Raw genomic sequence first — 72,089 nt, 5'->3', positions numbered from 1 at the left:
TCCTCAGAGCCAGGATTCAATGTCCATGAGTCAAAGAGGAGAAATTGGAGTGCATCTTTTCACCACTATCTTTATTGATGATGTCATCTGAAGTCTGTTGGTCTAAAGATCTTAGTTCCCAAAAGGAAAATGATTTCATCAGGGAATCCAGCAAGAGTTCCATTAAACTTGAAGACAAGATACCATCTGGCCAATTTGGCCTTCTCTTGACAGGGAATCAGCAGGCAAAACGTTGACTACTGTACTGGGCAGAGTGACTTATGCCAACTAAAGGGCAATGGTTGCTATTACACATCAGAAATGAGAAGGAGTATGTCTGGAATTCAGAAGATCCATAGAATGTCTCTAAAAAAATACCATGCCCTGTGATTAGAGAAAATGGTAAACTACAACAAACCAATACCAGGAGTACAGCTAATGGCCCAGACTCTTTAGGAATGAAGCTTTGGGTCAGCCCACCAAGCAAGTATTCATGACCACTGAGTTCCTTGCTGAGAACAGAAGGAATATATAGAGTAGTAAAAGAAGAATGTCATAAATATCAGATATGATCATATGTCTAGTTGCAGGATGAGGACAGTAATTGTTATGAATATTTCCTCTTTATTGTGATTTGAATGTATTTATTCTAACCACCCCCCCTTTTTTCTTTTCTTTCCATTGACCAGTTAATTTAAAACTGTAAATGTTAGGTAATTTTATATCAAGCATTGAACTTATAGGCTATTAAAAGGGAAAGTGTAACTCAGCAGAGAAATGAACATCTATCACCTAAAGAAAAGAATGGGAATTTGTATTTTTTGTGAGGAGTGGGTTTCTATGTTTTGGTTATGTGTAGCCAACCTGTGTAATATTAAGCAGAAGCATAATTCTTCTATTTTCTCCTTTGAACATTAAGTTATATTTAAAACTGGTGGGTATTGGTGCCAGGTTGACAAGTATGGACTTTTCTGGCTTTGTACTTTGTCAAGTTAGCCAAGCTGGAAACACATTTTCCAGAATTCTCCCCTCACAAGTCTCAATATTAGAATTGGCCAAAAAGAAGCTTGCATGAGATTTAGAATGTGGACCTGAAGTAGCAGCATGTTTGCATTCTAAAAATTGGTGAAGGCCAGATCCTACATTGGTTCCCATGCATTGTCATTCATCTGCTGGCTAAACTTTTGCTATGGGGTACCTGCCATACTCACAAATCCATAGATCCCAGCAGATCTCTTTCTTTGGCTTCTCCAAAATCCTGGCCAACCACATGGGCAATGCAGTGGTGAAGGTTACCAATTTAGTTTATGGGTCACCTGTACCACTGCGGTTGAAGATGATGAGTGACAGATGCATATTTCAGTCTGTTCTTTTTGTTTCCAGATTTTCATTGTGAGTTCTGGTGTGTCTTTACTCTTCTGGTTTTTATTTCCATCTTCCCTTTTCACCTACTGGCTCTGCTTGGTTCAAGCCCAACACCAGATACAGAAGCAACACCCTTACATAGATTACTTAACCAACTTCTGTAATTATATAAGGCATATTATCTGAAATACATTCTTTATTCCCTATCAGTCTAAGTGGTTCTAATTCTCTGATCAAACACCAACCAACATCCCCAAATTCAACTTCTCTGTCACCAGTTTTCTATGGCATCTCATCTCTGAATTTCATAATCATGTGTCTTTGCAGTGGGTAGAAAAGGGGAGGACATATACAGATTAATTCTGCTCTACCTTTTATGAAAAAGAATAAGTTTCCAGGATGAGTCTATTTCATGCTGTAATCATGAATATTATGATACTACTATTAAAATGATATTGCAGCACTATTTACAATAGGCAGGACATGGAAGCAACCTAACTGTCCATTGACAGATGAATGGATAAAGAAAATGTGGCACATATATACAATGGAATATTACTCAGCCATAAAAAGAAATGAAATTGAGTTATTTGTAGTGAGGTGGATGGACCTAGAGTCTGTCATAAAGAGTGAAGTAAGTCAGAAAGAGAAAAATACTGTATGCTAACACCTATATATGGAATCTAAAAAAAAAAGGAAAAAATGGTTCTGATGAACCTAGGGGCAGGACAGGAATAAAGACGCAGACATAGAGAATGGACTTGAGAGCATGGGGAGGGAGAAGGGTAAGCTGGGACAAAGTGAGAGAGTAGCATTGACATATACACTACCAAATGTAAAATAGATAGCTAGTGGGAAGCAGCTGCATCACACGGGGAGATCAGCTCAGTGTTTGTGACCACCTAGAGGGGTGGGATAGGGAGGGTAGGCGGGAGGGAGACGCAAGAGGGAAGAGATATGGTGATATATGTATACATATAGCTGATTCACTTTGTTATACAGCAGAAACTAACACAACATTGTAAAGCAATTATACTCCCATAAAGATATTTTAAAAAATTATATTAAATGTCCCTCTGGCTCCTGCATGCCAGGATTTTACTGCTTAATCATTCTGTATCCCCTGTTATTTAGACAATCCTTAAAATTTGACCTTCAAATATGATTTGTTATACCAGTGGCTATATTTCAAACAAGAAATAAGCATAATAAAACCTGGGGAATTGTAACTTTTTTAGTTAGTTTAGTATGTTGAAATCTGTTTTCAGTGAAAATATTTTTTAATTGCTTAATCTTGAAATCACAAAACTTACTTCAATATGTTTTTCCACTAAAAATGTGTTTGATTAGAATATAGCTACAGTTTATTAAAATCTGGGCTTGTACCAAATGCTTACTATTCTCATACTATCCAATACTAACTTTCCCTAGCACAAAAGTTGTCAAACTTAGTATTAAAAAAATCATCTTGGGACCTTAAGAAACATTTATTTCTTGGCCCTATCTCCTGAGAATTTGATTCAGTAGATCTTCTGGGGGCCCAGGATTCTATATTATAGCGAACACCCAGGTGATAACCAATGCACACTTTCTGTGGAGACTGCTAAGTCAAATCAATCAAAATGAGTAAAATTTCTATTCCCTTTTCTCTACTGCAATATGCAAAACATCTGTAAATACCTCTGAAACTGGAAATAAAGGAGCCCATTGATTGTGTCTCTTCTTCTAGAACTTGCTTTCAATCCAGTGTACATTTTCAAAGATGAATGGAAATCAGAGGTTGTGAGAATACAATTTGAAGTAATAACTTTTCAAGGATGAAGGGAAAAATAATGCAGACCGAAAAATGTCGTTCTCCTAATACCAATAACAATGCCTTATATTTTCACAGTGCTTTCTAGTTTTCAAAGCACTTTCAAATATTATTTCATTTGATTCTCACAATTGAATAAGGTTACAAATGGGATTTGTATTGCTCTTTCTATGCCCCATGGGTGAAAAACTGAAGTAACAACACAAATGTACTTCATGTCACCTTTTGGTTAGGGACCAAGTTGATCAGATGTTGCAGAGAACCTCTAGGGACATATATACAGAAACAGAGAGATGTAACATTTTTGTGTGGCAGATAAAAAACTTTGAAAGTCAGTGGCAGTCAGTTTAGAATGTTACCTCCTTTAGAGAAAGGTTCTGAAACCAGTAAAATAATCCATTGATTTATAGAGAACTGAGCAGGAAAATTTATTTATTTATTATTTTAAACTCTAGTGGTTTTTTAAATTAATTTATTTATTTACTTATTTATTTTTGGCTGTGTTGGGTCTTCGCTGCTGCAGGCGGGCCCTCTTCAGTTGCGGCGAGCGGGAGTCACTCCCTGCCATGGTGCACGGGCCTCCCATCGCGGTGGCCTTTCCCGTTGCGGAGCACAGGCTCCAGGTGCCGCAGGCCTCAGCAGTTGTGGCACATGGGCTCAGCAGCTGTGGCTCACGGGCTCCAGAGTGCAGGCTCAGCAGCTATGGTGTACGGGCCCAGCTGCTCTGCAGCATGTGGGATCCTCCCGGACCAGGGCTCGAACCCGTGCCCCCTGCATTGGCAGGTGGATTCTTAACCCCTGCACCACAAGGGAAGCCCGAAAATTTATGTTTTAACAATAAAGAAGATAACTAGAAAAGAAATCCATTTTGATATCAGTTTTATAATTAATAATTATGTTACTAAAGAAACATTAAAGGCTGACAATAAATAGATTACATTTTGCATAAGTTGGTGATTTATGATATAGTTCTAATTATGACTTTTTGCGTGTCTACATATTCTGAGACTATATAGGTGACTTTGTTCTTCTCCTTATTTATTTTATAGTCAGTGTTAATGACTTGTTCTAAAGTGTAGTGGGAAAATAACTTGCACAAATTTGAATGATGAGGATTAAAATATAAAATATAATATAAAATATAATATAATTTAATATAATAAAAGTGATGGCAAAAAACATTTTTATTCTATAGGTTTTTAAACATAAAATATATAATTTTTTAATATAACCACTTGTTCTTAAATAAAATATATATTTCATAGACTCATAATAGATCTGAAGGTGGAAAGAATTTTAACACAAAATGACTCCATACAATAGTATTTCTAGGACATACTTTTGAAATATAAAATTAACTGAGGAATATTAGACTTCAATTCTTTTATAGAATATTATTCAATAGTTTTTAAAAATTTATTTGGATTAATATTTGAACTCTTAGGAAAAAAACAAATAAAAATATAATGGCATTGAACATGAAAATAAAAGTGCTGTTTTAAAACTATTAATCAGTATTAAAAATTCCTGAAATAGCCCTAAAATTCAATGTCTGCAAAATTTGAACTGTCATAAAAATAACTCTTGATTTTCTCACACAATTTAAAACTATACAGATTAAAATTAAGACTCTGTAAAATATTTGAAACCATGAATGTCACATGTGATATAATTAAAGGTAACACACATATCTGGATGATATTTGCTATGCCCTCAGGAATTCTGAAAATGTGTTAAATATGCCTAGGCTGCCATATTAACAAAATGTGGCTTTGTTAACCACAGGGCCCTAATACTCCAATTGCTGATTTAATAAAACATAAATTCTTCTTGGATCTGTTCACGTCTCAGTCAATTCAGCAGGCTGAATTGATTTAACTAATGAATAAACAAGCTAGTATCTGAACTGTAGGTTTATAAATTCCAGTTCAGTGTCCTTTCCAGTATACTCCTGTAGTTCAACTTCAGAACCCAAAATCAGGATGTGTTTTCCAATGCCACCCTCTCTATTCTTTTAATCCAAATACCATTTTAACTTGCAATATTGTTATTGCATGGGAATTATCACAGATCAATAAATTGTTAATGAGTCATTTTTTCCTACTAATTTCTGTTTCTTTGTGATAAATTATATCTTCTTTACCTTTTTCATCTCAGACTGTACTGCCCTTTCTGGAATATAATAAATCAATAAATGCTTGTGGAATTAGTGAGTGAATAGAATTATGGAAATGAAACAGTATATTTGTGAGAGGGATTAAAACTTGACAGTTCACATGATCCAATTACTGGCAGAATTGGACTCTCTGCTCCCTGAGGACACTTGCTTGACCTCTCCCCAGTGACATCAATCACATGACTCCACATACCAGTCTGCTTTCCTCTCCTCTCTCATCCACTCGTTTATTGTTTATCAAAATCAAATCAACAGGATCAATCTCAAATTATTTTTCTTTTCTGAAGCTTCTTCTAAATTTCTCTACCACCTGCTGTAATCTTTTCCTCCATGAAAACCCAAAGTGATTATCACCATAAGAACTTGTTTATAGTCTTGCTTAGAAGAATTAACAAATATAATATATACCTTTGAGCGTTCGCCATGTGTGTGCTCACACACACACACACACACACACACACATTATGGTTTATTAAATCTCCTTTATAGCAATTGTCTCATTCATTTCCACATTTTCCACACATCTAGCATTCTAATCAGACCTGCATTATTGGGTACTTACAAAATGATAAAAAATTGTAATAGTTTTGCATGAGACTAAGCATGTTTAAACATTTACTTTTATTTAAACAAGATAAATGCAATAGATTTTATTTTAAAATAGGTTTTAGAAATCTCTGAGTAAAACTGTGTGGCTATTACATACAAGGAAGAATAATTGTTATCAATTACATATGATCATGTGGTTAAATACGATTTAATATGCTTTGTAAACAGTTACACAAAAAACTATGGAGTTTTTATTTTAAATTACTGGTGCTGTGTTTTAATTTTTTTTTCTGTATTTATACACATTTGCCAAATACCACTGTCCTTTTCCTATGCAGTACCTACATTCTTTTAGGAGATATTTAATCCCTCAGCTTTTTTCTTGGAATATCTACACACTTTCCAATGACTAAAGTTTTGTATATTTGAGATGTCACAAAATCAATTTGGGGTTCTTTTATGTCTCTACTTACACTATGAATGATTTAGTTAAAATGAATTTAATTGTAAAATACTCACTTTGAGGGAATATAAAGGCATTCCCTGGTGAGTTACATTCATTTTCCCTTAGTTATTTACCTACTCCTACACTCATTCTTCAAAATTTAGGCTAATCATCACTTTTCTTAGATGTCTTCTTTCATCTTATTTAGTGTAGTATATACATAAATCTGCCCTTGGGATCCCTTAGAATTCTGTATATGCCCCCATGCCTGCCCCCAAAACATTCCACGGCAGAACTAATTGGACTGTAAGCCCTATGGCAGTAGTGACTGGGGAGGCTTTGACAGTTAAGTTCACTCAAATGTATAGTTACTAAGCATAGTATCTATAAATAGGAGGTTTATTTTAGAAAATAATAAAATGGTTCTTCGATAGTGAAACATTTTGAAAGCTACTCTTACTTTTCTGCTTGACATGATAAAGCTATTCATTAGAATTCTAGCTCATCATGTTATTTAATCATGCTGCTTCCATTCATTTAAAAAGTATATTCCTGCCTAATTTAACTTATTAAAAATAAAAATATATATATACACACAGGAGATTTTTAAAAGTAAAAGGAGAACATGGTATTAGGAGAAAAATATATAGTTACCTATAAAAATTTCTCTTTTTGAGAATAAGAATTTCCAAGGAAAAGGGGAACAAATTTTTGAAAGGAGACCTTTCTTCTACAATAAATCCTGAGATAAGTATCTTACTTGCAGTTGCATATAGAAAAGTTTGAAACATGGCATAATCAATGACCTCAGCAGAAACAGAAATTTGTTTTTATGTTTATTTTATTTTTTTTTTAATTTATTTTGGCTGTGTCGGGTCTTAGTTGCCACATGCAGGATCTTCGTTGCGGCGCATGGACTTCTCTCTAGTTGTGGCATGTGGGTTTTCTGTCTCTAGTTGTGATGCACAGACTCCAGGGCACATGGGCTCTGTAGTTTGCGGCTTACAGGCTCTCCTATTGAGGCCCGTGAGCTCAGTAGTTGTGGTGTGCAGGCTTAGTTGCCACGTGGCACGTGGGATATTTGTTCCTGACCCAGGATCGAGCCCCTATCCCCTGCATTGGAAGGCAGATTCTTCACCACTGGACCACGAGGAAATCCCAGAAACAGAAATTATAGAGATATGTTTGTGGTCCCTTTTGCTTGAATTTAGCGTAGAATATCAAACATAGCGCAGTTCATACAGAATTTAGGGATGAGTTGAATACTATGTTAACTTGACATTTTAATAACCCCATTTCCATCTACTCCTCAGCACTCAGGGACATCAAACCAACAATTGCCCCCCTTCTGTCACTAATCTTACAATTTTCCCTCCATACTGACTCACTGATATACAAATACAGATATGTTAACTATAATCATAAAGTAAAGCAAATCAAAACAAAGCTTTTATTATTTTCAGATCTTCCTTCAGAGATATCATCGTTTATCTCCTTATCTTTACAGCAAAGCTCCTCAAAGCATTTCTTTACTAATTACTTCAGTTACTTTATTTCAAACATCTCAACTGAAATCTAATTATATTTTCTGTTCTATTTCCCATAACTAGACTTCAACAATTTTCTTCAAAGTTACTGCTGACCAGGATACTCCCAGTTCCTAGGTCAATTCAGACCTCATCTACATGAGCCTTTCAGCAGCACCTGGCAATTTCTTTACTTGACTTTGAGGTCTCCATCCTTTGGGTTTTCCCTATCATACTGGCAATTCATTTTATAGTTCCTCCTCCTTTCATTGAACTTTACATGTCATCTTATTAAGGATGTGTCCTTAAATTTCTTCTTTCCTTTAATAGTGGTGTATGAATGGAGTGTCCTGCCTTTAAATACCATAAATGCCTACGAATTGCAAATAGTCCCAATTTCAAACACTGATGCTCACACCAAGTCTGAACTTGAGACTTATATATCCAATTTCCTACTTGCCACCTCCCCTTGGATGAGTAATAAGAGTACTTGACTTAACAAGCCCCCAAACAGACTTCTCATCTACTCCTACCCTAAAATATATGTTTTAAACATATTCATTTTCACTGTTATAAGAAATGACAATTATATGTTTCAAGTGGGTCAGGCAAGTACACTATAAGAAAGAATAATTATAGGCTGATCTCATAAACTTACATGCAGATATCTTAAAACAGTTAATAAATTAAATAAAACATTAAGGAGGATACCTCATGAACAAGTGATGTTTTCTTTTAATTTGTTTTAGCATTTTATAACCATAAAGTACAATTCACCCCATTAGAAGAATGAGGTAGAAATATCATGTGATCTTATCACTTTAATAAGTATTTGAAAAACTCAACGCTTATTTAGAAGAGAATGGAACTTAATTACTTAAGATTTTCTGCCAATCTCTACAGAATTGTGAAATACTGATATTAGAAACAAGAAAGGTCACTATCACTGTTGCCATTCATCATTGTACTTGAGGATCTAGCTCACAAAATTAGTCTAGAAAAAGAAAGAAAATGAATAATGATTAGAAAGAAAAAAATAAGTGCCCTCATTTTTGTTTGAGATGATTGTGTATATAAAAAATACAAAGAAACCTGCAGGAAAATTATTGACATAAATAAGTGAATTCGGTAAGTTTATGGCTATGTGTTCAATATTAAAAAAACTGTATTTTGGTACCAAACAATTAGAAACTGTCTTAAAAGTACAAATGACATTTACAATAGCATCAAAAATATACATTGTTTGTGAGTAAATATTTGAAAAGATGTGCAAGAATCTAACAGAGATTGTATAGTCATTGTTTAGAGAAGTCAAAGATGGTGAAAAGTCCATAGCCTATTATCGTAGATGAAAAAAACTAAATAACTTAAATATGCTAATTTCTCACAAATTTATCTCTAATTTTCTTGCAATCTCAAATAAAAATCCTATGAGTTCTTCATCAAACTAATTTAAAACGTTTCATAGAAAACAAATAATCAACCAACAATAGCAGAAAAAAATCAGGAAAATAAACAAAGCAGGGGAGATTATATCTCCATATAGTAGGACTTATTTTATAAACTTTTCTTAATAAGTACATTGTCATATTGCCAAAAGAACAAGAAGAGAAAAATAACAACATATAAGAGCTAAAACTGTATGACTTCAGAAAGTACAGGCAGAACTCAGAGACATTGCAGGTTCAGTTTCAGACCACCACAACAAAGCAAATACTGCAATAAAGTGTATCACACACAATTTTTGGTTTCCCAGTGCATATAATAGTTATGTTTACACTATAGTCTATTAAGTGTACAATAGGGTTATGTCTGAAAAAACAATGTACTTACCTTTATTAAAAATAAGCTGTTGGAAAAATGGTGCCTGTAGACTTGCTTGACACAGGGTAGCTACAAACCTGCTGTTTGTAGAAAACACTGTGTCTGCAAAAGGCAGTAAAATGAAGTATGCCTGTATATCAGAGTATCTCTTCCTGGACTTGGCTAGAAAAAGGCCTTTTATGTGTGACACCAACAACAGATGAATGGATAAAGAAGATGTGGTATATATATATAATGGAATATTAGCCATAAAAAGGAAAGAAATCGGGTCATTTGTAGTGATGTGGATGGACCTAGAGTCTGTCATACAGAGTGAACTAAGTCAGAAAGAGAAAAACAAATATCATATATTAACACATATATGTGGAATCTAGAAAAATGGTACAGATGAACCTATTTCCAGGGCAGGAATAGAGACACAGATGTAGAGAACAGACATGTGGACATGGTGCAGGGTGGCAGGAAGGGGAGGGTAGGTTGAGTTTGGAGATTAGGATAGACATATACACTACCATGTGTAAAATAGATAGCTAGTGGGAACCTGCTATAAAGCACAGGCAGCTCAGCTCGGTGCTCTGTGATGACCTACATGGGTGGGATGGGGGGCATGGGAAGGAGGTCCAAGGGGAGGGAATATATATATACATATAGATGATTCACTTCATTGTACAGCAAAAACTAACACAACGTTGTAAAGCGATTATCCTTAAAAAAAAGAAAAAAAAAGCACAAGCTGCAAAAGACAAAAACAGATCTATTGGACTTCACCAAAAAAAACAAAACAACTTTGTTCTTCAAATGACATCACCAAGACATTGAAAAGCAGCTCAGAGCATGGGTGAAACGGTTTTCAAGTCATGTATCTAAAAAGGAACCTGTGTCCAGCCAGATTGCATAAAAACTCTTACAACTCAGTAATAAAAGACAACCCAAATAAAACATCAGCAAAAGATCTTAGTAAAGATTTCTGTAAGATGTGGAAATGACCAATAGAAACATGAAAAGATATTCAATTAAACATCACTATCCCATAGGGAAATGCAGATCAAAACCATACCAAAATACCACTTTACAGTCAGTAGGATGGTCAACCAAGTGGAGAAACGTGAACCTTCATACAATGCTGATGGACTGTAAAATGAGGCAACAGCTTTGACAGTCTGACAGTTTCTCCAAAGGTTAAACATAGAGTTGCCACATGATCCAACAGTTCCATTCCCAGGTATATACCTAAGAGAAATAAAAACATATGCCCACACAAAATCTTGTATAGACTAATATTTATAGCAGCATTATTTTTAATAGAAAAAATGTTCAAAGAACTCAAATGTCCATCAACTATTGAAAGGACCCACAAACAATAGAATATTATTGGGCAGTAATGAAACATGATACATGCAATAATATGGATAGACCTGTAACCTAACCTCAGAACCAGCTCCAAACTGGCCCTCTCCTCTTTCTAACAAGATAATGAGTCGTTTTCCAGAGACAACAGAACAAAACCTCAAGTCCTGCAGCTGAAGCATGAGCAAAGGAGGCAGTTTTACCTCGAAGAACACCTGGAACCAAAGTTTTCCCCCCCTCCCCCCGCCGCAGAACCAAAGGCTTGGGGCATGACCAGAACCTAAACAACAGAGTTGTAAGCTATAGCCACAATAATACTTCATAATAAGACTCTGTAGCCAAAATCAAACAAAAAAATCCACTTTTGTTTATCTCGCTCACATATCTCGTTTGGCTTGTGTTTGGGAGATGTAGGTTAGTTTTGGATTCAAGTTTGGTTCTTATGATTCTTGTTCTTCTTGAAGTGACTTTTATATTCTTATAGAAAGAACAGAAGCCTAAAAGAGAAAGTCTACCGAACAAACATGCTTGTGTTATATGTGCTAATATCCCTGTGGATAAAGCAAGTCAGAGGAGTGAGTTCAACGTCAAGAGGTGGGAAGTAAATCCAGTCTCTAGTGGAAGGTATAGGACACCTCGTGCTATAGGACATGGAAACAGAAAGAGGTGAATTAGGACAATACTACCAATGCTATTTACTGTAATTAATATCTCTCTCTCTCTCTCTCTCTCTTTCTCTCTCTTTCTCTCTCTCTCTCTCACACACACACACACACACACACACACATTTCCTGTTTAAAAAAGTAATGCATATAACAACTTTCAAAGGAGTAACAATATTTAAATGATTTAAAGAGAGTTTGGGGCTTTTAACAATGTGTCTTAATATATTCTTCTGTATTGGTGATCAACATAGGACTTAATTTACACAGCTATCAGCAGACACAAACAAAAATGACATTCAGTTGCCATAAAATACTACACCTCTGGATGGTTTTTTTGTCAGTTAGTTACTTATTATCAGAAAGACAAAATTTTCTCATTTTTTTGGAAAGTTTGTGAGTATTGCTAATCTCAGCTGTGTTTCCTTTTCTTTCTCTCAATTACAAAATATGTCCCCATTATGTCTGTTCAGATTTTATATGAGTGAATAATATTTGACAAAAAGGTTTATTCTTAAAAATCTGTTAATGAATTAAATTGTTATGCCTGTTTAAATGCCAATTCCAGGCATATATGTAAATGTACTGCCTAGCAAACCTTTAAGATAATTCTAAACATTAATGTATAATTGTAATTAATTTTAACTACCTAGTAATGAAATAGCCATTTGAAATATTACACGTATGTTATGAATCACATTTCATTAAATATTGGCTTGTTTAGACTTAACCCCCATTGAATCTACCAGTTTATTACAGCAGGTTGTATAAAAAAGTTTATTACCTGCTAGGTATAAGTCTATAAACTATGTTCCCAAAACCTTAACAACTATTGCTGGGTAGTCTGTTTTATTATCACAAACAAAACCATATTTTATTGTAAGTTAAGATTGAAGAAATGTACTATTTCACATTCTAGAGCCAAAATCCTGGTCACAGAAATAGCTTACATTATGCCATTTTCCTCTGTTTCCAAGGAGGTTCTTGTCATTGGAATATAATAGTTTAAATGCCACCTGTAAGAGAAAATCATAGTTGCACCATATGACCTGTTAGGGGTTACATTCTTTGACCCTCTGGTCATTTTGAAGGCTCTTAGTTTGCAAAGGCTCTTGTTTATTGGGAAAAGTTTAAAAAAAAAAGCCTCCAGACAAAATGACATATGTATATATATTACTTGAAGTAGAAAAGAATGCTCATGAGTTTCACAGGTAATTCATGGTACCTAATAATGGTATATAAACACAGAAACACACATCAACTAAATGCTCTAATCTCTCTCTTTTCATTTGTGTTTACCAGCATTAATAGGATATAGGAATTTATTTACATGGTTAGAGTCACTAAATGTCATGGGCGAATTTTAAGAAATATAAATATTTTTGAAGCAAGAGTATTTTGTTTGTTTTTCTATGCATTTGTAATATAAATCACATTGATGTATGTATATTATGAAATGTAGGATTTTATAAGTCCATAAAGGACATTATGTTGAATACGTCTGGAACTATCATATCGTCCCTGGTCATATTAAAAAGTCTAGTTGTGGGCTTCCCTGGTGGCACAGTGGTTGAGAGTCCGCCTGCCGATGCAGGGGACACGGGTTCTTGCCCCGGTCCGGGAAGATCCCACATGCCGTGGAGCGGCTAGGCCCGTGAGCCATGGCCGCTGAGCCATGGCTGCTGAGCCTGCGCGTCTGGAGCCTGTGCTCCGCAATGGGAGAGACCACAACAGTGAGAGGCCCGCGTACCGCAAAAAAAAACCAAAAAACAAAAAGTCTAGTTGTTACCATTCCAAACCAAATATGATTTGCTCATCTTTAAAGATCTGGCTTAAATGCTCAGATTCTAGGTCCCAATTCATCTAATCTCTTCTTCATGATCTCTTAGTCATTTGCTTATTTCTGTATTTCAATCTCTCTAATTATATTACTCTATCCTAATGAGTTAGAATACTATCTTAGTAATGATAAATTTTACATATAAATGAAAACAAACAAAAACAGGTTTTTAAATGCCATCGACTCCATTTTTCTTGAAATAGTAACATTAATTCCTCTCATCAATTGAGCATCTACAGTGTACTATCAATATCGTATTAATATGACACCACATTAATACCCTGTTCAGGAGGCATCAATAACCCTATTTTACAAATGAGTAGGGTAGTCTCAAAAATTTACTGCAGTCGACTAGGAACACAAAGTGTCAAGTGAAGATGCTGAAGTTTGCTACCAGATCTGTCAGAATCTAAGGCCCTGTATTTTCACTGATAAAGTAATGATGCCTTTTAGAATATGTAGATCTTCACTGATATATACATATCAACTTAGGGCAGTGAAAACTTATTCTTTATTGCAACATACAAATCCTTTTCATGTTTACCTGAACCGATCTTCTGCTTCACTGCTTATCTTCACCAACACTTATACAACTTTATAAAGATACATACGGGTTAAAACACTTTAGGCATAGAAGTAAGTTACATAGTCCCCTCTACAACTTGTAAACAGACAGCAGCTACGCAAAAGAACTCGTCATGAAACGGGAAGGAAAAGAATCCATTCCTGACTGAATTTCCATCTGCCATGAATCACTGGCACATTTAAGAATGTTTTAAACTTTCCTTAATTATGTTTATGAAAATAAAAGAAAGATAATTTTAAATTTAAACTGTTCTGGAAAATGAGGTTGTATGATCCTCAAACTCAAATATCCTCCTTCTTTGTCACACAGGGTGAGAAAGCTCAAGAAAGAGAGATACAAGTTTGAATTAGCATAATCAGAAGTTTATAGGCATCAGATTTTAAAGGACATCTCAGCTAACAATAAAGTTCTGTTATTATTATTTTTTAAATTTATTTATTTTAGTTTTGGCTGTGTTGGGTCTTTGTTTCTGTGCGAGGGCTTTCTCTAGTTGTGGTGAGCGGGGGCCACTCTTCATCGCCGTAAAGTTCTGTTATTAAATTAAACAATAGTTTCCATTAAACTTCAATCAAAGATACCTACATTTTACGTCCCTGCAATAATCTCACTTATTCTGAGGGCGCCACCTTTGTCCTCTCAATGTTCATTAACGATTCACTGTGGCTTGCTCTTTTTTTTAAACATCTTTATTGGAGTATAATTGCTTTACAGTGGTGTGTTAGTTTCTGCTTTATAACCAAGTGAATCAGTTATACATACACATATGTCATTAGGAAATAAAGAAATAAATTTATAAAGTATAGATATCATTAGGAAATTACAAATTAGGAATAAAGAATAGATATCATTAGGAAATTACAAATCAAAACAATGAGTATCACTATACACCTATTAGAATGACTAAAATTCAAAACTGACAATACCAAATTCTGATGACAATTAAACCACAGGACTGTCATTCATTACTGGAAGGAATGCAAATGGTACAGCTGCTTTGGAAGACAGTTTGGTAGTTTCTGACAAGGCTAAACAGTCTTATCATATGGTTCAGCAAATCTGAATGAGTTGAAATTTATATTCACATAGAAACCTGCATTAAAATGTTAGTAGTAGCTTGATTCATAATTGCTGAAAACTGAAAGATAAGAAAACTGTGATAAATCTATACATTAGAATATTATTCGGTTATATAAAAAAAAAACAAAAACAAAAACAGAATAAGCTGTCAAGCCACAAAAAGACATGGAGTAAAACTGACCAGGACCTTCTGGGCCTCTTGGACACAAGCCCCTCTGTGTCCCCTACCTCTTGTTTGTAGGAAAAAACCTGAGTCTCTTAGACCTTCCTTCCCTGTGTTCTAAAGCACAAACTCAAGCATTTAATGATTAGAGAAGAGAAAAAAACAGAAACAAAGAAAAAGCAGTCAAGCAAGAAAAGGAATAATAACTAAAACAATATCAACCATAAAACAGACTCACAGGACCCTTTGTTTCTCCTGGATGGATATACATAACAATCCCTCTCACATTCTTGAGTTGTTTTTACAGGAACCAGGGCCCCACCAATTGGAAACTTCTGACCACAGCACATACACTCTGAACTGGTTGGTGCCAGAAGACTGATGACTTAGATCTCCGCAGTATCACCCTATTACCTCACCACCAACCAATCAGAAAATTGTCCACAAGCTGATAATGCATCCTACCACACTTACCCCAACACTGTCTTTAAAAACCCTTGCCTGAAAGCCATTGGGGAGTTTGGCTCTTTTGAGCATGAGCTGCCATTTAACCTTGCTTTGTGCCCTGCAATAAATGCTATACTTTCCTTCACTAAAACCTGGCATCTGTAACTTGGCTTTGCTGTGGATCAAGTGACTGGACCTGAATTTGATTCAGTCACAGGAGGAATCTTAAATGATTATTGCTAAGCAAAAGAAGCCAGTCTGAAAATGCTACATTCTATATGATTCCAACTATATGATACTTTTGAAAAAGCAAAATTGTAGAGATAAGGTAAAATCAGGGCAGGGAAGGAGGAATAGGTAAAGCACAGGGCATTTTTACAGCAGTGAGTGAATCTATTCTGTGTGATATCATAATGGTGAATTCACAGCATTATCCATTTGTCAAAATCCATTGAAATTTAAAACACTAAGAGTGAACCATGATGTAAACTATGGACTTCGTTAATGGTAATGCATCAGTATTGGTTCATCGAATCTAACAAATGTATCACTAATGAAAAATGCTAAAAAAGGGAAAATTGTGACAAGGGAAGCACTGTATGACAACTCTTTGGAAATATAAAACTCTAAAAAGTATCATCAGTTAATTTTTAAAAGTTACACATTTAATTTGCCAAGCGTAGCATAGCTGTTGAAATCCTACAAGCTTATATTGTCAGTTTAGAAGCTAGTTTTTCTTTCAATATGTCATATATTAAAATTATTATAATCAGACTGTTGATTAGACTGGATGATACAAAAAATGGAACAGTTATATGCATCTACCTCCATTATAGGAGAGCAGCTGACTGTGAAACTAGGCTAGTTGATTCTTAGATTGTGTTACACTGGCCTCTAAGTAGCCCCGGGATGAACACTGACAAAGTTTGCGCAGTGAAAATCCTTTTTTGTTTTCCCTGTGTTGTCAAGTTCGATAATCCTTGATTGGATTCTTGCACTTCATTTTTATCTGTGTTAATAAATTTAATCCAAAGGCAGTCAGTCATGTAGGGCGACTTTGCAACATCTATGTTCTTATTACTAATGTGTTGATTTTATAATTTTAACTGTAAGAAAGCAGTACAATTTCTACCATTTTACCATTATTTAGGTCATTTTCATGTAGTTCCCAGTAATGACAAAACATACATCCTTGGAGGCCAAATCACTTCATTTAATTATGAGCTCCTATTAGGTAAAATTATTGTCATTTAGCTTTACACTACCAAGTGTAGCATAGTATCTGCAAAGTAAATCATGGTCCATAAATGTTTTCAAACAGAAGTTAAAATAAGAAAAAATGACATTAAAGTGAGTAAAAAATATAACTCTTCAGAATTAATTCTTCACTAAAGTGTACAGAGGAACTCTTTATGTCCCACAAAGAAAGAGTTAATTTTTCCTTGTGAATTAGTTGTGTAAGACTTGGCACTTAACAATGTATATTTAATACGATTTGACACATTTCTGTATTGGATTTTTCTTATCTGTTCTAGAGGGTCTTTGGCTAGACTCCTTCATGGGAAAGGGGATACTAGACAGTCATTTTAGGTAGCAACCTACTACACAGTTCACCAAAGAACTACATTGGGAAAATGTTAGACAAAAAAAGACATTTAGTATGTAACTGCGCCAAAACTATTCCCATTGAGAGGAAGTCAAAGTAACTGGATAAGCATTGTACAGAAGCTGCTGGCACTGGAAATAAAATTACCAACTGATTATTTTGCTTTGCTCTGATATAATCTGACACAGAGAGTTCTTGTTGGAATCATTTGAAAACGAATTTTGTTACTATCCCAGCAACTCATGCATAATTCGTTAAAAGGAAAAGAACAAAATCATTCATTTGAATCTTCACACCAGCACTTTTCAACAGGGAAAGCTGGATGGAAGACACATGGGAAATCTGTACTATTTTGCAACTTCTTGCAAATGTAACACTATTTCAAAATAAAAGGTTTTAAAAAAAGATGAGGAGGGAGAACTAAGGTACCAAAATGTTCTCAAGTGATCAAATTTTAACTTCATTAATACGAAAGGAAGACATCTGTTTAATAAATAAATTAATCAACTAATTAAGTGTTTAAAGTGATAACTACTTCTGAGGAGAAATATTTTTCTTCTATAAGGTTGTCAATATATGTTTTCAATACAATAATTTTAATCCACATCAAGCCTATTTCTTGTGTGTTGTCACAATGTAGGGGTGTGTGTGTGTTATTATGATGCCTATGTTTGGATTACAGTCACTCAAGTATAATCTGGTATTTTAGTTTTCACAAACTAAAACTCAAGTTCTCATTTTCTCTTTAATTTCCTTTTAAAAAAAATTAGTTCTAAGTGAATAATAATTCCCCATCACATGTATTATTATTATTATTTTTTTGATACGTGGGCCTCTCACTGTTGTGGCCTCTCCCGTTGCGGAGCACAGGCTCCGGACATGCAGGCTCAGCAGCCATGGCTCACGGGCCCAGCCGCTCTGCGGCATGTGGGATCTTCCCGGACCGGGGCACAAACCCGTGTCCCCTGCATCGGCAGGCGTACTTGCAACCACTGCGCCACCAGGGTAGCCCCACATGTACATTTTAACACAGAATGTTATGTGTTAGTAAATTGAGATTCATCCACAAATCTCACCAAAGATACTGGGAATGCATTCGTTGACTGAAATAAAAATGTGCAAAGAAAAAGTTGTGAGTTGAGTTATATTTGGGGACCTTACTGAACACTATAACCTGGAAGACTCTCAGGTAGCTCTCAGGATATGCTCCGCAGAGGTAAAGGAGGAGCTAAGATGTATATGACTTTTTTTTTTTTTTTTTTTTGCTGGAAAAACCATGTAGTCAAACCTCAAAAGTTTACTTCTAATCTCAAAGAACAGACATCTCAAGTTAAAGATTTCAGTGCTTTTCTGTTTATGGGAAGTTGCAAGAATCTGGGGTTGTTTGAATTTTTTTCACTAGATATGCATATTCAACTATCCAGAGGCCAGTATATATAATGTACAGAATGCTTCCTTTTTTTTTTCTCCATTATGAATTCCCCTCAGGGTGCACTGTCCCTGGGCAACTGCAGTGGTTAATGGATTGATCCTTGTAGAACTGGAATGGAAGGAAACATTTTTTTTCTCTACACATTTCTAGAGCAACATTATGAATGAAAAATAATAAGAAACGTCAAGTTCTCCCAATTAAAATGAATGTTTCATAAACACCCCAAAATATTGTTCATGTACAGACCAAATACTGGGAAGCATACCTCCCTTAATCAAATATTCTATTTCAAAAACACTACTAACATGAGTCAAGTCATGGTTTATACTGTTTTGATGCATCATAGCATTTTAGTGTGGTCCCCACTTCTTATTTTCTCATAGTCACAAGTGAAATACCCTGCCACTGACAAGTGAATATCAGTAACATTCACTGACTGAGACATTTCATGTGTGAAAGGGGCATAGACAATTCCCTCAGAATAATTCTATCAACAGTTATACAATGATTGCCTTTATGATGAAAGTGAAGATTTTAGTAAGCACTGATAGTTTTCAAGCATCATATTTAGTTTCTCTAAGACTGTCAACAGGTCATTTATCTTGAGAAGGCTATTTTGTTGCGTTGTTTTATTCTGACAGTCAGTCATCTTGGCTTACTTGAATCTGATAAAACATAAGAAAGACTTTCCAGTCTTAAGTGGCTTTTTTTTGTGATGCAATATAGATAATGCTATTTGGAAGTTCCTAAATTCCTAATATATTTTTCTTTACAATTGCACATCACCTTAAATTTACTTAACCCTAACTTGGATTCTAATAATGCATCTTAAGGAGCTTCAACATTTTAAATTTGAGATATCTTAATTTACATCATTAGGTCACAACACTGTCACTCAAAAGTATCTAATAATACAATCTAAAAAAATCCAATCCAGTAATAGACCTGCTTTATGCTGTAGGGACATAAACTTCTAGTATTTTATCCCCTTAAAGGAGAAATAAAACTGCTGGTAGACATCAAAATGTAAAGAAGCTAGTTTTAGAGAAGTAATTTTTCAAGACTTTATTTCTCATGGGGAAGCTGATTACATATGTGCTTCTCATCATTCAATTTTTAAAATTATATGGATTTCATACTCCATGATCAAGTGGGATTTATCCCAGGGATGCAAGGATTCTTCAGTATACACAAATGAATCAATGTGATACACCATATTAACAAATTGAAGGAGAAAAACCATATGATCATCTCAATAGATGCAGGAAAAACTTTTGACAAAATCCAAAACCCATTTATGATAAAAACTCTCCAGAAAGTGGGCATAGAGGAACCTACCTCAACATAATAAAGGCCATATATGACAAACCCACAGCCAACATCATCCTCAATGGTGAAAAACTGAAAGCATTTCTTCTAAGACCAGGAACAAGACAAGGTTACCCACTCTCACGACTATTATTTAACATAGTTTTGGAAATCCTAGCCACAGAAATCAGAGAAGAAAGAGAAATAAAAGGAATACAAATTGGAAAAGAGGAAGTAAAACTGTCACTGTTTGCAGATGACATAATAATATATATAAAGAATCCTAAAGATGCCACCAGGAAACTACTAGAGCTAATCAATGAATTTGATAAAGTTGCAGGATACAAAATTAATGCATAGAAATCTCTTTCATTCCTATACAATAATGATGAAAAATCTGAAAGAGAAATTAAGGAAACACTCACATTTACCATTGCAACAAAAAGAATAAAATACCTAGGAATAAACCTACTTAGGGAGACAAAAGAACTATATGCAGAAAACTATAAGACACTGATGAAAGAAACTAAAGATGATACAAACAGATGGAGAGATATACCAGGTTCTTGGATTGGAAGAATCAATATTGTGAAAATGACACTATACTACCCAAAGCAATCTACAGATTCAATTGAATCCCTATCAAATTACCAATGGCATTTTTTACAGAACTAGAACAAAAAATCTTAAAATTTGTATGAAGACACAAAACACCCCAAATAGCCAAAGCAGTCTTGAGGGAAAAAAAAACGGAGCTGGAAGAATCAGACTCCATGACTTCAGACTATACTACAAAGCTACAGTAATCAAGACAATATGGTACTGGCACAGAAACAGAAACATAGATAAATGGAACAAGATAGAAAGTCCAGAGATAAACCCACACACCTATGGTCAACTAATCTATGACAAAGGAGGCAAGGATATACAATGATGAAAAGACGATCTCTTCAATAAGTGGTGCTGGGAAAACTGGACAGCTACAAGTAAAAGAATGAAATTAGAACACTCCCTAACACCATACACAAAAATAAACTCAAAATGGATTAGAGACTTAAATGTAAGACCGGACACTATAAAACTCTTAGAGGAAAACATAGGCAGAACACTCTGACATAAATCACAGCAAGCTCTTTTTTGATCCACCTCCTAGAGTAATGGAAGTAAAAAAAAAAAAAAAAAAGGGACCTAATGAAACTTCAAAGCTTTTGCACAGCAAAGGAAACCATAAACAAGACAAACAGACAACCCTTAGAATGGGAGAAAATATTTACAAATGAATCAATGGACAAAGGATTAATCTCCAAAATATATAAATAGCTCATGCAGCTCAATATTAAAAAAACAAAGAACCCAATCCAAAAATGGGCAGAAGACCTAAACAGACATTACTCCAAAGAAGACATACAGATGGCCAAGAGGCACATGAAAAGCTTCTCAACATCACTAATTATTAGAGAAATGCAAATCAAAACTATAATGAGGTATCACCTCACACCAGTTAGAATGGGCATCATCAGAAAATCTACAAACAACAAATGCTGGAGAGGGTGTGGGGAAAAGGGAACCCTCTTGCACTGTTGGTGGGAATGTAAAATGATACAGCCACTATGGAGAACAGTTTGGAGGTTCCTTAAAAAACTAAAAATAGAATTACCATATGATCCAGCAATCCCACTACTGGGCATATATCCAGAGAAAACCATAATTCAAAAAGACACTTGCACCCCAATGTTCATTGCAGCACTATTTACAATAGCCAGGTCATGGAAGCAACCTAAATGCCCATCAACAGAAGAATGGATAAAGAAGATATGGTACATATATAGAATGGAATATTACTCAGCCATAAAATGGAACGAAATTGGGTCATTTGTTGATACGTGGATTGATCTAGAGACTGTCATACAGAGGGAAGTTAAGTCAGAAAGAGAAAAATAAATATCATGTACTAACACATGTATGTGGAACCTAGAAAAATGGTACAGATGAACTGGTTAGCAGGGCAGAAGTTGAGACACAGATATAGAGAACTAACGTATGGACACTAAGGGGGGAAAGTCGCAGGGGGATGGTGACAGTGGTGTGATGAATTGGGCGATTGGGATTGACATGTATACACTGATGTGTATAAAACTGATGACAAATATGAACCTGCTGTATAAAAAAATAAATTCAGAAACTAAAAATAAATAAATAAAATTAGATGGATTAAAATGGACATTTTTTGAGAATCCAGATGAATTTTATATAAAATAGTTGGGTTTGAGTATTAGTTGCATGAGGCATTTTGTGTTTTTACCTGTTTCATGAAGATAACACATATATTTCATTATTCCATAGAGGAATGATATTTTTAATATTCATTAAAAATTATTTAAAATAAGATACTTTGGTATTTTCATCAGAAAAACATATTGAGTCCAAAATTGCTCAAAAGGTACAAGGGAAATCAAGTTTATATTAAATGCTCATTTCTGGGAAATGTGTTGATAGACGATGGGTAGTTTTAATGGCTTACTGAACTCTTAGAAGGAAAAGTGGTAAATATATCATAAATAATAACAGCACAAACTACTAACATCATGAGTAGTTCACTTGACTCCAGAAGATTTGCTTTTTATATTTGATGGCTCAAATTCAGTGCACCTCTCTTGGGCTGTGAATAAACCACCACTCAGAAGAGACATAAAGAATAATTTCAAAAGAGAGAGAGAGATTTCCATTTATGTAAAAACAAAATTCTCAATTTATTCTTATTCATTTGGTGGTGGTTAAAATAAAACAAGAATTTATGTCATATATTAATTGGAAGAAAGCTGGTGCTGCTCCCCAGACACCAGCCAATAATGCCGAGACAGCTGAATATCTTCCTTAGTTCATATTTAAACATCCTTATTGGAGTGTAATTGCTTTACAATGTTGTCATAGTTTCTGCTGTATAGCAAAGAGAATCAGCTTTATGTATACATATATCCCTATATTCCTTCTCACCTGTGTCTCCTTCCCACCCTCCCTATCCCACCACTCTAGGTGGTCACAAACACCTAGGTGATCTCCCTGTGTGATGCAGCTGTTTCCCACTAGCTATTTTACATTTGGTAATGTATATATGTCAATGCTACTCCCTCACTTCGTCCCAGCTTACCCTTCCCCCTCCCTGTGTAAACAAGTCCATTTTCAACATCTGCATCTTTATTCCTATCCTGCCCTGAGGATCGCCAGATTTTTTTTTCTTTCTTTTAGATTCCATATATATATATATATATATATATATATATATATATATATATATATGTTAGCATACGCTATTTGTTTTTCTCTTTCTAACTTACTTCACTCTGTATGACAGACCCTATGTCCATCCACCTCACTACAAATAACTCAATTTCATTTCTTTTTATGGCCAAGTAATATTCCATTGTATATATGTGCCACATCTTCTTTATCCATTCATCTGTCGATGGACACATAGGTTGCTTCCATGTCCAGGCTATTGTAAATAGAGCTGCAATGAACGTTGTGGTTCATGACTCTTTTTGAATTATGGTTTTCTCAGGGTAAATGCCCAGTAGTGGGATTGCTGGGTCATGTGGTAGTTCTACTTTCAGTCTTTTAAGGAACCTCCATACTGTTCTCCATAGTGGCTGTATCAGTTTACATTCCCACCAACAGTGGAAGAGGGTTCCCTTTTCTCCACACCCTCTCCAGCATTTATTGTTTGGAGATTTCTTGATGATGGCCATTCTGACCAGTATGAGATGATATCTCGTTGTAGTTTTGATTTGCATTTCTCTAATGATTAATGATGTTGAGCATTCTTTCATGTGTTTGTTGGCAATCTGTATATCTTCATTGGACAAATGTCTGTTTAGGTCTTCTGCCCATTTTTGGATTGGGTTTTTTGTTTTTAGATATTGAGCTGCATGAGCTGCTTGTACATTCTGTAGATTAATCCTTTGTCAGTTGCTTCATTTGCAAATATTTTCTCCCATTCGGAGGGTTGTCTTTTCGTCTTGTTTCCGTTTTCCTTTCCTGTGAAAAAGGTTTTAAGTTTCATTAGGTCCCTTTTGTTTTTATTTCCATTTCTCCAGGAGGTAGGTCCAAAAGGATGTTGCTTTGATTTATGTCATAGAGTGTTCTGCCTAAGTTTTCCTCTAGGAGTTTGATAGTGTTTGGCCTTACATTTAGGTCTTTCATTCATTTTGAGTTTATTTTTGTGTATGGTGTTAGGGAGTGTTCTAATTTCATTCTTTTACACGTAGCTGTCCAGTTTTTCCGGCACCACTTATTGAAGACACTGTCTTTTCTCCATTGTATATGTTTGCCTCCTTTATCAAAGATAAGGTGACCATACGTGCATGGGTTTATCTCTGGGCTTTCTATCCTGTTCCATTGATCTATGTTTCTGTTTTTGTGCCAGCACCATACTATCTTGATTACTGTAGCTTTGTAGTATAGTCTGAAGTCAGGGAGCCTGATTGCTCCAACTCCGTTTTACTTTCTCAAGACTGCTTTGGCTCTTCGGAGCCTTTTTTGTTTCCATACAAATTGTGAAATATTTTGTTCCAGTTCTGTGAAAAATGCCAGTGGTAGTTTGATAGGGATTGCATTGAATCTGTAGATTGCTTTGGGTAGTAGAATCATTTTCACAATATTGATTCTTCCAATCCAAGAACATAGTAGTTCTCTCCATCTATTTGTATCATCTTTAATTTCTTTCATTAGTGTCTTATAATTGTCTGCATAGAGGTCTTTTGTTTCCTTAGGTAGGTTTATTCCTAGGTATTCCATTATTTTTGTTACAATGGTAAATGGGAGTGTTTTCTTAATTTCACTTTGAGATTTTTCATCATTAGTGTATACGAATGCAAGAGATTTCTGCACATTAATTTTGTATCCTGCTACTTTACCAAATTCATTGATTAGCTCTAATAGTTTTCTGGTAGCATCTTTAGGGTTCTCTATGTATAGTATCATGTCATCTGCAAACAGTGACAGCTTTACTTCTTCTTTTCTGATTTGGATTCCTTTTATTTCTTTTTCTTCTTTGACTGCTGTGGCTAAAACTTCCAAAGCTATGTTGAATAACAGTGGTGAAAGTGGGCAAACTTGTCTTCTTCCTGATCTTAGTGGAAGTGGTTTCAGTTTTTCACCATTGAGGATGATGTTGGCTGTGGGTTTGTCATATATGGCCTTTATTACCTTGAGGTAAGTTCCCTCTATGCCTACTTTCTGGAGGGTTTTTATCATAAATGGGTGTAGAATTTTGTCAAAAGGTTTCTCTGCATCTAATGAGATGATCATATGGTTTTTCTCCTTCAATTTGTTAATATGGTGTATCACCTTGATTGATTTGCGTATATTGAAGAATCCTTGCATTTCTGCTATAAACCCCACTTGATCCTGGTGTATGATCCTTTTAATGTGCTGTTGGATTCTGTTTGCTAGTATTTTGTTGAGGATTTTTGCATCTATGTTCATCAGTGGTATTAGCCTGTAGTTTTCTTTCTTTGTAAATCTTTGCCTGGTTTTGGTAGCAGGGTGATGATGGTCTCACAGAATGAGTTTGGGAGTGTCCTCTCTGTGCTATATTTTGGAAGAGTTTGAGAAGGAAAGGTGTTAGCTCTTCTCTAAATATTTGATATAATTTACCTCTAGAGCCATCTGGTCCTGGCCTTTTGTTTGGTGGAAGATTTTTTATCACAGTTTCAATTTCATTACTTGTGATTGGTCTGTTCATATTTTCTATTTCTTCCTGGTTCAGTCTCAGAAGTTTGTGCATTTCTAAGCATTTGTCCATTTCTTCCAGGTTGTCCATTTTATTGGCATAGAGTTGCTTGTAGTAATCTCTCATGATCCTTTCTATTTCTGCGATGTCAGTTGTTCCTTCTCCTTCATTTCTAATTATATCGATATGAGTCTTCTCCCTTTTTTTATTGATGAATCTGGCTAATGGTTTATGAATTCTGCTTTTCTTCTCAGAGTAACAGCTTTTAGATTTATTGATCTTTGTTATCGTTTCCTTCATTTCTTTTTCATTTATTTCTGATCTGATCATTATGATTTCTTTCCTTCAGCTAACTTTGGGGTTTTTTTGTTCTTCATTCTCCAGTTGCTTTAGGTGTAAAGTTAGGTTGTTTATTTGAGATGTTTCTTGTTTCTTAAGGTAGGATTGTATTGCTCTAAACTTCCCTCTTAGAACTGCTTTTGCTGCATCCCATAGGTTTTGGGTCCTTGTGTTTTCATTGCCATTTATTTCTAGGTATTTTTTGATTTCCTCTTTGATTTCTTCAGTGATCCCTTGGTTATTAAGTAGTGTATTGTTTAGCCTCCATGTGTTTGTATTTTTTAGAGATTTTTTCCTGTAATTGATATCTGGTCTTGTAGCGTTGTGGTCAGAAAAGATACTTGATATGATTTCAATTTTCTTAAATTTAGGAAGGCTTGATTTGTGACCCAAGATATGATCTATCCTGGAGAATGTTCCATGAGCACTTGAGAAGAATGTGTATTCTGTTGTTTTTGGACGGAATGTCCTAGAAACATCAATTAAGTCTATCTTGTTTAATGTATCATTTAAAGCTTGTGTTTCCTTATTTATTTTCATTTTGGATCTGTCCATTGGTGAAAGTGGGATGTTAAAGTCCCCTACTATGAATGTATTACTGTCAATTTCCCCTTTTGTATCTGTTAGTATTTGCCTTATGTATTGAAGTGCTCCTTTTTTGGGTATATAAATATTTACAATTGTTATATCTTGTTCTTGGATTGATCCCTTGTTCATTATGTAGTATCCTTCTTTGTCTCATGTAATAGTCTTTGTTTTAAAGTCTATTTTGTCTGATATGAGAATTACTACTACAGCTTTCTTTTCATTTCCATTTTTATGGAGTATGTTTTTACATTCCCTCTCTTTTAATCTGTATGTGTCCCTAGTTCTGAAGTGGGTCTCTTGTAGACAGCATATATACTGGTCTAGTTTTTGTATCCATTCAGCCAGTGCATGTGTTTCGGTTGGAGCATTTAATTCATTTACATTTAAGGTAATTATCGATATGTATGTTTCTATTACCATTTTCTGAATTGTTTTTGGTTTGTTCTTGTCGGTCTTTTCCTTCTCTCGTGTTTCCTGCCTAGAAAAGATTTTTGGTATTTGTTGTAAAGCTGCTTTGGTCGTGCTGAATTGTCTTAACTTTTGCTTGTCTGTAAAGGGTTTAATTTCTGTGTCAAATCTGAATGAAGTCCTTGCTGGGCAGAGTAGTCTTGGTTGTAGGTTTTTCCCTTTCATCACTTTAAATATGTCCTGCCACTCCCTTCTGGCTTGCAGAGTTTCTGCTGAAAGATCAGCTGTTAATGTTATGGGGATTCCCTTGTATGTTATCTGTTGCTTTTCCCTTGCTGCTTTTGATATTTTTTCTTTGTATTTAATTTTTGATAGTTTGATTACTATGTGTCTTGGTGTGTTTCTCCTTGGATTTATCCTATTTGGAACTCTCTGTGCTTCCTAGGCTTAACTATTTTGTTTCCCATATTAGGGCATTTTTCAACTATAATCTCTTCAAATATTTTCTCAGTACCTTTCTTTTTCTCTGCTTCTTCTGGGACCCCTATAATTCTAATGTTGGTGCATTTAATATTGTCCCCAAGGTCTCTGAGACTGTCCTCAGTTCTTTTCATTCTTTTTTCTTTATTCTGCTCTGCAGTAGTTATTTCTTCTATTTTATCTTCCAGGCCATTTATCTGTTCTTCTGCCTCAATTATTCTGCTACTGATCCTTTCTAGAGAATTTTTAATTTCATATTGTGTTGTTCATCATTCTTTGCTTTTTAGTTCTTCTAGGCCCTTGTTAAACGTTTCTTGTATTTTCTCCATTCTATTTCCAAGATTTTAGATCATCTTTACTATCATTATTCTGAATTCTTTTTCAGGTAGATTGCCGCTTTCCTCTTCATTTGTTAGGTGTGGTGGGTTTTTGCCTTGCTCCTTCATCTGCTGTGTGTTTCTCTGTCTTCTCATTTTGCTTAACTTACTGTGTTTGGGGTCTCCTTTTCACAGGCTGCAGGTTCCTAGTTTCCGTGGTTTTTGGTGTCTGTTCCCAGTGGCTAAGGTTGGTTCCATTGGCTGTGTAAGGTTCCTGGTGGAGGCGACTAGTGCCTGTGTTTGGTGGATGAGGCTGGATTTTGTCTTTCTGGTGGGCATGTCCACGTCTGGTGATATGTTTTGGGGTGTCTGTGACCTTATTATGATTTTAGACACCCTCTCTCCTAATGGGTGGGGTTGTGTTCCTGTCTTGCTGGTTGTTTGGCATAGGGTGTCCAGCACTGTTGCTTGCTGGTCACTGAGTGGATGTGGGCCGTGGCACTGAGATGGAGAGCTCTGTGATATTTTCACCGTGTGATAGTACGTGGAGCTGGGAGGTCTCTGGTCGACCAATGTCCTGAACTTGGCTCTGCCACCTCAGAGGCACAGCCCAGATGCCTGGGTGGAGCACCAAGAGCCTTTTATCCACACGGCTCAGAAGAAAAGGGAGAAAAAAGAGAGAAAGAATGAAAAAGATAAAATAAAATAAAATAAAATAATGAAATAGTTATCAAAATAAAAAATAATTATTAAAAAAATTTTAAGTAATAAAAAAAAGCAAAATTCGAGCAAACAATTGAAAAAACAAATCCATCAATGATAACCAGTGCTAAAAACTATACTAAAAAGAAAGAAAAAAAAACCCCAAAACGAATAGATAGAGCCCTAGGACAAATGGTAAAAGCAAAGCTATACAGACAAAATCACACACAGAAGCATACACATACACACTCACAAAAAGGGAAAAAGTGGCAAAAATATATATATCATTGCTCCCAAAGTCCACTTCCTCAATTTGGAATGATTCGTTGTCTATTCAGGTATTCCACCGCTTCAGGGTACATCAAGCTGACTGTGGAGATTTAATCCGCTGCTCCTGAGGCTGCTGGGAGAGATTTCCCTTGCTCTGTTCGCACAGCTCCTGGGGTTCAGCTTTGGATTTTGCCCTGCCTCTGTGTATAGGTCGCCTGAGGGCGTCTGTTCTTCGCTCAGACAGGCCGGGGCTAAAGGAGCAGCTGATTCGGGGGCTCTGGCTCACTCAGGCCGGGGGGAGGGAGGGGTACCGATGCGGGGCGAGCCTGCGGCAGCAGAGGCCAGTGTAATGTTGCACCAGTGTGAGGTGCAACGTGTGTTTTCCCTGAAGTTGTCCCTGGATCACCGGACCCTGGAAGTGGCGGGCTTCACAGGCTCCCAGGAGGGGTGGTGTGGACAGTGACCTGTGCTTGCACGCAGGCTTCTTGGTGGCTGCAGCAGCAGCCTTAGCAACTCATGCCTGTCTCTGGGGTCCGTGCTGATAGCTGCGGCTCGCGCCGGTCTCTGGAGCTCCTTTATTGGAGCTCTTAATCCCCTTTCTTCGCACACCAGGAAACAAAGAGGCGAGAAAAAATCTCTTGCCTTTTCGGCAGCTCCAGTCTTTTTCCTGGACTCCCTCCTGGCTAGCCGTGGCGCACTTACCCCCTTGAGGCTGTGTTCATGCAGCCAACCCCAGTCCTCTCCCTGGGATCCGATGTCCGAAGCCCGAGTGTCAGCTTCCAGCCCCCACCCATCCTGGTGGGTGAGCAGACTAGCCGCTCGGGCTGGTGAGTGCTGGTCGGCACCGATCCTCTGTGAGGGAATCTCTCCGCTTTGCCCTCTGCACCCCTGTTGCTGCATTCTCCTCCGTGGTTCCAAAGCTTCCTCCTCCGCCACCCGCCGTGTCCGCCCGCGAAGGGCCTTCCTAGTGTGCGGAAACCTTTCCTCCTTCACAGCTCCCTCGCACTGGTGCAGGTCCCGTCCCTATTCTTTTTTCTGTGTTTTTTCTTTTTTCTTTTGCCCTACCCAGGTACGTGAGGATTTTCTTGCCTTTGGGGAGGTCTGAGGTCTTCTGCCAGCGTTCAGTAGGTGTTCTGTACGAGTTGTTCCACATGTAGATGTATTTCTGTTGTATTTGTGGGGAGGAAGGTAATCTCTATGTCTTCTTACTTTTCTGCCATCTTGAACCTCCTCCCCCATTTATGTTTAGATAATAGGCTTCCTTTAGCGGATTGCCTCCAGTAAAGTCATATGTTCATATGTTGACCCTTTTTAACCTTTCATCTAATTCTTTCATGACTTTAAAATGGTTCATCTTTGTTTCTCAGGGAAAGGAGAGCTCCAAATAGAATGCTCTCTTTTGGGTGTGTGTGAAGAATCCTGTAGAAATGGCAACTGGCAGAAATCAATACATGTCACAAATCTGTGTGTCCTCATACTGGAAAAAGAATAAGATTCCGATACTACAAACTGGTGCTGAGAATGTGGAAAAAAGGAAACGTCTGCATGCTGGTGGGAGTGCAAATCTGCCAAAACAATCTTAATTTCATTTTGACAATACCTCACAAAATTAAGTTGCACAAAACTAAAGACAGCCGGGCTTCCCTGGTGGCGCAGTGGTTGAGAGTCCGCCTGCCGATGCAGGGGACACGGGTTCGTGCCCCAGTTTGGGAGGATCCCACATGCCGTGGAGCGGCTGGGCCCGTGAGCCATGGCCGCTGAGCCTGCGCGTCCGGAGCCTGTGCTCCGCAACGGGAGAGGCCACAACAGTGAGAGGCCCGCGTACCAAAAAAAAAAAAAAAACTAAAGACAGCCTATTCCACAGCAATTCTACACTCGTTGTTTACCCTGCAGAGACTCTTAATGCTGTGCCCAAAGAGGCACAGGACAACAATGTTTAGTGCAGCCGTATTTTCTAATATCAAAACTTAAAATGACCTAGCCTCCAGAAAAATTAATGAAGTAGAGCCAAGCATATCAGCAAAGATGAACCTCACTAATATGGTCTGAGAATTCAACATGTTATGAATAGAGACCATATGAAACTACTCAAATAACATTTTAAAATGTGTAACGTATTGACATAGTTTTTTAAAAGTACCTATGATATTAAGATAAAATATATATGTAAACCATTAACTATATAATTTAATTTCAATGAAATTAAAATATTTTAATAATTATACTTGACTTTCCTCCCTCTCTCCCACCCTCTCTTCTCTCTTCCTTTTCCAATTATGAAAAACATATGCTAAGAAGCATAGGCTTTAGAGAAATACAAATTTGCATTCAGTGAGAACTCAGAACTTCATAAATATGTAGTTTGGGGCCAATAGCTTGACCTTGGTGAACTAGAACTCCTTCATCTGTTTCTTCAAATGTATTTTGAAGTTGAACGGAGAAAATGAACATAGAGCTGCTAATATAGTGTCAACCTAAGAGCCAACACTTCTCTTTCAGATATCACTATTTTTATTCCATAAAAACAATGTTGGAATTATTGTGTAAAAATATAATTATGCGAACTCTAGACAATTTACACCCTAATATTTAAACACATTAATATAAAAATCGGCAATATGAATTTGCCTGCTTTATAATAGTTACTCATTAGAAGAACTTGGATATATAATTGTTTCTCATTAAATTCTTCTTGTTCTTTAAGATTTATTATTTATTTATTTATTTATAATTTTTGGCTGAGTCTGGTTTTAGTTGCGGCACACGGGATCTTCGTTGAGGCATGAGGGGTTTTTCATTGTGGCGTGCGGGCTTCTCTTTAGTTGTGGCCTGCAAGTTTTCTCTCTCTAGTTGTGGCACACGGGTTCTAGAGTGTGTGGGCTCTGTAGTTTGCAGCATGTGGGCTCTCTCATTGAGGCACATGAGCTCAGTATTTCTGGCACATGAGCTTATTTGCTCTGTCACATGTGGGATCTTAGTTCCCTGACCATGGATCTAAACCACGTTCCCTGCATTGTAAGGAGGATTCTTTACCAGTGAACCACCAGGGAAGTCCCCAGTTCTTCTCTTAATGTAATGTTTATTTCACTTCATTATTTCTCTGACACTCTTGCAAGCAGTTTTGTTTTGTGTATTTCAATTACAATGAAAGAAAATTGCTTCTCTATGCTTTCTTTATTCAGTGAATATTGATTAAAAATAAAAGGGCAGGGGGCTTCCCTGGTGGTGCAGTGGTTGAGAGTCCACCTGCCGATGCAGGGGACATGGGTTTGTGCCCCGGTCCGGGAAGATCCCACATGCCGCGGAGCGGCTAGGCCCGTGAGCCATGGTCGCTGAGCCTGCGCGTCCGGAGCCTGTGCTCCACAATGGGTGAGGCCACAACAGCGAGAGGCCCGCATACCGCAAAAAAATAAACAAATAAATAAAAGGGCAAATAAATTAAAAATCCTACCTTTTACTCATAGTTTTGGAAAGATTTATAGAAAGTTATTGTCTCACATATTCTTTTGTTCAGGCATTCAGATAATATGAGGTACTCTATACTCTGCTACTTTGATAAATGCTACAGAAGGTACAAAGCTGAGTAAATCAACTATTCTCAAAGAGTTTATGCTCTATTTTGTTCATCAATTGACATATGTAGGAATTAACTCACCAAATCATGTCCTCAGATTAAAATAAGTCATGACTAGTGGTCTATTTTGTACCTAAAGCAGTGATTATTATTGCCAGGCTCAGAGTCCTTTTAGAACACTGTAAATGACATTTTTCCATTTATTCTAAATGTAAGTTCCATTCAGGGGTTTTTGTCTTTTCTGTTACTGCTTTATCTGTTTGTTGTGCCTACATAAGTTCCTGTTGTAGAGTGAATAAATGAATGAATTTGTCTTTTTCTTTGCTAGAATTATGTCATTTGGTGTTTGATAGTGTATATTGCTAACAGAAGTACATTCTTTTTCTTTTCAAAAGGTTGTTGATTATTCTTTGGCATTTAATTTTTCACAAAAAAGTATAACCTTTGACAGTTGACCCAAAGTTCACATTGTAATTTCAAATAAAATTGTACTACATTTAACAAATTAATTTGAAGCTACTCTATGATGTTTTAAGTGCATTTTTAGCTCATTAAGTACTCAAAACCACCCTGTGAAATATGTACTGTTATTTTTTTCCTGTTATAGGTGAGAACAGTCAAGGCACATGAAACGAATAATTTCTCTCTTAGGGGAGGTTGAGACTGAACCATGCAGTTTGTCTTCAGAGCTTGTGTTTCTAACAGTTATACTTTCTTTCTCCCATACAAGATTATGTCTCTCTATAAAGTTGTTATATATATGTATATATATATACACACACACACATATACGTTTTTGTAATTGTGAAAGAAATCTTCTTGCATCACAGTTGACCTTAAGATAGATTATCCAGGTGGACCAAATCTAACTGCAGAAATCTTTTTAACAGCAGAGATCTCTCTGGCTGGCAGCAGGAGAAAAAGCCAAAGAAATTAGGAGCTTGATAAGGGTTCACATACTGATGCAGCTTTGATAATAGAGGAGGCCAGGTGAGAGGAATGTGGACATCCCTTAGGGGCAGAGAGTGGCCTGGCTGACAGTTAATAAGGAAATGGGGACCTTCTACCTAGAGCTGCAAAATACTGGATTTGGACAACAACCAGTGAAGTTAGAAGAACTCCAAACCCCACATGAGAACTGCAGCTTCAGCCTACACCTCATTTTCAGTCTTATGATATGCTGAACAGAGAACCTCACCATGCAATCCCAGACTTCTGACCTACAGAACGGTGAAATAGTAAATGAATGTTGTTTCACACACTACATTTACGGTAATGTGTTATAGTAGCAGTAGAACACTGATAATACATACTCACTTTACCTTAGTGGGTTATAAGGGTTATAGTTACTCAATCTCCCCCATATTTTTCAAAAATCTAATACATTGTACCAGTAGCACACTGCCCTCCACTGGAATTCCATCTCACCTTACCACAGCTAAAAATATTACAATTGCAAGTCTTCCTTGTACCAGGTCCTATCTACAGTATGTTCTCTATGTCAGTGATGATGGAGTCTTTATGGCCAGTGAGTTAGTAGATGATGCAACTCCAACATCCCATCTTAGCATCTGCCTTCACATCCTGCTGCAGGATGAGTTGGGAACAGGTTTGGACAGAGAGAGGAGCTGGAGTAAGTTATCATTCCAAACAAGGCTTATGCTGACACCACAGGGAGCTCTGGAGCTGAGAAACCCATTTAGAATGACCCTGCTTTCCGTAAGGAGGCAGATATTCACGCTCCCAGATCCAACAGTGGTAGGTGTGGGCTTCCCAGGAAGAAGTGACATTTGATCAAATGGCTCTTTTCAGAGGAGGCATTTTCCAAGGAGAACTGACGCTAGCGATACTTGCAGATCAGGAGGAAATAAACTCTCAGTCTTGGTGCTAGATGTGGTGGTGCATCAAATAATCCACATCAGAGAGAGTTAAGGGGAGTGTTTAACAGATTACCTACAGTGCTGATGTAAGCAGAAGAGAAAATATTATATGTTCATTGTGTGTGTTCTTTTTTTTTTTTTTTTGACCATGGCACGACGCTTGCAGGGACCTTATTTTCCTGACCAGGGCTCAAACCCCCGCCCCTGGCAGTGGAAACATGGAGTCCTAACCACTCGACTGCCAGGGGATTGCCATATATGTTCCATTTTAATACCTTAGTTTCAGAGTTAACTATGCAGTGTCGTGAATGTATATGAACTAGAAGAAGGTAGATATGGTTCAAGATCTCAACAGAGAAACTTAGACTGAAGGTATAGATTTTAGATTTATAAATGTAATAGTTGTCATTGTGGTTTAGGTGAATTCAACAAGGAACAATCTACAGACTAATGATATTGTGGCAAATACTAATATTTAAACACAAAGGAAGAAGAGCATGGGAACCCAATTGTGAGTTAGCAAGATAGTTAAAGACAAAACCAGGATTCCCATTCTTAGCTTTATTCAAATGCCAGAACTTTGATATTTAAGTAGGAGTTATAATTCATTTTGATACTTATTCAGTACAAATTTAATGATGTTTTATTTTATTTGTTGAAATTAGAATAAATGAATGATAGTAAGATATACATTGCAACTTGAAATAAAAGTTCTTAAGCGTAGTATTTCAGAAAAATCTTAAATATTTTATTTTTAATAAATTTCTGTAACTCAAACTGACTCCACCATCCCTTGATTTATGAGAAAAATGTGCCTTTATATTTTTAAAAGCTGTTACTTGTATTGCACATATCTTTTATAAACCTAAAAAAGGTTCCAAATGATCCAATGTACAGGTAGTAAATGGAGGCAGTTGAATTAAATAAATGCACATAAACCCTTTCATAGATTTTGGTTACATTTTAGTTATAAGGATGCCTGTGAATGAGATTAATTTCTATTAATCTATTTTCTTATTGATATCACAGTAATATAAAATAACTATGCAAATAGAGACCAATAAAACCATTAAACCAATAAACCTAAAAAGCAAATAAAAGTACAGTTACTTCTGTCATAAACTCATATAACTCCCTAGATTATACTGCTAAATTCTGGCTTAAATACACTAACCTTATATGCACAGTTTTTCATGGTGGCTAAAAAGGCAAGATAACATGAACAGACATTTTCACCTATTTAACATCTTAAATTGAAAACCGATGCACAGACTTACACAGCCTTAAAGTAGGGATGACAGTGTCTTACGAGGTCAGGTGCTATTTTTATTTCATTTAATTTTGTGCCTTGCAGTAGACATTTGCCTAATTCCCTGTATTCACACCTTCCTTTTCTGTTAAACTTTGCTACTCAAGTTCATGTACAACTTTGTACTATGTTATGTATTAGCCCCATCCCCAGCCATATGAAAAACTATTGCACCAAGGGTGGTAGGTTATTGTAAACACTCAAGTTATCGACCAGTCCAATTCTTAACCTTATGATAATTTGAACTAAAAGACAGAACCTACAATTAGATACACTTGAACTAAAAGGTCTTTTAAAGTTAGGTTGAGAATAGTGTACCCGGTAATGTTAGAGCAAAGCAAACACTTCCGAGTTTCAAGAAAATGTTCTTGTTTCCTAATATTCCAGTGCTCAGTTTAGTTCCTTTTTGTCCTTACTCTATTTTTTTCCCTTCTTTTTTCACTTGGATTTTATTTAAACAAATATTTATTTACATAAGTATCCCCCTTTACTCAAAATAATTTTAGTGATTTCTGTTCTTTACAATAGTCACGCTGTATTTGGAGGCATTGCTGAAGTTCTTAAAAGCTAAACTAGGAAAAAGACTTCTCTCAAACATTTGCAATTCATCTTATATTGAGAGTGGTATGCAAGAAGTTCACAGAAGACTTTACTAGAAAACCATTTATAGCAGATGCCTAAGCAACTGGGTGATGAGACTCATTACTGGAATGGGAAAAACAGATAACATCAATAAACATTAAATAAAAACATCAGGGTGTTTGAAAAAAAAATCAGTGTGAATTATAAATTAAACCAGTCTAGTTTCAGGTGTACAGCAAAGTGATTGAGTTATACATATACATGTATCTATTCTTTTTCAAATTCTTTTCCCATTTAGGTTGTTACAGAATATTGAGCAGAGTTCCCTGTGCTATAGTGTAGATCCTTGTTGGTTATCTATTTTAAATATAGTAGTGTATATATACACCTGAAACTAACACAACATCGTTAATCAGCTATACTCCAATATAAACTAAAAATTTTTTTTCTAATAAAATAAACCTAAGGAAGGAAAAAAATAAACTGGGACTTCGATGAATGATTATGAAACAGAGATGGGGCTGTTGGTAAGGTTAAGGATGAATGTAAGCAAAGACTCCACTGAAAAAGTTCGAGAAATGGTGAATATTTAATCTGGCTTAGAATAGAAGGCATCACTGAAAACATTTTATAGAAGATAAAACATCATATACATATGATACTAGAGTGTGGTGGCATTTGGATGCCAGCCCAAGAAAGCTGAACTTCATGTAATAGAAAAGAGGGCTACCATGATATATTAGTTTCTTATTGCTGCTGTAATAAATTGCCACTAACATACTGGCTTAAAACAACAAAAATTATCATCTTAAAGTTCTGGAAATCAGAAGTGCAAAATCCGACTAACTGGACTAAAATCAGTGTCTGCAGGTCTGTTTTCATTCTGGAGGCTCCAGGGGAGAACAGTGGTCTTTTTCTGCTTCAAGCAGCCACCTACATTCTTTGGCTACTGGCTTCTTCCTCAACATTCAAAGCCTTCAGTGTTGTATCTGCTCTCCTCTCTGACTTCTGCCTCACTGCTTACATAGTCCCTGATGCTGATCCTCTGCCTCCCTTGTGACCCTTTTGATTGATTACATTGGAACAATTCAGATAAAACAGGGTAATCCCCTTCTCAAGATCTTTAATTTAATCACACATATAAAGTCCCCTTTACCATATAAGGTGATACATTTAATGGGTTACAGAGATCTTTGGCTGGCGGACATTATTCAGCCAACCACATACGAGACCATGTCCACCTCAGGGAAACAGTATGGGATATATGTTAGACAGGCAAATGTAGAGATTAAGCACATGCACTTTGACATAAAAGAGATCTAGAGTTCAGCCCCAGTTCTGCCAATATCTAGTTATGTGATCTTAGATAAAACATTTTAAAATCATAGTTTTCTTTAAATTGTAATTGAAATGATTTTTTATTCATTTTTAGACTATTATAAGGTATGTATATATATATATGATGTACACAATACATAGACATAACACAGATATATATCAAGTTGACCATAAAATTAATCATCACAGGGAATTTCTATCAAAATTCCCAAGAGTTTTTGTAAACAGAGACAGATTATACTATTTTTAATAGAAATGCTAAGGAACTAGATTAGCTAAGAAAGTTTTGATAAAAATTAAGTGTAAGGAATCACTTTACCTGTTTTCAAGACTTACTATATAGCTACAGTAATCAAGGCTCTGATAATGTGAGAGGGATAGACACATAGATTAAAGGAACCAAATAGGAAATAGACCTTCAAAAATATTCCTGATGAAAGATAGACTTTTCAACCTTTTCAAGAGGTGGTGGAGCAATTGAACATCTATAGGTAAAAAAATAAAAAATAACTGAACCTCAACATAAGCCTCTTATCTTGTACAACAATTAACTCCTGATAGTTCACAGAGTTACGTGTAAAATGTCAAACTATGAAACTTTTTTAGAAAAAAAAAAAGAACAAATTTAGGGTTCAACAAAGAGCTCTTAGACTTGATACTGAAAGCCTGATCCATAAAAGAAAAATCTGATAAATTATACTTCATCAAAATAACTTTTCCTCTGTGAAAGATCCTGTTAAGGGAATGAATAGAAAAGATACAGATTGGGAGAAAATATCGGCACACAGCATCTACAACAAAGGCCTAGCATTTAGGAGATAATAACTCTCAAAATTGAAAGTAAAATTTAACAAACTATGCAGTTCAACTACAACATGGACAAAGAAATGAAGCAACATTTCACAGAAGGTATACAGATGACAAATAAGTACATTAAAAGATATTCAATATCATTAGCCATTAGAGGAAAACAAAGTTAAATCACAATCAGATACCAAAACACACGTATCAGAATGGCTAGAAAAAATTGATACCACTAGCTGTTGGTGAGTATCACTTAAAATATTGCTGGTGGGAATGTAAAATGGCACAAACACTTTGGAAACCACTTTGGCAGTTTCTGAAAAGACTGACCCTGCAGCTAACACATGTAGTAATTGAAATCCTGGGTCTTTATTGCATAGAAACAAAGACTTAAGTTCACAAAAAAAATTACAAAAATATTTACAGCAGCTTCAACTGAAATAGCCCAAAACTGGAAACAATCCAAATAGTCTCAACAGGTAAATGATGAAAGCAATTCGGGCACATAACCTAACACTGAATATTACTCAGCAATAAAAAGGAACACATTGTTCATACACACCACAATCTGCATGAATCTCCAGAGAATTAGGCTAAGTGAAAAAAATCCAACCCCAAAAGGCTACATCCTCCATGATTCCATTTATATAAATTCCTGAAACAACCTAATTACAGAAATAGAGGACAGATTAGTGGTTGTCAGGGATTAAGTGAGGTGGGTGGGATTAAGCGTTGGGTGGAAAGGAAGTGGGTGTGATTATAAAAGGGCAGCGTGAGGGGCCCTAGTGGTGATAGAAATGTTCTCCCTCTTTACTGTATTAGTGTAAACTTCCTGGTTGTGAAATTGTGTTACAGATTTGCAAGAAGTTACTATTAGGGGAAACTGTAAAGGTGCACAGAATTAGTTTCTGAATAACTTTTTTCCATTAACTGTAAATTTACAATTATGTGAAACTACAAATTTCAATTTAAAAAATCTGTAAGAATTAAAAAATCACCTAAAATTAAATTAATCAGGATATTTCTCAATAATCCCCTTGGGAGAAGTCTCAATATGTTGGAGAAGGGATATTTTTCCCCTAAAAAATAGACAAATGCTTAAATATATTGATTATTATATTAAACTCATTAATTAAGTTTCAAAGATATATCCTATTAAAATAAACAGATGTTTCTAAATGAATTTTTAATTTTATCTACGATTTGTACTTCTTTGAAATATAATTAGTAAAATTGACATTTTATGTAGCATGATGCTTAGGGAAATGCATGCATTATTTTATACATTCAATAGAACTTTGAGAAAATCATTAAATTATCAATTTTCTTTTTTCTTTTTAATTGCAGTATAATTGACATATTACAGTAGTTTCAGATGCACCACATAATGGTTCAATATTTGTTTATATTGAAATGGTCACCACAATAAGTGCAGTTAACATGCATTTCAACACCAGTTTTCTAAATATATATTTAATGTACTTGATTAGTAAAACTTTCAAAATTGAGTTGCTAGTTCACAGTGGATTTTCCTATGCCTGCATTCTGTTGTGGCTTTTGAAAACTGAACATTTGGTTTCTGTGATAAAAATTTTTTCAGATTCATTCACTTTAATATGCTGGATTCCTCCTCTTTCTTTAAAAGAAGTGTCATAGTCATCAGAATGGTTTATATTCAGTGCAGCTTTCAGGAAAATAAACTACTTCTCTAGATCATTTTTATATCATTAAATGCTTATTCAGTGTAACCAACCAAAATATTTAACAAGTGTACAAACATCAGCATAAACATAACATTAAGAATAATGTTTCAGGACTTTGTTTGTAGAAGAACTGTGTAAAAATAGATGTGATAATTCCCTTCAAAATTATAGTAAGTCCAGGAGAAACTATGGAAAGGAAATGGAACATCTGAATTAGTTTTTGTTTAATTTAAGCGCAGCGTTTTATGTTTAGTTTCTGACCTGAAATACTTTTACTCTTGCTTCTTTCCACTATTTACTTGTCATCACCTATAATTATTTTGATAAATTAGCATTTAACAACTCATTACCCATTTCTTAGTTTTCTCTGTATTGTTTAATAATGCATTATGTGTATTATTGCTATAAGTTTTATATTTAATGAGTGTTACTATGTTATTACACAACCTTATTAAAGCAAAGTTACAGGATGCCAAAATTTGAGAAATAAAGGTACTATTTTTTATTATAAAGAAAAATTATTAATGAACTGTTTCTATTAGCACAGTTATTTAAGTAACATAAATGTAGAGTATCATTATTGGTCTAATCCTAGACTCCAATTTTTGTGCTAGGGATACTACTATGAAAAATTTCAGCTAATATCTACACAGTTCACTGAGGTCTTCCCTGACCACACTATTTAAGGTTGCAACCTACTCTCAAGAGTTTTGTTTTGTTTTGTTTTTTCTCTTTCAAGCTATTTTCTCAGTATATATTGTCATTCCCTCACCTAGTATATATTTACTTTTTTTAAAATTAGTATCTTATTTATATTTTACTCAGCAAAGCCATGTACTCAGGATTTTAATTTTTTTAATAGATGAAGAACACATCAAAAAGTGATCATGAAAAATAGGTATTTCACCCTTTAGGAAATTTAATTTATTAAAGACTAACATTTATTCAAAAAGGCTTGCAAGCATACAGCACTGTGTTTGATAATAAAGGTCATACAGAAAATTGCACGGTAGAATGATGTACTGGACTTAAGTTCTCAATATGAGGCAGAGAAAGGGTGAGGATAAGGAGCACTAGTGGGGAGGAAAGCCGTTCTTCCTTTCTCTCCTTGTTTCAGCTTTCCCTCCTGTGATGGGGGCAGGAGGGGATAAATCAGGCAACTCCAGTGCTACACATCCTACTGTCTCCAGTTCAGCTAGTAAGAAGGAAGAGTCTCACTGGACTCAGTTTTCCACTCAGCTTACCAGAGAACCCTGTGATGGGAAATAGTGAGATCTTTCTGATCTTCTCAGTTTACTGGTGAATCCTGTTTTTATTCTTTATGTGTTAGACCCCAGGAGTTGAGTAGAAGTCCAGGCAATAACCACATAGCGACAGTCATTCCAATATAGCACGAGAGAGCAATCCCCATAAAGGGGAGCAATAGGATTGCAGCAACTCTTGAGGTAGGTGGTGCTGAATTTATAGTCTTGCTAAACTGCCTGGCTTGTGTTTTTTCTCTAGGAAAGCCTTACAGGACATGTGCAGGAATGGAGCAGGCAGGTTCCCTGAAGACTGGGCAGAAAAACATGGTGGAGGGAAGGATTTGAGTAATTTAGAACTAATTACAGTAATGTTCAAAAAGTCTACTAGATAAGAAGCTAAGTAAAGACAAGAAAAGGCTTACAAGATGAGAGAAAGTGATGTGAACAAATTAGAAGTTGCAAGGAGGTCATTTATTCATTCCTCAAAAATTTATTAGTGGCTGCTGTGATGTGACAAAACTGCTATGTTACGATGAAGAGGAATTAGCCATGTCCTCTGCCCTCAGAGAGCTTATGGTCTAGTAGAAGAAAGGCATTAATCAAATAGTCATACATACAATGTATAATTATTTAATACAGTAAATGCTAGGAAGAAGACTTCAATGGTTTGAAAAGTTATAATGGGAGAATGCAGAGAGGGGAAGGCAAACACATTCTAGGCAGGGGCAACAGCAAGTACAAAGGATTTGGAAAGGAACACTTGATAAAATTGAAGAAAGAGAGGAAAAGAATCGGGAGATAAAGCTTGAGATGCTGAAAAGGAAACTATTACTCAGGTCCTGGTTGGTCACTTTCAAGATTCTGGTCTCTAAATCAGGAGATTTAAGAAACTCTAAGAGGGCTTTCAGTAGCATTTTACTTGAGTGTTTATGGGACAAAGGGTATATAAAGAGATAATTCTAGCTATTGTGAGGCGAGTGTTTGGATGGAGCTAGAATACACTGAGGGAGACAAATAAGGAAGATCATTGGACTATAGAATTTTGAGATACTTGGTCAGGAATAAAGGAGAAAAGATAGTCATTAGGTCAAAGCAATGCTACCGGGAATGTAGGTGGATAAATGCCCGGCTTTAGCCCAATCAGATGACACCATAACAGAACTTCATTTTTTGCTTTTTAAGTTTCTATATCTAAAGGTACACTGAGATACCTTCTGGAAACACCCAGAAGTTTAGAACCAACAAAGGATAGTAACAAAATGAGAATGAGAATAATATAACCCCACTCTTTGGGGTTAGAACACTTTCATACAAATTAGTTTAGGCATAATTTATAAACAACATAGTACGTACTCACCATGGTTTTAGAAATGACTATCCAGTTTTTCTTCTAAGTAATTGCTCTGGATTTTTTTCCCTAAAACTTTCTGGTAAAAAAGTAAATATATATATACATGAACCACAAAATATATATTTACTGTTTTACCTGATTTTTATTTTCCATCTTTTGTTGTCAGAGCATAGGCTCCATGTGGCAGGAAATTAAAAAAAATTTTTTAGTTTAACTTTATTTTTAAACATGGATACCGAAGTATTTTGATAACCTACATAATGAATTATCTTTGAACAATTTAAATTAAAAGTTTTGCAATGAAACAAAATGTTCAAAGAAAAACAACAGGGCTGTAAACACTAAAGTAGATAAATGGAATTTAAAGACAAAATCCAAAATGTATCCCAACAAGTATATTCAATGGAGGGCATTTTTTTCTATCAAAATATAAATTGCAAAGTGTAACTCATAAACATTTAGAAAACTTGAACTGGCTGTTTAAATGAAAATAAACTGGAAAAATTTACAAGGATGACCACCATAAAGGAATCCAGACCCAGACAGTTTTACAGACTACTTCTATCCCAAATTTGAGGTAGTTATTCTCCTTTCTGATCCATCGCTGAGCATGTTAGTGTGTGAGTGGGGCATATGTATACGTGTGTGTGTGTACTTATATAGATAAGATATCACATAAGGAATAACTTATTAAAATTAAGTGAAGCAATATAAATAAGTAAAATACTATAGTATCATTAAATATGAGCAAGGAAGATTTTTAAGTATACTCTTAGAAATTTACCATGGTCATGTCAAATGATAAAAGCAATTTTCTAAAAATATTATTTAGGACATGGTTTTATTCATTTCAGCAAAACAAATACACCTCTACTATTTTTAAAAAAAACCTCAAATTAATTAAATAACATTTAAAACATTTTTAAGTCACAAGAACTTCGGTGAAATCAAAGTTAGAATTGTGGGTCATTTAGCCCAGCAATAGAAAACACAGATTTTGCTGTGTTGGCAGAGTTTAATTTTGCTGCAGAACGAAATTGGCATCTCTAAGCAAAATTCATTCACCCAAAGAGTGCTCTCTTTTATTCTACAGAATAAGAAAATGCATAATGAATAGCCAGTTACATAATAAAGCTTGAACAGCAGCAACACTTGGTTTGATTATAATAAATTAAAGTTATCTTCAGTTTTGTTTAAATAATATAACAATTGCCGTTATTATTCCTAGGAGGTGTGCTAAGTGTGCAAATGTAGATTAAATTTTAAAATGTCCTTTATTCAGCAGTTAACATTGCAAGTTACTAGAACAGTTTTTCAACTATTTATAGTGAGTTTTTCTATAGCTGCCCTTAATTTTAGAATGTATTCCCATATTTAATACACTATAATCTAAAAGTGTATGCTATGCAGTTGCTGGCTTGGAGTCCTGGTACTCTTTTAATATACATATTTTTCTCATCTGGAGGATGCCCTAGTTTAAGATACTTGTATACAGCAAAAGAGGGACTCACCTTCAAGTCCTGTTTTAGTTTTATCCATTCCTTGAATTATAACTCCACTTCTTAAATTATATAGAAGTTGTATAATGTATGTTTGGTTACAAACCACCTAGAATTTAGTCAATTTTTCCTATCCCTTCAGTTGCCCTTAGTTCATTTTCCAAGTCTATAACATTCTTGCTATCCAGAGACCCTATTTTTTCTCCTAGTTTGTATTATCTTTTCTCCCTTTGTCCATAATCTTTTGATCACATCCAACAACAACAACAAAGGAAACAAAGCACATAATCATCATGAACCAACCATATCATCCTGTACCCAATGCCAGAAAACATCAACTTCCAGAGCAAAGACACCTACCACCAACAAAAGCCTTTAACCCCCACTTTGCTTTTATTTCTTAACTCCTTTCTTACAACTTTATAATCAATGTACTCAAGTCATGGTCTACCTACTTTATCGTACAAAAGCAAATATCCCTGGACACTTTCCCCCTACACTTGATTTCCCAGAGGCAAATTCCTCAGATACTGAAAGAGAAAATGTATCAAGAATGTAATCACACATTGCACAGGCAACAAAAAGTCATAGAGATCAAAATGCATTGGAAATAAAACTTCCTATGCCATATTTTAGAGTAAATATATTGATGATTGAATTTGATCTTAAATTTGAAATAAATGCTAATATTTCTATACTGTTGATATAACATGCAAGTGATTCACTTCTAAATTCATTTTTATTTTATGTTTAAGTATTTTTCATGAGAAAACGTACTTCCTTAAATTGACTGATTGCATATAATTAGTTTACTTTCAAATTAAAAAAGTTTTTGCTACTACATATTAATGAGAAGTGATGATAATCAATAGAATAAAAATTTATGAAACATATCTTAATCAGTGATGATTTTAACATAATTTTCTCCTTGTTATTTAAATTCTAAAATGATAGTATTGAAAATAGACTACTGTATGATTCAAATAAATCAAAATATTGTGAGAAATACTTTCTAAGTATGTATAGGGTGGTGGTTGCACAATATTGTGGATGAGCTAAAAGCCATGAGATAATTATTCTTTTCCTTTTTGCAGCTTTATTGAGGTATGACTGACAAATATTGTAAATATTTAAGGTGTACAATGTGATGGTTTTATGTAAATATAAATTCTGAAATGATCACCAAAATCAAACTAATTAGCATTCACTACCTCACTTTTTTTTTTTTTCTTTTTATTTTTCTATCCCGCTCCATTCTGGCGACTACTATTTGTTCTCTGCATATATGAGTCTGTTTCTGTTTTGTTGTTTGTTCATTTGCCTTTTTTTAGATTTCACACATAAGCGAAATATGGTATTTGTCTTTCTCTGTCTGATATTTCACTTAGCATATTAACCTCTTGGTCCATCCATGCTGTAATAAATGGAAAGTTTTCATTCTTTTTTTTTTTTTTTTTTTTTTTTTTGCGGTACGCGGGCCTCTCACTCTTGTGGCCTCTCCCGCTGTGGAGCACAGGCTCCGGACGCGCAGGCTCAGCGGCCATGGCTCACGGGTCCAGCCATTCCGCGGCATGTGGGATCTTCCCGGACCGGGGCACGAACCCGTGTCCCCTGCATCGGCAGGCGGACTCCCAACCACTGCGCCACCAGGGAAGCCCTCATTCTTTTTTTATTGCTGAGTAATATTCTTATCCATTCATCTATCCTTATTCTTTATCCATTCATCTATCCATAGACACAGTCTAGTTTGCTTCCATTTATTGGCTATTGTAGATAATGCTGCAGTGAACATTGGTCAGGGGCATATGTCTTCTCTAATAGGTGTTTTTGTTTCCTTTGGAAAAATACCCAGAAGTAGAATTGCTGGATCATATGGTAGTTCTATTTTTAATATTCTGGGGAAACTTCAACTGTGTTCCATAGAAGCTACATGGATTTAAATTCCTACCAACAGTGCATGAGGTTTCCCTTTTCTCCACATCCAGGCCAACAATTGTTACTTGTTGACTTTCAGATAATCACCATTCGGACAGGTATGATGTGATATCTCATTGTGGTTTTGATTTGCATTTCACTGATGATTAGTGATGTTGAGCATCTTTTCACGTGCTTGTGGCCTTCTTTATGTCTTCTTTGGAAGAATGTCTATTCAGATCCTCTGAAAATTTTTTAATCAGGGTGTTTCTTTTTTGATATTGAGTTGTATGAGTTCTTTGTATATTTTGGATATTAACCCCTTACTAGATGTATTGTTTGTAATATCTTCTCCTATTCAGTAGAATGCCTTTTCATTTTGTTGATAGTTTCCTTCACTGTGCAAAAGCTTTTTAGTTTGATTAGTTCCATTTGCTTAGTTTTTGCTTTTGTTGCCCTTGCCTGAGGAACAGATACCAAAAAAATATTAAGACAAATGTCAAATAGTTCACTGTCTATGTTTTCTTCTAAGAGTTCTATGATTTCAGGTTTTACACTTAAGTCTTTAATCAGTTTTGAGTTTATTTTTGTGTGTGGTGTGTGGAAGTAGTCCAGATTGATTCCTTTGCATGTAGCTGTTCAGTTTTCCTAAGATCGTTTATTAAAGAGGCTGTCTTGTCCCCATTGTGTGTTCTTTCCTCCTTTTGCATAGATTAACTGACCATATAAATATCAGTGTATTTCTGGACTCTCTATTCTGTTCCATTGATCTTTGTGTCTATTTTGTGCCAGTAACACTATTTTGATGATTGTAGCTTTGTAGTATAATTTGAAATTAGGAAAAATGATGCCTACAGCTTTGATTTTCTTTCTCAGTATTGTTTTGGCTACTCAAGGTCTTTTGTGTTTCCACATGAATTTTAGAATTATGATTTCTTGTTCTGTGAAAAATGCCATTGCAATTCTGATAGGGATTACATTGAATCTGTAGATTGCACTGGGTAGTCTAGTCATTTTAACAATATTAATTCTTCCAATCATGAGAATGGTGTATCTTTCCATTTATTTGTTTCATCTTCATTTCCTTTCATCAGGGTCTTATAGTTTTCCTAGTACAGGTCTTTTATCTCCTTAGTTAGATTTATTCCTAGGCATTTTATTCCTTTTGATGTAATTTTAAATGGGATTGTTTTCTTAATTTCTCTGATATTTCCAGAGTCTCTTAAACTGTCTTCATTTATTTTATTATTTTTCCCCTTTTTCTGTTCAGCTTGGGTGATTTCCATTGCTCTGTCTTCCAGTTCAGATCCATTTCTCTGTATCATCTAATCTACTGTTGATTTCTTCTACTGTATGTTTTGTTTTAGTTATTGTATTCTTCAGCTCTGTTTGGATATTCTTTACATTTTCTAACTCTTTGTTAATCTTATAACTGTGATCATTCATTCCTCCCCTGAATTTGTTGAGCATCTTTATGATCATTACCTTGAACTTTTTATTGAGCAGATAGCTTATCTTTACTTCACTTATTTCTTTTCTGGGGTTTTATCTTGTTCCTCTGTTTAAAACATATTCCTCTGCCATCTCATTCTAATTCTGTATTTTTATTTTTATGTATTAGGTAGGTTGGTTATGTTTGCAGTTCTAGGAGAAGTGGCCTTATGTAAGAGACATCCTATGGAGCCCAGCAGCATGCTTGCCTCTGGTCACCAGATCTGTATGGTCTAGCATTGCCCCCTACGTGAGCTGAATGTGCCCTTCCATTGTGGTGAAGCCTATGGCTGTGAGTATATTTGTAGATGGGAATGACCCCTGGCCCAGTTGGCTTCCAGACCCTGTCTCTTGTGGAGGCTGCCATTCTTCTGTTGGTCAGAGTCAGGTCCCAGCATGTTACAGTGCATGACCAAGGGCCAAGGGAGGTCCAGGCTTGTGCCAGTCCACTGGTGGGCAGCAGTGGGTACTGAGGAGGCTGGTTCCAGGACCTGTGGGTTCAGAGACTGGTATTTGCTCACTGGTGGGTGGGGCTGAGTCCCCACACAGCTGTGTGCTCAGCATGGGAGGGGTCTTGGGACTTGTGCTGACAGACTAGTGGGCAGGTAAGTGCCAGTACTAACAGACTAGAGGGAGGACTCTAAAATGGCATTTGCCTTAACCAGTGTCCTCATTGTAGAACAAGTTTCCAGAAATGGCTGCTGCCAGCATCTATGTCACCCAGGGTATTCCCACTTGCTTCTTGCCTCTCCAGGAGGCTCTTCAAGATCAGCAAGTGTGTCTGACCCAGGCTTTTCTCAAATTACTGCCTCTGTGCTGGGTCTTGGAGCATGTGAGATTTTGTTCGTGCCCTTTAAGAGCAATCTGTTTCCTGTAACCCTTCTTTTCTCCAGTACACCAGCCCCACTGTCTTCAAAGCCAGGTGTTCTTGGAGCTCATGATTCTGAGGCAGGATCTCCAGGCTGGAAAACCCAATGTGGGGCTTGGACCCCTGGCTCCTTGGGAAGAACATCTGCCATTGTGATTATCCTTCCATTTGTGGATTACCTACTCAAGGGTGTGGATCTTAACTCTACCACATCTCTGCTTCTCCTGCCTGTCTTGTTGCAGTTCCTTCCTTATTTCTTTAGTTGTGGAAAATCTTTACTGCTAGACTTCAGGTTGTTCTCATCGACAGTTGCTCTATAAATAGTTGTAATTTTGCAGTGCTTTTGAGAGGAGGTGAGCTCAGAGTCTTCCTGCTCTGCCATCTTGGCCGCACCTCCCCCATGGAATTGTTCACTTTAAAATGGTGACTATTACGTTATGTGGATTTTGCCTCAATAAATTGTTTTAAATTTTTGTTCAGCCTTGTATTTATCTTTTATAAATATCCCCATGGATTTAGATTAAAATACACTTTACTTAGTAAATTCACGATTTTAAAAATATATCATGCAATTTATATAATTATTTAATATTTAATAATCTATATTCTCACATTCTAAAATTTCCCTTTTTTGATTAGTCAAATTAAAAGTCTCAGTAATTAAGCAAAATTTGAACATGAAAAAAAATTGAAGGTCATTTTATATTATTTTATCCATATGTATCTACCTAAGCAGTTGAAGGCAGTGATTTAGAGAATGTTGATTCTGAGATTAATTAGAGCAATACAATGACTACAGTGTATATTAAGTGATCAAGGTGTATCCATTCTTTTGGATTAATTATACAAATCTCATAGCAGTCCTACAAGGTAATTACTGTCATTCTGTTTGCATATGAGTAAACTCTGCTTTAGATAATTCACCCTAATGTTTTGATTATAAAACCTGAACACTTTCTGTTTTCACTAGGAAACCTGTATAAACCCAAGAAAGGCATTATTGCATTATTCTAAAAATGAACAGCCTATAACTGTGTATGGTATCTGTATCCATAATTAATTGTGGGAGACTGTCAATATACTCAATGAATGCTTCTGGCTATATGGAAGTTGTAGGGAAAATGCACTAATGGGATGTAATTTGTGTTTTGAATGAGGACAATATGGGGGGGGATATAATATAAATACAATTTTTATTTCTGTCCCACACTTTCTCTTTAATGTTTACAGGGTGAACACATGAGTTTTCTTGTAACAAAGTGAAAACTCTGGCAAAGCCCAAGGCTCCTCTGGTAGCTTGTATTTAATAGATAGTCCTGTGATCATTTCATTCATCAAGCCCAGCTTCATTTCAGCATCTTAAATTACACTTCAATATATTAATGAAAACTCCACTCTTCATTGAGAAGCATCAATTTCCTCTTTGTTCCTCCAGCCAGAATCTGTAATTGGTGGGACTCATGGGGGACAGTGTATTTGGCTTCTTCTCTTCCTCATGATCACTTCTCCTTCTGCCCCCTCCCAGCTACCCACACTTTGGCCAGAAAGGACTGGAATTACTTTTCTCTGCATCAGAAAATGTGCTTCTATTCTGTCAGATGCCTTTTTTTTTTTTTAACTCAACTCAACCATCAACACAAACAGTTAAAAAGTAGGAATTAATAACCATAAAAAATTGCAAATCTTCAAAATTATGGATGTCTGTATTCTAGTTCTTTTTTACAGACTAATTATTTGAGCAACCCACAATATTTTTCAAACTTTTTCATAACTTCTGATCAATTTAACATATCATTTATTGTATATAAGCCTTCTGCAGTTTGTTTAGAATCTAGCATTCCTCATAAAATTGACACTTCGTGGACATTTTTAATCTACGTTTTACTTTTAAAGAAGTTAAAACAAGAAAAAACATAGACGTATTTAATCACGTATTTACTGTTGGTGTTTTTCATTCTTTAGTGTAGATCAGATATAATTTCCTGTCAGCCTGAAACTTTATTCACATTTTTTTAAACCAGGTCTACTGGAAAAGTACGATCTCAGTTTTTCTTGGTCAGGAAGCATCTTTGTCATGCCTTCTTCAGTGAATATTTGTATCAAATACAGAAATCTTGTTAACAGCTATTTTCTCCTTTCAGAAATTTAAAGATGTGATTTCAATGTTTTCCAAACTTTATTGCTTCTGATGAGTAGTCAGATGTCATTTGTGTAGTTGATCATTGGCATATAATGTGTTTTTTCTCTAGCTTCTTTTAATACTCCTCTTTACCACTGATTTTTAGTAATTTTACTATGATGAGCCTATATTTCATATTTCTTTTCTGTATTATGCTTAGGACTTGTTGCATTTCTTGTATATATATGTTGACAGTTCAGCCACATTTGTAGCAATTCTTATCATTATTTCTTCAATTTTTTTCTGCCCTACTGTTTCTCTAGTCACAGTTTTGGAACTCTAATCACATGTACATTAGTGGGAGGGCAAGTCCAATAATGCTTACTATATTATGACCCAAACTGGAAGCCTTATAAGTCAACTATACTTCAATAAAAAAAAAATAAATTAACAGGGGAAATTATACTGGGGAAAAGCCCTATTCTCCTTTGGACGTTTTCATTTAGGTTTAATAAGGTTGTACATTTTTAGAGATGGAAAAAAAATCAAAAGTGGAAACCTTCATTTCATCCTAAAATTGTCAATAATGCATATAATCAAGTATACTCCCTCCCATTTGTGTGTTTATACAAAACAAAATCATTCAAATGAGCAAATGTTTTTATTGAAAATTAAAGTCTCATCACTGCAACAAACCTACTTTGCCTGCCTCTACAATTTTAAAATTTCTGTTTTCTCTCTCTTAACTACTAACCTCTTCCCCTTTCCTTTATCTCAGCTGCTCTCCTTTCCTAAAATTTCAGTTAAACTTTTTTAGTTTGTTACTACCAAATCCACAAATTTAATTTGTTCATACATCACCTTTTTCACTTTAATAAATTGAGACATATACCTCTCTTTTCAAATTCCAGTTCATTCATAATTATTCTAGTTTTACTTCCTCTCATCGCTTTCAGTTATTTTTACTCTTTTCTGGATAATCTAGAGTAATATGCAATTGCACATACAAATATGCTTTAAAATCACCCAACCTAATCAAAGCCAAACCTCAAGAAATCAAAAAAGGAACAAACAGCCTCTCTCACTTCATTCTTTTGCCATTACCAGGCCTTTCTTATTGATTTTATAATAAATATTCATAAGAGTTTAGTCTACTTGAACTGCCTTCACTTTCCATATATCCTTTTCACTTCATTTCAATATCATTTGTAATAACTTGTACATCAGTGAACTTACATGATTGATCAAGGAAAAAATTTGGACGAAGAGAAAAGACGTAAATAAAAGCAAGGATTACAAAAGGGAATCTTTTTTCATTAAATGTTAAATGTATAATTAATTTCAAAGTTACAACATGATGCGTTGAACATCACTGCTTAAAAGATTTAAAAATTTGATGAACTATATATTTTATTTTATAGTATATACTTCTATATATTTTAATAAATATAGTCTTCAATTGGAAATCACTTCTTAAGTTATGGGTCTGGGATTGATTCAAATATTCAGAATTATATGGCACAGCTACCAAAGGAAAACCAGATTATGCCATTCCCAACAAGCTCACATCACAAGTTAGGGTTTTCTAGTAAGGTGAAAAAAGCAGAAAGAAAAAGAAAAAAATAAGCCAATGAGAACTGCAGTGTAACCTATAACTTCAAATATGCACTGTAGATAAACTGGTGATTGAAAATTAGAGCAAACAATATTTTTATTGTCAATTTTTATTTATTTGTAAGGGTATCTTCAATTAGTGATCACATTGTGTTCAGAATCTTCATATCTTGCACATTTGATACTATATGCAAGCTTGTTATACCTCACCACCTACTCACATAGGGTCCTGTTCTCAAAGCGGATGATAATATACAGTAGCTAAAACTTATGACAGGATATTCTGAAGGATATCATTGTAAAGATACTTTTATAGAATTCTTGATCCAATTAGCATATGGTGGGACTAGGATAAGTCCTAGTAAAACCTTTAACCAGTTGAATTCATCAGTCTCAAATTCAAGAAGTCATCATTGATTCTTCTCTTTCTTCTGCACCCCACATCCAGACCATTGGGAGGTGTTTTTTCATAAATCCAAAGCATCTCCACATCTCACCACTCCTTAATATGTTCAAGATGATTCTAGGCATTTTCATCTTTTATTCTGGATTATTTCTAGAGGTTTATTTCTTTGTTTCTCGTTTATCATCATTACCCCCTCCCCTAACCCCAGACACAGTTACAACTTACCCAGCGGCAGTTCATCCTAATTACAACAAAATATGAATAGTTTCTCATTACCTGAAAGACCACTCATGATGTGGCTGCTGCTTTTATCCAAACTACTTTTCATCCCCTGCTCCTTCTCATCCAGTATTACTGTTTTCTGCCCTTCAAAGACACCCAGCCTTTTCCCTCCTTAGCCCTGCTGCCTCTGAATGAAGTGCTGTCTTCTACAAAATATTTAAGAGACGGCTTCCTTATCATTCATGGCTCAGCCCAATGTCTAATAAATGTTTTCTTTATAAATGGATCTCATTGGCTGTGTTATTGAATTGGGGGGGGGGGTCCCGCTGCTCACCGCTTACAAAATCAATACAAATGTTGGTAGCAAAAGAAAGGTGCCTTTAATCAGAATGCTGACAATCTGGGGAGATGATGGACTCAGTGTCCTCCCAAAAACCACCTCCGAAGATTATGCTTGGTTATGAAAGTTTTTAATGGGAAACGGAGAAGTAATCTCAGTTAATCACTGGGATAGGGGGTCAGGGTTGTCACCATCCCCCACTGGGTGCAGGCTTGTCGACTCCTCTGGATCTTCCTCTAGATCATCTGGTCATCTGTTAATCACTGGTTCTTCATTTCTACTTCTTTGATCCACGGAAAGAACCGACAAGTTAGGCAAGGTATTGTGTGATTAAAAGATTTGAGAGGTGTGCTTGGGCCAGAGATGGGTAGAGCATGGGGGTGCCTGGTTTAAAAGGCAACTGGTTTAGTTACAATATAGCTTTGCCAAAGTGACTCGAAAAGGGGCTTGCTGCTGAGGGAGGTGTCCGGCAAGGAGCTGCCTACAGCTGTGTAGATTAAACTTATGAATAACAGTCACTTAGCATACATTTTAGTATCCTCACCTTTACACTGTTCTGACAGAACTGGAGATATTATTACAATCCAGAATGGGAGTCTGAGTACAAATACTTGTAATTACCTTTCAGAGATGAGAAATTTGAGTGAAAACACATATAAAATCACAATACAATAATAAACAACAATAATGATCTCTTTATCCTTAAACCTTTTCTCAGATGTGCTACAGAAGATGAAATATTGCTGCAGTAGTTAGAATTCAGAGATGTATCTTCACTTTCATATATAAGGTTTGAAATGTGGCCATAATAAATGTGACTAAATGTTCAGACTTATGATCATGTCAAACAACCCACTTGCTCTTGCATTAGTCCTGAACTAAAGGTGAAGAAAGTGCAATACGGATACATTCTTAATTAAATAAATGGGTACATTTGTGATCCATTGTGTGGATATTTCTTAAGCACCTTCTATGCTCCAGCCACTATTTTAGGTAAAAGGAATGCCAGATACAGCATAAGTAGCATGGCTACTGAAACTAAGTTCAAATGTTATATGTTTAAATTTCTGGAGGTATTCATAAAGTGACAAGGAATTAATGGACAGTGTTTTAGCATCATTCAATAAGATTCTGGTCGTGAATTACTATACAAAGAGCAGGAAACCTACATAAAACAGCCGAAGTAGGTCAGCCTGAGATCCATTAAAATAATCTAGTTTCATTAAAGGCGTGTCTCTTTAAGTGTTATAGGAGTTATACTGGGTAGCACACAGTATTTCTCTCTGTGAAATCACTATGGAAACGGCCACAATAGATTATAAACTCCATGACCCTCTATTATGACACTTTTATTTTGTGTGTAGAGTTTCTTCCTTCTTGCAAATCATTCAATGCAGCATTATCAGGAAGTAGTCACATGTTCCTATAAATCTACTAAAAAATAATTAAAGTGAGTTCAATTTTAGAAAAAGAAAGCCTCTGAACTCTGTGACTGATTAAACTCTGGCCAATTTTCTTTCCATTTAGAGTTTTAAGGTCATGGGTTATTTTTCTTTGAAACACTGTCCTTTCTCAGAACAACCAATACAATTTTTTCCTTGGCCAAAAGGGTCACAATTGCACAATGATTGAGAGTAAAGGAGAGCACAGAACAAGGCAGCACAAGCCCATTAATAAACAGTGGACTCAGGTCATGACTATGTCACAGAGGATCGTTAATTAGCAACACGTATAGATATAAGCAAAGTTTTTGTATCTTATTTTTCATTAAAAAAAATTAACAAACTACTCGAATGGAGGTTAAGTAGAGAATGATTGACTGAACTTCTCTAATCTGAAATTCAGACAAATTCAAATGCAATATTTTTATTCTATGAATGCTTTATATTCTAAATCACATGTATAATATAATATTTCTTAAAATGTCAGTTGGTTTTGAAGCTATTATTGCTCTATATAACATTTTGAGCTTTATCCTACTGTATGTGTTTTAAATGGTATTTTTCACAGAGATGCCATATTTCTGTAGCTTAATATTTTTATGGTTTCTATTACATCATCTTAAACTCTAACATGAGTTACTATTTTAAGATTGCATACTGTTAACTTTTCAAACTTAAATCTTTAAATTAGTAATTTAATGTCAGTAACCTGTGATGGTTTAAAAATCTTTATGAGCCATGATGGATATTGAAATGTTCATACCTGGTAGATTTTAAAAGTGATTCTCTCAATCATGGTCAATCATTACTATACTTTAAACAGCCTCATTTTCTCCAGTAAATAAAATATTTGTCTTTTTCCCCCTATGTTTATTTTCAATGGTCAATTAATGTGTGAATTGAACATAAATCTATCAATCAGTTGACATGTCCATTGCTAGTAAAACCTGAGGTCTGTATTTTAGGAAATGTATACATATTAATAGCAAATTTTACAGTATTTCAAGATAAAGTAGTAAGTTTGGGAATATTGGTTTAATTTTCAGTTAACTCTCATAACTATATTAGTATTCCAACTGCAATAAAATCTACATTACCTTAGCCTACATAGATTATTCTTAGTAAAAGTAGGCCACATACTACATCTCTGATAATCTCCCTTAAGCAGACAGCAATTGTTTTTATGAAATTTAAAACTTTCTTCTAAGGAAAACCACCAATTGGGACAACAGTGAATTTTTCAACATATCACTTTTAAAGAGAATTCTATATTAAGAAAAAAACATGAATTACCATGTTTGTCAAAATATGCGTTAAGTATAAACTCAGAATAAAATTTGAAACAATATTCAAAAGAGTACTTTATCTAACATTTTATCACTAGGAAGCAGCAAGTTTGTTGGTGGTGATTTTAAATTCAATTTAGCACATCATTCAAATATAGCTAATGTATTAAATGGGTTATAATTGTCTCAATTAGAGTGAATTAACCTATTATCCTATGTATTTTTGAACTGAGCATTGAGAACTACTGTGCTATAGTAAATCATTTGAGGTTATCTTGGTAAATAGGAGATAAAAGGGTTTAATTACAGATCATTGTTTTTATTCTGATGTTTATTAAGCAGATATTTTTAAATTGTTGATACCAAGCTAAATATAACTGAATAATATATGTATTTACATCCTCCTTTGAAAATCTGTGAGTTTTAACAAGAAAAAGGAACTTATATGTAATATATGTAAACATTTATGTAGAGTTGCAGACGTTATAGGGACAGTTTTCAAATTAATACTCTCCCTAGCTAACAGGTAGCTAACAGTTGATATTCTGGCATCATCTCTCTTAACTTTTCAGCAAAATCTCTGGTTGCTGCCTCTGCTGAACCTTGCTCCTCTGTCTATTCATGGTTTCTTCTTACTGTCTCATTGTGTGGTAAATGGCAAATGATCAATAAATGTTTGCTGACTGAATTAAGAAATTATATCCAGATCCTGTTGCAAGTAATAGAACTCCTATCAAGTTCCTCCTAAACACTGCAACCAACAAAAAGCAATAAATAGTTATCATCTAACATCATCAGCCCTTTAAGAAAAGCTTTATTCACAAGTACTCACATAATTTACATATATTCAATGAAGGTAAATTAGAATTTTAGTGAAAGGGATTTTAGTGACCCCCAGCGTGTGCTTTCTATGTGCGCCTTCATGCTTGGCCCTTGCCCTGGAGCAGATGACCCTGGACTCTGCCCAGAGCTGATTAAATCCGGCTCAAGGCAGGCCAGTTGGATTCCCTGAAATGAGGTTTTGGAAATGGGGTATAGAAACTCAGTTGTTAAACTGTGAGCAACTAGAAGAGTATGTAAACCAAGGAGCTAAGACTGCCATCTAGGGAGGGAAATATGACTAGTCCTCTGAAAGCTGAGTGAGGAGTGAGTGGAATTGGGCAGTCTTCAGAGAGAATGAAGTGAAACAGTGTGGAGAAGCAGAGCATCCAGGCTGTGTGCCCCCAGGCAGAAGAAGAGAGACAGACATAAGGATTTTCCCACGAGGCCCCAATGCACTTTTGCTCTAAAATTGTGAGAGATTCTCATACATTTTTAGGATAATCTCCTCTTTTTAGTGTTAATGAATTCTTTTCCCTTTTAAACAAAGCAAGCCAAATTAGAAACATACACGTTAAAAAATGCAATGTGAACAGATTTTTCAATAAATTGTGCTGGTTAAATTGTTTAATTCGAGATAAGATCTGAATACTGTGGCAATAGAACTGTACTGAATTCTACTGCATACGGCTCTTTAAATGCGGGGCTGAAAACCATGCACTTTTAAAATCTCGGCACATTTGGAATTATTTAGAGCATAGCCACCTTCAGTTTGGCAAGAAAATAAGGTAAAGGCTTCCTGGGGGAACTTACTCTAGGAATGTGCTGCATTTAGTGTCAAAGATACTGATATCCGTGAACAAAATGTCATAAACACTAGCCTTGTCCTAATTCTTCACCTGTCCTCAGCAAACAGCCTAAATTCCTGCAAATTGGGCATGCCTCTACCCTTCTCCAGTTCCTGCCGCTTAATTCTGAAGACAGAAATAAAATTAAAATGTATATTAAAAAATTCTATTTAAATCCATAAGCACTTTAAATAATACTGTAGAAAGTTAGAATCATGGCTTTATGTACAATACGAAATTCTACTTGATTTAAGTAAACGACATTGTTTTGTTTTATTTAGAGTTTTCACTGCCTTAGGGGTTCGTAAGGCCGCCCTTCAGGGAGTGCCATCCCCATCTTTGGTCCAAGTCAGCAGCAGATCACTAATTTGATAACCATAACTCAGCTAACTATGCAGGTGCTCCCAGATCATGCATGAGCATATTGTTGAATTCGGGAATATATTGCTTTCGTCATGACCATTAGCCTGAGGAAATTGCTTTAAGTCTACGTTTCCTGATTTGATTACCTCAAATTTTACACTGCTGCGCACAAGTGTCTGGAGAACAATTGCATGCATTTGTCATCTCTGTTTTAAAAGTAGTAGGTGTCTTGGAAACATTCGAACCCTCTCACTGAAAAATGCCATGCAAGTGATGGCTCAGGGCAATGATGTGCTGATATAGAATTCTTTTGCCAAAATTCATGCTGAGAAACATCACCTGGCTTTGCGAAACTCAGATTTGCTCCCCTCTTTTCATTTTCACAGCCCCTGCTTTAGTGTGAGACTTCAATTGAAAGGTGCAATTGTACATTACTATTCTAAGCAGTTTGGAAATTCCAAATAGGGAAAAAAGCAAGTTCACAGGCCCAAGGTCAAACTTTTGGTTAGGATAGAACATGGATTTTTAAGTAAGCAGTTGCTAGCTAGGTCCCTGAAGGGAATGTTACAAATGTGGTCTTTAAAAAGACTAATGGGTGTCACTGAGGAATTTTAAGCAGGAAAGTACAGGAACATACATAGATTTTTAGGAAGATTCCTTTGAATATCCTGGAAATCAGATTATAATATTATGTTAATATTAGAATATTAAGTATTATAAAATCAGATATTGTAATACTAATTCAAAGAAATTTACTTTCAATTATGCTTTCCTTTGTAATTTTAATCATATCTTCTGTTTAGGATATTTTTCTGAGTCCATGATTTCCTTGCTTTTGATTTTTCTTTCTTCCAATTACTTCAAAGAAATATATCTGTTCATTAGAACAAAGGACAAATCAACAACTACAGCATTTACCAGGCAGGGACCTAGAAGGAGGGGTGGGCATAGGTTTTGAGATGAGGCAATTCAAAGTCAAATCACCAAATTCCCAGACTCTGGAGTCCCCAAGCATCAGCGCAAAATCGTATGGAAGGATTTTTAGCCATGCCAACTTTTTTGGAGGTGCCTGGAATATATATATTCATTTCACCAAAGACCAAACAGATCTTGACTTTGCAATATCCAGGGAAAAATGAGTCAATATCGCAAGTCACAGGCCTTTTCCCTTTCAATTTAATAACATCAAATAACATCAGCATTCAACAAATCTCTATTATTAATACATGATATGAATAAAATAAGGCCTTCTCTCCTGAAATGTGTGTTTGTGCAGGAAAAAAACACAAAGAAACATATATATATATAGACAGGTTAGAAGGCAATACATTTTCCTTTATAGAAATTCTTTGTATAGAGAAAAAGACAGGTAAAGGGATAGATTGTGATAGGGTGGTTTTCGATGCTGTTGCTAGTGAAAGCTCTGATACGGGGTGATCTGTGCAGTAGCAAGCAGAAATGAGGGAATGAGTTAAAGCCCATTTGGGGGAACAGTGACCTGGGAGCAGAAAAGTTAAAATGGAGGGGGAATCAATCAAGAAAGTCTTTGTACAAATTATTTCCACTGAAGTTTTAAGAAATACTACTTTCCCAGTTCTAGAAAAGACCCCAAGTTTGGCCCATCATCTGAGCCTTAATGGCAGTGGAAATGGCATGGGAAAGATTTCTTTTCCTTTAATAAGGGAAATGCACCAATTATTGTTACTATTTTCTGAATAGTGTTAAGTCATAAAAGAGAGGTTGAAAAGGGAAATTTGAGTGTAGTCTAATGTTTGTATTTTAAAGACATTTTTACTGGGGTGATTTTTTAAAATGTATCATTTGTCCTTGAATAAAGACAAGGAAAATGTGCTTCATTTACACGAGTAATTGCCAGTCTTTTTCTTTCTTTTGTTTTATCTGATATTCTGTATGTATTAGCTTACAAGAGTTGCCACAACAAAGTACTACAGACTGAGTGCCTTAAACAATAGGAATCTATTTTGTCTCAATTCTGGAAGCTAGAAGTTCAAGATCAAGGTATACGCAGAGCTGGTTTCTGCTGAGAATTTCTCTCTTTGGCTTGTAGATGGTCATCTTTTCCCAGCGTTTCACAGGGTCCTCCCTCTGTGAATATCTGTGTCACAATCTCTTCTATGGACACCAGTCATGTTGGATTAGGGCCCAGCCTAGTGATCTGATTTAATCTCAATTACCTGTTTAAAGGCCAAACTCCAATACAGTCATATCCTAAGGTACTAGGGGTTATGACTTCAACATATAAATTTTGTGGGGTACACAATTCAGCCCAAAACACCATAGTATTTTTTCTCATATATTTTCATCTCCAAATTTAGATTTTTCTAGCTCTAGAAAATGGTTTCAAATTATAGAAGAATATCAATGTCAATGTTTCTAATATTTGTGTGTGCAATTCTTCCCTGCCCATCAAAATCTCACCTATTAACAGGAGTTGGAAGTACCTTAACGGGAATGTAAAATATCTTTATAATGGTTTTGTGCAATCCATATCATTTAGCCCGTGATGGTTGCCTTTTGTGAGTGTATATGTGCATACATATAAGTATATTTATGCATATACACATATATGTATCCACACATGTATATATGTTTGTAAACTATAGCAGATAATAAAAGGGCTAGAGAAAAATAATCGAATTTCATGAAAAGACGTTAAGCACTGTGTCCCCAGTATTGGTGTGCTCTCTGAAGGCACTTTCTCCCCCAGTAGTGCAGATGGTATATATGAAACAGACTTCTGCATCACTGAGATAATTAATTGTCTTCCACAATTCTAAGAAGACAACAGACATGATTTCCTTTTAACTGTCATCTGTTTATACATTGATTTCCTCCACCTAGAAAAACTATTCTCTACTTGAAGCGCTAAAGGAAATCATAAGGGAAATCATTATGGCAGGCAACAGAAATGAGAATATGATTGTTCAAGACAGGGGTCAATGTTAATCACCTATCTTCCCGACTATTTCTTTTAGTCACAGATCCTTGTGCAAAACTGTCTCCTACTCTCTTTCTTTGCACACCACTTCACCAACTCCTATAATTGAACTTTGCTTACACTGTATTTTGTAAAGGTCAAATTACATACTTTAAAATTGTGCTATCAGCAATATATATATATATAAAGTTTTTAAATGGTTTTAACCTCCAAACTCAGTTTTGTCAAAACATTTACAGAATTGTTTTAGAAATCACTATGTATATACCTTTAAACTAAAGCAGGAAAAAAATAATTAATTTAGGAAAATTGAAGAAAGCCAGGAAAAAGACAGCTGCTAACAGGGATAAGACATGGAGACAAATCTGTAGGATGAAGGACAAACATGGGCCATTTTATCTGCAGGCTTGTCCCAGGCACTATCTGACAAGATAGGGAAAAAGTTATGGCAATCGGCAAGAGAAAGTCCCCAGTTCTCCTTTCTCTTTCTACTTCATATTTCTTAGACATTAAACCATGGCGATACCTGAACCATAGAGTGACTGAATTTCAGAAACGAAGAATGTCTTTGAAGTCTCTTTTTATCAAGGGATAAATACAGGATCAGCAAATTCATGCTGTACATTTTCAAAGGAAAGAAATCCAAATATTTTATGCTATTAAAAATCTATCACTCATTAACCTTTAACTTTTGATGTGAAACCATATGTAATTTGATTCAGTTGCAACAGAGTGTAAGTTTGGAATTTTTGTATTCCTTTATTATTAAAAAAAAATGTTCCATGTTGGAGAGAGATGGGAGAGACTGAGGCAAGGGTATGTGTACCAAATGCAGAGTCCTGTGCCTACACCCTCCCCCATTTGACTTCTCTGTGCTGTGACCAGAGGTTATAGGACTAACAACCTATTAATTTACAACACTAGTCTTCAAATTTTCTTTCATACCAAATGGTTTTCCCATGCTCATTATTTTTGTTTTCTTTTTTTTTCCTTTTTTTTTTTTTTTTAGACCATACTTCATTCAGATTTCTTTTGCTTTTTTTTTTTTTTTAATTTATTTATGGCTGTGTTGGGTCTTCTTTTCTGTGCGAGGGCTTTCTCTAGTTGCGGCAAGTGGGGGCCACTCCTCATCGCGGTGCGCGGGCCTCTCATTATCGCGGCCTCTCTTGTTGCGGAGCACAGGCTCCAGACGCGCAGGCTCAGTAATTGTGGCTCACGGGGCTAGCTGCTCCGCGGCATGTGGGATCTTCCCAGACCAGGGCTCGAACCCATGTCCCCTGCATTGGCAGGCAGATTCTCAACCACTGCACCACCAGGGAAGCCCCCCATGCTCATTATTATTTCAAGAGCTAATGATCCTGTAAAAAAAAATATCTATGGCTTTAGAAGGACTCTCTAAATGAAATATTCACAACAATTATAGAATATTGTAATGTCAGAACAAGCTCAGCAACTGAGGACCTATGGATACATGCCCCGCTGGCTTTTTGATGTTCTGTCATATCCAGTCTGTACATCATATCTGCAGGTTCCACAACCATGGATTCAGCCGACCGCAGATGGAAAATATTCCATACAAAAATCCAGAATGTTTCAAAAAGCAGAACTTGAATTTGCTATGTGCTGGCAACTATATACCTGGCATTTACATTGTATTTACAACTATTTACACAGCATTTATATTGTATAAGGTATTACAAGTAATCTATGGATGATTTAAAGTATGGGGGTGTGCATAGGTTATATGCAAATACTACACCATTTTCTATAAGGGACTTGAACATCAACTATACAGAGTTGTTCTTTTTAAGCTTCATAGCAGTTATTCCCAAGGCTAGTCTTTCCCCTTGGTGAGGTAAGAATCAGGCTGTGTGATTAATTCTTTTGTTTGGGTAGTTGCAGGCCTTAAATCAGAAAAGTGGATGTGATGACCTCAGGAAATGCCTTCAGGTCTTACTGTCCTAGGACATCAAATATGTTGCAGGCAGCTGATTCTGTAGCAAAAAATTAGCATTGTAAACATACATATTTTCTATATACATTGTTTTCATGAGGAAATGCTGGATTATTAGCTAATCTAATTTCCTTGGCATAATTTTTTTAAATTTTGCTAGCATGCATGTTTTAGATTTAATTCTGCAGGGTGCAATTACTAATAATAGTGTTTTCAAAATTAAAATAGTCATATACTCTTTTTTATACAACTGCTTACTGCCCTCCAATTTCCCCAGAGAACATTAAACAGCTACACTTACCTGGTGCTGATCATACTGTTTACACACAGCAGATGCTGACATAGTTGTAAACTGGCACGTAAGAATTAAAATGCATCACCACATGTTAGCAATGTGCTGAGGCTCTGCTGCTAAAATAAAATCTAATATTTTAACACACCATATGCTACATTTGAGTAAAATAAGTGTATACTTAAAGAGAGCAGATCACTTATTTTCTTATTTTTTCCTTACGACAGGAATTAAAAAATTATTTTTAAAAATTTTCATTGAATAGTTGATTTACAATGTTGTGTTACCTTCTGCTGTACAGCAGAGTGTATTAGTTATACATATATATATATATATATATATATATGTATATATATCTCCACTCTTTTTTAGGTTCTTTTCCCATATAGGTCATTACAGAGTATTGAATAGAGTTCCCTCTGCTATACAGGAAACTGTATACAGTTGTCTATTTTATACAGAGCAGTGTGTATATGTCAGTCTCAATCTCCCAACTTATCCCCCCCTTTCCCCCTGGTAACCATAAGTGTGTTTTCTACATCTGTGACTCTATTTCTTAAACAATTATTTTTAATAATTTCCTGAGTTCTCTGTTTATCACGATTATTCATCTCTATAGTAGCATTCTCCTGCCAAGATTAAAAAAAATAGGGAATAATTTTGTCTTTTAACATGAAAACAGTAGGAAAGTAGACAATGTGGCAGATGTCTCTTTCTCACTTTTACTGAACAAGCTCAAATGTTAAAGGGATTTCTCACCTGTACTCTCCAAAATGTGTGACAACCTGTCAATAACATTTTAATTTCTATAATGTGCCCTCTCAAAATATATGAAAAAAAAAGTTATCCAAACAAGAAATGCATAGTAAAAAGAATTCTAAAATTAATGGCCGAAAATTAATGACAAAAACCAATTAAAAAATAAAAATCCTCTCTGTAGAATGAAGGCTGACTTGAACCCTGATAGCTGCAGCAGGTGGGTGCTTGCAACCAGGTGCAATAGTGATTAGAGATCAGTAGGAGGAAACCTGTTTAAGCTTCTTACTTGCCATCCCACTTTTGTTACCCTTCCCTTTAAGAAAAGACAGTAACAATAGCCCAGACTGCTGGGTGAGTTTTTGTGAAAACCCGTGCAGACAGACAGGCACTCTCAGGAGTTCACTGTTCCACGTAGAATTCCTCCAAATACCATGTCTTCAGCATCATCACTTAGACTGTCTCTTCCAACTCCATCCTGTCCCTAAGGTATTAGGACGGAACTCTGCCCAAAGGAGTTCTCTTCCCTCTTGGATCTTGATTCCTCTAGTACTGTTTGCACTCACAGTTTTTTTATGTCTTATAATAGATTTTTCTTTTTCTAATTTTTCTGCTTTTTCCAGTTATTCTTGGCAGAAATGTTACCCTGGATAGAGATATTTCATCATACTAGAAGCAGAATCCTGCAAGAAAATATTAAGATGCAGGACATATAATAAAAAAAATCTAGGATATATCAAGAGAAGTAAAAGTGTCAAAATATAAATGAGTCCCAGAAGAGGAAAAAACAACCCAAAGAAGAAAATAATTGAAGAAATAGTCAGATTTTTGTTTTGTTTTGTTTTAATTTCTAAAATAGATGAAGATTTCCTGGCTCTTTATTTCCTACTTAGTGAACCTACCAGGACACTCTTGCTCACAAATTATATAGACCCACAAGGATAGTATATTAGTTTCCTATTGCTGCTGTAACAAATTACCTCAGACTTGGTGGTTTACATAATACAAATATATTCTCTTTTGATTCTGGAAGGCAGAGGTCCAAAATAAATTTCATTGGGCTAAAGTCAAAGTGTCTGCAAAATTGGTTCTTTCCAAAGGCTCTAGGCAAGAATTAATTCCTGGCCTTTTCCATCTTCTGGTGGCTTCATTCCTTTTGGCTGCATCACTCCAATCATGACTCCTGTGGGCACACCGCCTTCTCCTTATAAGGATTCTTGGGATTATATTGACTCACCAGATAATCCATGGCAATCATCTCCACATCTCAATTTCGTTAATATAATCCCATGTGTAAAGTACTTTTTGCCATAGATGGTAATACATTCACTGGTTTCAGGATTTGTATACGAAGATCTCTTTTTTGGGGTAGTGGTAGTCATTCAGCTTACCGCAGATAGCAAACACAATAACCTCTATCTTTAATAAAACACTGCAAGGCAGGCTTGTAAAGCCAATCATCAGTCACTTCAAAGCAAGTACAGAATCACCTTCAGTGGAGTGGTGGGAGATAAAGGCATCATCTGATACAAAAATTGTCAGCAAATACACACTTGGAGAAGGATAGATTCCATCCTTATTGAAAACATGAGTGAACGTCTGAATATGATCAGGAAAATGTGGAGAAATTTGCTGAGGTTCTACTTTGGTTATAACTGCAACAATTTAGTAGAAACCCAAAAGGACTAAAGTGCACCATGATGGTTCAAGTCCTTGAGGATGAAAAACGGATTTAGCAAATACATGTTCCCCCAAAACAGAGGCTTACTCTGAAGAACAGCTAGTGGATTCAAATTTATTTGAGCAGTTAAGAAAAAGAAAAGGATCTGATGGGAAAGATAGGTGGAGAAAACTGATGCAGAAAAGAATTAAGAACAAAATGGAACATCCTTCTAAGATGGAAAGATACAGCCATGGACCAGAGAAAAATAAACACTGCCCTTTCAACTTGGACAAAAATAAACCTACTCCAATTATCCAGAAAAAAACTTCCTTTTAAGAATGGATACAAGTGAGCATTCACTAAAATAACAAACAATATAAGAAATAAAAAGATGAAAATTAAGTCTAAAGGACAACCAAATTTCCAAAAATATTTGAAAATTTTAACCTAATACTTTAGTTGAAACCTTAAAATAGACAATTTATTTAGCATAAAAGAACAGTAGGGGGAGAGGGATAAATTAGGAGTTTGAGCTTAACAGGTCCACACTACTATATATAGAATAGATAAACAACAAGACCTACTGTATAGCACAGGGAACAATATTCAATATCTTATAATAACCTATAAGGGAAAAGAATCTGAAAAAGATATATATAATATATATATTATATATATATATATGTACAACTGAATCATTATACTGTACACCTGAGTCACTGTAAATCAACTATACTTCAATATAAAAAATAAATTAAAAAAAGAACAGTAGGGGCAAAAATTTCAATAATATGGCTAGAAATAGTAGGATCTGAAATAAGACCTAACAAACTTTAGAAATTTTTATAAAAATTAGAATGGAATCTCATTTTCACAAGAATAACAGGAATGACAAAACACCAGTAAGGAAAAAAAGAAAACAGAAAAGGCAAATAGTATATAGGAAAATGTTGGATGTACTAGATTATAGACTGAAGAAAGTTTTTATACTTTATTAATAACATTTTTATAAAGTTAATACTTTAGATTTTTATGGGTCACAGAGGTCTCTGTTACACCTCCTTCTTTGTCTTCACAAACTTTGAAAAAGGTAAAAAATGAAATACTCTCAACTTTCAGGCCACACTCAGGTCTGAATTTGGGCCTCAGGGAACAGTTTGCTGACCCCTGTACTAAATAGGCAAATAATGCCTCAAACATATAGTGTACATATAGCTGGGCTCCTTATCGACAAAAAAAAGGAAAGAAGCAGACACTTTACTGAAAGCTATAATATCAGCTATCCAGCCCTAACTTTACCATCCCTCAAAAAAATTATATTTGAAAAAAGCCTATTGAAAGATTGCCTGGGACTTATATTGACTTACTGACTTATACTGACTTTAAAGATAAGAAGGAAAAACACTTTGTGCATCGGTCAGAAACTCCAAGTCATGTGTAAGGAAAAAGAATCAGAATGCTTTGAGTCTTCTCAACAGCAACATTTATACCATGCTCAACCCTGTAAGAGAATCGGGAAAGAAAATGTGAGCCAACTTTAACCCAGCTCTATTGAATTCAAGTTTGAGGCCCCAGGAAACTAATTATGGACATGAAGGAACTCAGGGAATATTTTTCACTTGAGATCACCACCACCATCATCATCATCATCATCATCATAAACCGCATTGTCACTATCTTCACCATCATCAGGGCTGCATTTCCTTGAATAACTGTGAGGGGTGTTTTTTTTTTTTTTTTTAACAAGATCAAATGAGATAATTCCTGAGACACAAAATTTTTAAAGTTGGAAATGCTTTAAATGTGTAAAACAGTGGCATTATTTCATTTTTTATGGCTGAGTAATACTTTGATGCTGGTTGTGAAGTGCTAATATTTGCATTGTTGAAACCTTTATATTGTCATTTAGGCTTGAATATGGATTAGTGGGAACAAGAAAATTGCAAGGTAGGCCAGTCCTCATAATCATATACAAGTTTGTTTGTACCATCACAAATAACGTGATAATTTAGTAGCACTGGAATGAAATACATTTTCATTATGTGTGTTCCTGCACAATTCTAGCCTTGTCTCTGAGAAGCAGCTCTGCAACGTGAGCATTTTCATTTTAGCTCATTCATTCCTGTTCTCCCTTTCTTGTAACACTAGGGAGGATGAGTAAATGAGGGGTGCTCACGAGAGAGCTGAAATAAATCATACAGTTCAGAATTTGTAGTTGCCTGTGCCTCATCCAGCTTTCGTTGCTGACCCCTTGGACCTTTGCTACTTGATGACATTCCTCCTGGTTTCACCATTAGTACACTCATTAGTGCTGTTCTCCAGTCATGTTCCATGGAAGTATTTACAGTCATTACATTCCTGGTTAATGTGCTCTGGAGGTACGTGCCAGCTAACCAAATTACTCATAACTGTAGTGATAGAGCAGCATAACATGAGTGGGTTTTGAGAATCTAGATCTGAGTTGTCCAATAAATTAGCCATTAGCTGCAAGTGGCCACTTAAAATTTGATTAAAACTAAATGACATTAAAATTCAGTTCCTCCGACACACTAGTCACATTTCAAGTATTCAAAAGCCACTAGTGATGAGTGGCTACTCTTTTGGGTTTTGGACAGCACAGCTTTGGAACATTTCCATCACTGTAGAAATGTCTGCTGGACAATGCTACCCTAGATTCACAGTACAAAGTCTCTTTAGAAAAAAAATTATCTTTGGAAATAGGGTCGTACGATCATATATATTCAGAAAACGCTGTGCATTTCATGATCTTATTGGAGACTTGTAAGGTACATTTTAAAATATGTTATAATCATTTTAAACATAGTGTTTCCCAGATTAAATGAATCAGATAATCATTTTTTCTTCCTGTCTGGATTTAGGAAAAAAACTGGTATTCATTCCATGGAGTGCACTTTGAGGAAATATGATAGAGGATTTAAGAAATTATTTATTTCGCCAAATAGTAGTAAAGGAAACTAACTTGAAACTCATGTATGATGCATTTATTGCATTGAAGAGTTTTAGCTTATAAACATAAATTTAATAACTTTTTAAAACCACATTTACCAACAGATGCTCTATAGCACATAAGCAGACTAATGGAAGCTCTGTGCTTAGTTAAAAGCTAATTCAAAAATGCAAGGCCCCCTTTTGTTTGTTTTTCATGGGGGGATTATGCAAAACTTCACATATTTTAATTTGCATGTAACAGCAAAAGCTTGTTGCTTATTAGAGTTACTAAAGTTCGTTGGCATGAATTAATATTAACTCATAGTTACAAGTTCCGATTTAGTACTCTAAAAAGTGGTCCATACATAACAAAGGAATTATTTTAAAAGTCACTTAACTGCTAATGTGTACATACATAGCAAATAATGTTGAATTACCATAATTTGAGTGAATAGAAATTTGTTCTTAATACAATATCATTATTGCATAGAGTTGTTTTGTTCCCCTTAACTATTAGTATTTAATTAACATCGGTAGGGTTGCTCTTAGTGACTACAGTGGCTGTTTATTTGGTTGTGAAAAATTGCAGATTATCTTGACATTCTGATTAGAATTTTATCTGCCTCACTTCTTCAATATGATCAAATTCTTGGGTCATCGTAACTTGGCTGCCATTAGAAAAGACTTTTCAAACACCCATCTAAATTTATGTTGCTAGTAAATGATGGAATCAGTATGCAGGCACAGTTATTCTGAAATAAAATCTATTCTTTGCTTTACATCTGTCTGAATAATAGATTTAAACATTAAAATAATGTTGTGATATGTGAGTTTTCTGTAGAAGAACCAAAAGATACAGCATTTGAAAAACAAGGGCAAATGCAGGACCAAAGGGAGGAAAGAGGAGTTTTTATCCTGATATAGAGATAAAAGCATCCAACCCTCCTTGATGAGGTTAACATTTCAGGAAACACAGTAAGACTGTATATGCATTCTGAATAAGTAAAAGGCAGTCCTTTTGTGGATAAACAACGCCTTTCAGAAATCAGAAGATAGTAAATCATAACTAAAGTTTGCCCTTTCTGGCTGATAATGAGTCATTGTGAATAGCTAACAGCCTGAAAATATAAGAAGAAATAAGAAATATACGGATATTTTAAACTTTTTCACAGGATGAAAGTTACCTGTGATAAGAACTTTGCCTTCACCATAGATCTTCAAGTATGGAAGTGAAGATGGTGTAAAATTAAGCTAAATTGCATGTATGCAGTGGAAGGTGACCAAGTATAAGACTATGTAAAAAAGACACATGACACACACATATGAAAGAAAAATCCTGAGTGATAAAATACATTACACAAGGCATTTCTCAACTTACAGCATGAGAGCAATATATTATTGCCTGGGAAACTCTCAAGCAGTTCATGAAAAGAGGTATTGTTATCTCCTTTCATTTATCTTATTTATTACTTATTTTTGTTGCATTTAAAAATATTACATTTCTCTAAATCAAAGGGAGGTATATGCATTGCAAAAATTAGGAAAAATAGAAATGAGTAAAGAAAAAAGTAGTATTTGTCCATGAGTTGTTTTTAAACTTGCCAAAATCCAGAGAATTTTTTTTTGGAGGAGGGGAGTTTTTTTTTTTTTTTAATCTTGGCTTATCAAGTTGATAAAGTTGGAGAGAATATTTCAAGTTTTCATTAATTCTCTAATTTCACTAATGACATTCGTTCGTTCATTTTTGCATGTGTCTATATATGTATCTATGTTTGAAAGTATGTATGTATGTATTTGTATGTTTATTTGCTTGTTATTTCTTATTGAACATTTTTGGCTCTATCTAGGTATTTAAAGCAATAAGTTACATTATTTTAGTTGAACATTGAAGTAAATCCTGTCAGACAATTGTCTTTATTTACTTGATAAAAGTAAATAATTAAACAGGTAGCAGGGGATAGGAGAGATAAATTAGGTGTTTGGGATTAACATATACACACTACTATATATAAAAAGACAAACAACAAGGACCTACTGTATAGCACAGGGGACTATATTCAGTATCTTGTAATAACCTATAAAGGAAAATAATCTGAAAAAGAGTATATATATACCTAAAACACTTTGCTGTACACCTGAAACTAACACATTGTAAATTAACTGTATTTCAATTTAAAAATAATAAAAATAATTAAACAAGTAATAGCAGCTGCCCACCTTACTCTATTATTTTTCTTGAATCCTGCTCTACTCTATCTCAAGATTAAGTCCTACCTCACACTATTAAAGATATTTAATTTATTATATATTGACAACTACTTTCATGTTGTTTTGATACTTTGCATCTTTTTATCAACCACATACTTTTTGTCTCTTCGATTAATCTGTGAATTTTCAAATTAGTAGCCACGTATTCCACCAACTTTGAATGCCTGAAACACAAGTAAATGCTTGGTAGTATTTTTTTTACAATGAATGTTTATTAGCATCTATAAAATCTAAGGTACAATAAGGAATGCAAAGAGTGTATAATGCACTGCTGAGTTAAAGAGAATTGATGGATGTGTTTCAGAAAGTGACTCAAATTTCTTGGACGCAATGTTGCCATAGTCAACAGCACTTAAAAGTCTCATTTGGACAACTCAGGCAGTAGGACCACAGGCTGTGTTTATAGTGAATGTTTTAGTGAGACCCCCAGAGCATCATTTTGGAGAAATTTTTTGAAGCTTAAATTATACTTTTTGGCTGTTTTAAATGTTTGTTATTTACTGATTTTTTACTTTTACTTGGATAAATTTTGGCTTTTTATTCCATGACCAAAGCAGTTCTTTGAGCAATTGTAGCAAATTAATGCTTTTTGTTTTCTTTACTCTCAGTTATTTTATAGATCTGAATAAGGTGGTTGCAGGAGGTAGCTTTAGAGATGACTCCCCGTGATCCCTTCTTCCTGGTTTACGTCATCGTACTGTCTCTCAAGAGGCCCACCTGGCAAAGAGCAGAGTCTGTCCCGCTTCCATCCAATAGCCAGCAAGGAAAAGGGGCCTCAAGCCAGGAAACCAGAGGAACCGAATCCTATCAACAACCACATGAGTAAGTTTGGAAGCAGATCCATCCCTAATTGAGCTAAGATGACTCCAGTCCCAGGTGATACCTTGACTGCAACTTTGTCAACACCCTTAGCCAGAAAGCCCAAATAAGCTGCCCTTGGATTCTTAACCCACAAAAACTGTAAGATAATAAATGTTTATTGTTTTAAGTGGCTAGATTTTAGGATAATTGTCACACTACCATAGATAACTATGCAATGGTAGACATGGAGAAGGGAAAGGAATATCCTCATACACAAGGATATAATGAAAATAATGATAATAATAATAATATCTACACTAAACAGTAATGGATGTGCTTGCTTATTCCAGTAGACACAAAGAGAACATATTTAAATTTTTTTTTTACTGCAATGCCATTATTACTACTTCTAGAAAATTTGGGAAAAGCATGTTGAAATCTAAAAGAAATC

Source organism: Hyperoodon ampullatus, assembly GCF_949752795.1.
Source record: "Hyperoodon ampullatus genome assembly, chromosome: 2".
NCBI classification, from domain to species: domain Eukaryota; kingdom Metazoa; phylum Chordata; class Mammalia; order Artiodactyla; family Ziphiidae; genus Hyperoodon; species Hyperoodon ampullatus.
This window is presented reverse-complemented; position numbering follows the sequence as displayed.